Source organism: Trachypithecus francoisi, unplaced genomic scaffold (assembly GCF_009764315.1).
Source record: "Trachypithecus francoisi isolate TF-2019V2 unplaced genomic scaffold, Tfra_2.0 Lachesis_group3, whole genome shotgun sequence".
In the NCBI taxonomy this organism is placed as follows: Eukaryota; Metazoa; Chordata; class Mammalia; order Primates; family Cercopithecidae; genus Trachypithecus; species Trachypithecus francoisi.
The window spans coordinates 162,858,765-162,930,853 of NW_022681468.1; the positions used below are offsets into that span (position 1 = coordinate 162,858,765).

The window sequence follows — 72,089 nt, forward strand, 5'->3', positions numbered from 1 at the left end:
GGTCAGTCACAGGCTGGAGTCCCAGCCTTTAATGCAACAAGAATCCAGTCTAAGAGGTTTGGTGATTTAATGAATATTTTTGATACTTTGGATCATAATTAATTTTACTGATTTCTCTAAATCTCATGCTATCTTCCATCAGATTATTTAACCAGGTCCAGAAACCCACCCTTCCTTCCTCCCTTCCTCCCTTTCTCCCTCCCTCCCTCCCTCCCTCCTTTCCTTCCTTCCTTTCCTTCCTTCTCTTATTTCCTTTTCTCTCCTTCCTTCCTTTCCTCCTTCCTTCCTTCCCTCCCTTCCTTCTTACCTCCCCTCTCCCTCCCTCCCTCCTCCCTCCTTTCCTTCCTTCCTTTCCTTCCTTCTCTTATTTCCTTTTCTCTCCTTCCTTCCTTTCCTCCTTCCTTCCTTCCCTCCCTTCCTTCTTACCTCCCCTCTCCCTCCCTCCCTCCTTTCTTTTCTTTTCTTTCATCCACACTCCATGATTGTCTAGCACAGACCTTTGAACTGAGGAAAGGTTTCTGAGTTAATTAATATTAATGCATTCACCAGAATGTCCTTGTATTAGTGGGTTGCCTTCTCTGAATCTACACTTGATCTTAGCCAAAAGGCCAAGAAGCAAAGCACTGGATCTATTTTTCTATGTGATAAATGGTTTTCAAAAGTTTCTTATGACTATAATCCTGAAATAGGAATCAGAAAATCTGAGTTCAAGTGCTGAGTGTGTCATTCACCTGCCATCTGCTCTTGGTCAAGTTACTTCAGCTCCAAATCCCAGTTTCTTCTTCTCTGAAATGAAGCCCACAGTATCCTGGTTCCTCTTGTTAGGTTCCTGTGTTAGAATTAAGTGAACTGTACTATCCAGAAGTGCCTGCAAGATGCTTGGGACGTAGTTTAAACGTCATAGACACTTGTTCAAAGTATCCACTGGTTTCATCAGCAACATTCTGTACATCAATTCCACTTAGCAACTTGAACTCAGAGAGAAACATAGTTTTAGATTATTATCTCTCTTCTCTGCAAGAATCACAAGACATATCAAAGTAGTGATTCACTAGCTTTTAGATGAAGACACAGAAACACATTTTCTTATTTGGAAGATTGACTAGAGAAAGACAATTTCATTTCTCTTTCCCTTTTTCAGATTCATTTATCTTTCAAATTGTTACAAATTTCTACTTGTTCATGATTGCTCCTGTGTAGCATGTGGGAGCAATGTGGATCCTTGCAAAATTCCATACCTCAGCTTCTAGTGGTTCTTTGCATTTCTACAGGGTGGTGCTTTCAATAAAGTCTTATTATGCTCCTGCTCCAATGTTCTCACAGCAGTGTTATGAGGGAGGAGGGGTTGTATAATTTCTCTTTTTGGAATGAAGAAATTAAAGTACAGGGAGTCTAAAGGATTTTCCAAAATTTATCTGATAAACCATGAACAGAGAAATAATAATCCATATCTCCTGATTTTCCCATGAACTTGCCACTAAATAAAAAAGGGAAAAATAGTTTGAACATTAGTCATCTCATACCACCACTCAAATGTTTAAAATTAGGTGGCCTTTTCAAATAACTGGACCTTGTTTTTCACATACAAATATGTGAATGTGCATAAACATGAATATATACATAGTGTATGTTTAAGTCTGTATCAATACGACCTACAAAATATTATAATACGTATGCATTATTTAAATTGCCATCTTTAAAAATAGCAAAGCTCAGGCGAGAACGGGGTTAAATGGATTACTGAGCTGAGGCAGTATGCACTGGAAAAGAAATTGCATTTAACGCTCCCTTTACCTTTTATAGGTGGTACATAATGCACTTACCCTCTCTGAAAGCTGGTTTCATCATTTGCAAAATTATGGATAATAATGCTGAAAGGGCTAAAGGAGGGATGTGGAATGTGCCTAACAACATTAAAGTATATAATAGATGCTGAATCACATGTTAGTCTTTTTCCCTTTTTTTATTTTATTTTATTTTATTTTGAGACAGGTTCTCACTTTGTTGCCCAGGCTGGAGTGCGGTGATGAGATCATAGCTCACTGCAGCCTCAAACTTCTGGGTTCAAATGAGCCTCCCGCCACAAACTCTCAAGTTCCTAGGACTACAGGTGCATGCCACCATACCTAGCTAATTGTTTTATTTTTACTTTCTGTAGAGACAAGGTTTCTCTTCGCTGCCCATACTGGTCTTGAACTCCTGGTCTCAAGCAATTCTCCTGCCTCGGCATCCCAAAGTGCTGGGATTACAGGCGTGAGCCACTGTGCCCAGTTCAGTTTTAACTTTTTAAATGGTGAAATGAGGAACACTTACAATAAAGTGTGAAAACTTAAATGAGTAATCCAATAAATCATTACAAAACAACGCACAAAAGTTAGGAAACAGGATGTTGGTGGCACACCACAATCTACCCCTGTGCCCTGTGATGGTGTTAGTCCTCCACGTCTCCCCAAAGGTGACTTCTATCTGAATTCTAATAGTCGACTTCAGTTTTTCCTGCTTTTGAACTTTTTATAAAAAGGGAATTAGACAGTCTGTATTGTTTTGTGTCTTGCTTTTTTCAATCAGTAATATTATGCTTGTGATATCCATCCACATTGTATGCCACTACATTTCATTCATTTTCATGCTGTATAATGCATATGGTTTGGGGCTATCATGAAAATGCTGCTATAAATGTTTCTGTAGCCTCAACTGTTCCTGCACACAGGTACATTCCTCTTGGGCATGCGGACTAGCATTGCTGGGTCCGATTGGTCCTACATATTTCCAACCAAAGCAGTTAACAAATAACACTTTTTCAAAGTGATTGTACAGGATGCACTCTCAGCAGTAGTGCATGAACATTCAGTTGTTGCACCTCCTAACACTTGCGGCTGTCAGTCTCATAAACTTCAGCCACTCCGGTGGGCTTGTGGTTGTGTGACAAGGTGGCTTTCATTAGCATTTCCTGAAGAACTGAAAGTGAGCTTCCTTTAACATATTTATCAACCCTTATTATGGACTGAATGCTTGTGTTCCCCAGCATTTCATAAATTGAAGCCCTAAACCCCAGTGTGATCGTATTTGGATGTGGGGATCTTTGTGAGGTGATCAGGGCTAGTTGAAGTCATGAGGGTAGGGACCCATGATGGGATTAGTGTCCTTATAAGAAGAGGAAGAATCACTAGCTCTCTCTCTCTCTCTGCCATGTGAGGACACAGCAAGAAGGTGGCTGTCTACAAGTCAGAAAGAGAGCCCTCACCAGACATTGAGTCAACTGGCATACTGATCTTGGACTTCCCAACCTCCAGAACTGTGAGAGAAAAACGTCTCTCATTTAAGCCACCCAGGCTGTGGTATTTTGTTATAGAAGTCTGATCTGACTACAAAACTGAGATCTCCTCTTGCCAGGAGTCGATTCAAATTTTTGGCTAATTTTTCTGTTGAGTTGTGTGTGCTTTTCCTTTTTAATGATTCATAGGGGTTCTTCATACATAATAGAAACACACTCTTTTTTATTTATACACCTTACAAACACATTCTCCCTTTCTTTGACTTGCCTTTTAACATTCTTAGTGGTAGTCTTTGTTGAACTGAACTTCATATTAATACTGTCTAACTATTTGATGTTTGCCTTATGGTTAGTACTTTTTCTATTCTAAAAAGACATTTAGCACCCCCATGTCATAAAGATATTATCTATAGAATCTTCTAGAAGCATTACTGTTTTGATTTTAGGTCTACAGTCACCCTAGGATTGATTTCTGTCAATAGCATGTTAGGGTTTATTAATCTGCTGGGGCTGCCACAACAAAATACCACAGATGGTGTGCCTTAAAGAGCAGAAATAATTCTGGGAGGCTGGGAGTCCAAGACCAAGGTGACAGTAGGTTGTTTCTCCTGTAGTTCTCTTTTGGCCTTGTAAACAGTTGCCCACTCCTTATGTCTTCCCATGGTCAACCCTCCATGTGTGTCTGTGTCCTCACCTCTGCTACTCATGAGGACAGCAGTCACACCGGATTAGGGCCCATCTTAATGACCTCATTTTAGTTACCTTTTTAAAGACTCTATTTCCAAATACAGTTACATTCTGAAGTACTGGGAGTCAGCACTTCAACATGTGAATTTTGAAAGGGGACATGACTCAGCCCATAGCTTATAGTCAATTTTTTTTTCATATGGATATTCAATTGACCTAGTACATTTATTGAAAATAATGTTTCTCCTCTATGATTTTGGTACCAAATTAACCAGAAATTAAGTATTCATATGCATATGAATCTGTTTCTACACTTCCTCTGCTGTTAGTCTTTTTAATTCTTATGCCAACAATACAAATTAGTAAATATGTAGGATAAGCAAGTGAAAAGATCTAAACTACATGAGGACAATTGTTAATACTAGTGTATCACATTCAGAAATTTTGCTAAATGAGTAGACTATAGTTGCTCTTGCAACAGAGGGGAGAATGGGCAACTCTGTGAAATGATAGATATGTTAATTTGTTCCACTATAGTAACCATTTATATATATATATTTTATAAAATATCATGTTATATACTTTCAACGTACACAATACAAATTTTAAAAAATACTGTTTTAATTACTGTAGTTTAATTATAAGTCTTGATATTCACGGAGCAAAACCTTTTGACTTATCCTTCTTCTTTAAGAGTGTCTCGGATAATCTTGGCTCTCCCCATGTCTATGTAAATTTTTTTCAAGTCCTCTTCTCCCACAAAAAATCCTTATTAGCACTGGACTGGGAGGGAATTGATAATTAACTTCATAGATCAATATATTTTTACAATATTGAGTCTTCCAATCCACTAACTTGGCAGCTTCCCTTTAGATCTTTTCTAATTTATTTTAATAATATTTCATAATTTCAGTGTAGCAATCTTGCACATCCTTTATTGAATATGTTTTTAACTTTTAGAATCCTTTATTATTGTAAACTGTGTCAAACTGCAAAATTTTACTTTATGTATTTTATTGTATGTTGGTGACATACCGAATTTCAGTTGATTTTTAAATTGACCTTATGTTAGCAAAGTTGCTGAACTCACTTATTGATTCAATAATTTATCTGTAAAATTGTTTACATTTTCTACAAATATAATTATACTTACATCATCTTCAAATAAGATGACTGTTTTCATCTCTTCTTTTTTAACCCTTCTAATTTTTATTTCCATCTTTTTTTTTTTTCTTTTGAGACAGGGTCTTGCTCTGTTGCCCAGGCTGGAGTGCAGTGGTGCAATCTTGGCTCACTGCAACCTTGACCTTCAGGGCCCAAGCCATCCTCTCACCTCAGCCTCCCAAGTAGCTGGGATTACAGGCACACACCACCACACCTGGCTAGTTTTCATGTTTTTTGTAGAGATGGGGTTTAGCCATGTCACCCAGGTTGGTCTTGAACTCCTGGGCTCAAGCGATCCGCCTGCCTCGGCCTCCCAAAGTGTTGGGATTACAGGTATGAGATATCGCGTCTGGCCTATTTGTATTCCTTGACTTAACGAATTGGTTAAACCTTCAATATGCTGTTGAATAGCAGTGGCAAGGGCAGGCATATTTTATCTCATTCCCAATCTCAAATGGAATGAAACTGAGCAGTATTCCTCATCAGATTAAGAAAGTTCTATTACACTCCCAGTGGAGTAAGAGATTTTATAATGATGGGTATTAGATTTCATTATACTTTTTCTTCATCTATTGAAATAACCCTATAAATTTTCTTTCATTCTGTTAATATGGTAAATTAAAATGATTGATTTTTATTCAATCTCTTGCTTTAAACCACTCTTGCACTCTTAGAATAAATAAACTTGTTTGTGTGGAATTATTCGTTTACTATAGTTTCAGATTATACCTAATATTATTTTGTTTATATTTTTTCCAGCTAAGTCCATGACAGATTTGGACCTGTAATTTTCCTTTCAACAATTTCTTTTTTTTCTTTTTTTCTTGTCAGTTCTCGGAACGAAAGTTATGCTGGTTTACATAAAAACAGGTTGTGGGATATTTAATGTTTTTTTTCCTAGTCCATGAAATAATTAAGCAAGATTTGTGGTTTTTATTCCTTAAATGTGTGACAGAATTAACTGGTAAAACTAGCTGGGCCTGGAGTTTTCTTTGTCGGAAGGTTGATAATTACAGTTTCAATTTCTCTAAAAATTATAGGATTCCACATTTTCTATTATTAGTTGTATTTTTCTATTGTTTGTCCATTTAATCTAAATTGTCAAATATATTAGCATTAGTATTATTATAATTTCCTCCTGTGATATTTGCAGTATCCTTGTGATGCCCTCATTTTTTAATTTTTAAAAAATTTTTATTTATTTATTTTTTCTTGTTTGAGACGGAATCTAGCTCTGTCGCCAGGCTGGAGTGCAATGGTGCAATCTCTGCTCACTGCAACCTCCACCTCCCGATGCCCTCATTTTAAAATCATAATGACCTTTGTGATGATCTTTTAAAAATCCCTCCTGCTAGGTTTTTCTTGATAAGTCTCGCATTAAATTTTATTAAATTTTTAAAGTTTTTCCAATAATTAAACTTTAGATTGTTTAATCTTTTCTATCATACACTTGTTTTCTAATTTATCTATTTCTGAATTTGTTCTATTATTTTCTTGTTTCTTCTTTTGGGGAGGAGGCAGATTACTAAATTTGCTATTCCTTTTATGTTTCTTGTGATAGCCTTATTTATTTTCTATCTTTTTTTATTCTGTAAATTTTCCTCTATGTTTTGGTATATATTTTATCCTTAAAATTCATTTCAGATTGGTTTCTAGATTCTGCTGGGATGTCTTCTTTGAACCATATATTTATTTAGAGGAATATTATTATCTCCATATATCAATTTTCAAGTTACCTATGTAATTGATTTTTTTCTTTTTAGTTTAAACATCTTCCTGATATGTAATTGATTTTTAGTCCAACTGCATTGTGGTCAGAAAACTTATTTTATATGATTTCACTTTTATGAAATTAGTAGAGCTCTGTGTTGTACAGTGGACAGTTTTGTTAAATATTCTGTGCGTGCTTGGAACGAATGTATTCTGTAGCTATTGACTACAGTGTTCCACGTATGTCAATTAACTCATATTTACTAATACAGGCTAAGTATCTCTTATCTGAAATACCTGGGACCATAAGTGTTTCAGACATCAGATTCTGGAAATTTTGCATATACATAATGAGATATCTTGAGCATGAGACCCAAGTCTAAACATGAAACTCATCAATGTGTTGTACGCAGCTTATACACATAGCCTGCGTTTTTGACTCCACCATATGAGGTCAGATGTGGAATTTTCTACTTGGTGGCTTCAATGTCAGCACTCAAAAAGTTTCAGATATTGCAGCATTTTGGATTACGGATTTTCAGACTAGGAATGCTCAACTTGTATTGTTGTCCAAATCTTTTATATTCTTACTGGTTGTTTTTTTGGAGGGAGGGGGGTATAATTGTTTTATCAGTCATAGAGTGGCAGGATAAAGTCTCCCACCATTGTAGATGTGATTTTTCTTGTAATTCTGTTAAAATTTTAAAATGGTTTGAAACTGTATTATAAGGTGCCTTCATATCTTGAATTGACAGGTCTTCCTGATGAATTAGATCTTTTATTCTTATGTGATATCACTTTTTTGCATAATATTTTCCCATAAAATCTTCCTTGACAGATATTAAATTAGGTGCACTTTCTTTTGTTTAGTGTTTGCATGAAATACCTTTTTAAATCTTTTAAATTACTTTGTAAAAAGTAATTGGACCACAGATGCTTTTAACTTTCAATCTTTCTGTATTTTTCTATTTTAGATACATCTCTTGCAACTGGTGGTTGAGTTTATGTAGCCCTGCAGGTCAAGTTCCATATTTCCCCCTTGTGACAATCTTACATATATTAGAGTCTAACCTCTTATAGTACCTAGGTGTTCTCTTTTCTGGGCTAGCTATTCTACATCCTCCAGCTATTTCCTTTGCCAAATGGCTTAGATGTCACGATTTTAGACATTTTACAGAATCCAGGCAAATAAAGGAGAGAAATGGACTTGCTCCTTGCATTAAACTTACAAAAACATTCTTCACGTACTCTTAAAATCTCATTATGCTGCTTTTAATGGACACAGATACAGAGAATTCTCTCTCTTACCAGAAGAAAAGCCTCAGTATAAAGTTCATATAGGTGTTAACCAATGGCAGCTCTGGTCCCTGTGGTCGGGGCTGGGGGTGGGTCCAGCTGGGGTGCACACAATGGCTGTCTCATGGGAAAATGCAACAAGCATGAGAAAAAGCAGAATCCAGATGTGTATGTGACACAGTCTGAATTTTAAATGCCAGTTCAAATCATGCTGGAAACCCCATATGGGTTGAATGAAGCACCAGTTCCCTGACTCTGCTCCTGAGCGCCTCAGACCTGACTGTTTCCTTCAGCTGCTCCAGGAAGTCCGTCTCCTCCCTGGCCGGTGCCTCCACTCTGGGATGCAGCTGCTTTCCTGTTACTGTCGGCCAGTGTGGATTAAGCCATCACAGATACATTAAACTGCCACCTAAAGTCTCATAAGTTATTTGGGTGGGAAAGAGGGAACATTATCTCACTCTTTTTTTTTTTTTTTTTTTGAGACAGAGTCTGGCTCTATCGCCCAAGCTGGAGTGCGGTGGCCGGATCTCAGCTCACTGCAAGCTCCGCCTCCCAGGTTTAGGCCATTCTCCTGCCTCCGCCTCCCAAGTAGCTAGGACTACAGGCGCCCGCCTCATCGCCCGGCTAGTTTTTTGTATTCTTTAGTAGAGACGGGGTTTCACCGTATTAGCCAGGATGGTCTCGATCTCCTGACCCTGTGATCCGCCCGTCTCAGCCTCCCAAAGTGCTAGGATTACAGGCTTGAGTCACAGCGCCCGGCCACATTATCTCACTCTTGACTCATACTGTATGAGTTTCCCTACAGCTGCAACCTCTAAACCTTTTTTGGCGGTGGGGTCTTGCTAAATCTTGTTTCCATCATTCTGTCCCGAGCACTTATGAATCTTTTGACACATACACAAAAGGTTTTACTTACCAAACTCACCTTGTACCATGGGATGCTTCCCACTGTCAGCCCAGCTAGAGAGAAGACAGCCAGCCCTTGTCCACTCTCGGTCCTGACTACCTCAGTTCACACTGTCTCTTTGTTTTTTTTTTTTCAAAGTTTCAAACCTTTCTCATTTAAAAAAATTTTTTTACACCAAAAAAGGTATCAATACTTTTCATTCCACTCTTGTCAGCTTTAGCCAAAGCCTTCTGAGCTGCAGTCATTTTGCTATTTTTCTTTTCAGTCTTCAAATCCTTAGTATTAAACTTAGTGTAATCTTCTTTTGCTTCTACAGGCTCATCTGATAACCTTATTTTCTTTGATGGAGGATTTGGCAATGAGGCTGAAGGTTCTGGAAGCTTTAAGTATTTAGATAAGTCATTACTTAATTCTTTAGGGGTGTAATCAGATATCAGGCCATGGGTATAAAGAATATAATCCTCATCCTTGTCAGTGGAAACTTGGTCACCAGAGAAAAATGCAGTTGACTGTACCGGGGAAATGACATTCACATTACCGGTTTTTAATGCTGCCATAGTTTAACCTTTTCTTCCAGCCACTTTAATGTCTTCTTTTTGCTGTACTTGTAATGTTTCTTGTTGTCTATTTCTTTTTCCTCTGTCACATGGTGAAGTAACTTCTCAAGTTCAGGAAGTTTCAGCAACAAGATGCAATTTGGAAACACGTTATCCACCACAACTTGATCAAGGGGCTGAAACTTCCCCTCCTTATCAGCCTTCACGAGGTAGTGGAGAAGCAGAAATAGAGGATCCACAGGTGTGGCAAAGTGGACAAGGCCTCTTGATTGAACTGATTGATTTATAAAGCAAGAATGGTGTTTTTCCTTGAAAACTTTTACTTCAAACAGCTGCTGTAGACATATAGTGAACAAGTAAATGGCTCCTTCTCCTGAACAGGCGTTAACCAGTTTTACAAACATTAGCCCACTTTTCGCCTTCTTTGAAACATCTTCTAAATATTCTGAGGCCACTTCGAGCCTACTGGATCCCTGGTTCCAACCCAGTAGGATCACAGAAGCAGGGCCAGCCGTCAGGTGGGCGACACCAAGGGCAGAAACCCCGGGGCCCGCAGCGCACCGGTGGCCCCAAACCCGCGTGGCTCCCCCAGGCTGAGTCGGCTTCCACTCGCCCACCCGAGCCACCGGGATCCGGGCCAGAAACACTCTTGGGCCCTTTGGGCGCTTCCGGGTTTGAAGACCGCGCTTTGCTATGACGTGTTACCACAACGCGGGCCAGCTGTCCGGAGAGAAATCCCGTCCTCCGCGGCGGGGAGTGGGGGCGCAGGGGTTGGGGGTGGCGCGCCCGGGGTCCCGGCCCCTCGGCCAGCGCTTGGGCCGCTCCGCCGCCCGGGTGCGCATGTTTACCTGGAACCAGGAACACCACACTGTTTCTTTCCCGGCTAGACAAGGAGATGCGCTCCGAGCTCAGCGCCTTTCACCTGCCGGCCTCCCAGGCCCTCTGACCCTTGTGACCTCCCTCCCTTCTCCCCCTTTCCAGGCTGTTCTTATGGGAGGTGAGCCTTGGTCTCTCCCATGACACCCTTCCTAGTTCTCTGAGGAACTCAGAGCAGATGCCCATGGGTGCCCCTCAGCCTGCTAGTGGCAAGGAGCCACGAGCTTGACCCCAAGAGAGGGTTCTTGGACCTTGAACAAGAAAGAATTCAAGGTAAGTCCATAAAGTGAAAACAAGTTTATTAAGTAAACGAATGACAGAATGGCCACTCCACAGGCAGAGCAGTGGTATGGGCTGCTCAACTGAGTATAGAGTTGTTTCTGGATTTTATGTTAAACAAGCGGTGGCTTATTCATGAGTTTTTCTGGGAAAGGGGTGGGAAATTCCAGGAACCCAGGGTTCCTCCCCTTTCTAGACCACCTAGGGTAGCTTCTAGATGCTGCCATGGTACCTGTCAGCTGTCATGGCTTTGATGGGAGTGTCTTAGCATTCCAACGCATTGTAACTACTGTAATAATCAGAACAACTAGAGGTGACTTTCATTGCCATCTTGATTTTGGTGGGTTTTGACCAGCTTCTTTACCACTTCCTATATCAGCAAGGTCTCTGCGACCCGTGTTTTGTAGTAACCTCCCATCTCATCCCGACTTAGAATGCCTACCCAGTTGGGAATGCTGCCCAGCAGGCCTCAGCCTCATTTTACCTAGCCCCTACTCAGAATGGAATCTCTCTGGTTTGAGGGCCTCTGCCCAGCCTACTTACGCCTCCCTAGGTCTGAGACAAGACACAGAAAGTAAGACAATGTTGTGTTTAAAGGCCACACGGTGGCTGGTTTCACTTACCCACAGCAGAATGAGAAATGAGAAAACAGACTCAGGGAGAGTCAACTCCAGTCTGGCTCAAGGCTGAGTCATCCCTTTAATTGGTGTGTACACAAAAAAAAGCTCAAAAGACTGCAGTGTGGGGAAACTGACGAGATATGCGATTCTTTCTTCACATGCCCATAGACTTGTGGCCCCTCTGTGCTGATACGTAATTGTACCTGCCCTTGGCTGACTTCAAGCATGAAGCTGTGGACCCTCACAGGTCAGTGCTACGGTTTTTAAAGCTGGTGTGTACCGAGTTTGTTCCTCTCATATTCCAATGTGTCTGGAGTTTCCTCCTTGTGGCAGGTTCGTGGTCTGGCAGACTTCAGCAGTGAAGCCACAGACCTCTGCAGTGAGTGTTACAACTCTTAAAGAGGGCACGTACAGAGTTGTTTCTTCCTCCTTCCTCCCAGTGGATCTGTGGTCTTTCTGACTTCAGGATTGAAGCAATAACCCTTTGCAATGAGTATCACAGCTCATAGTGCACACCCAACAAATAAGCAGCAAAATTTATTGCATACAGCTACAGAACCAACCTTCCACAGCATACACCAGAACCGCAGCAAGCTGCCACTACATGGGCAGGTGGCCAGCTTTTATTCCCTTATTTGGCCCCACCCACAGCCTGCTGATTGGCCCATTTTACAGAGCCCAGATTGGTCCATTTTACAGAGCGCTGATTGGTCCATTTTACAGAGAGCTGATTGGTCCGTTTTTACAGAGTGCTGATTGGTGTGTTTACAAACCTTTAGCTAGACACAGAGTGCTGATTGGTGTGTTTACAATCCTTTAGCTAGACAGAAAAGTTCTCCAAGTCCCCACCTGAGGCAGAAGCCCAGCCGGCCTCACTTCTAATAGTTGCAGGGTGACAGAAAAGGATGAGAATAGATGCCGTCAATAGTAAAAATATTAAGTAATAAAAAGATGAAATCGCCTCTTGGGCTCAGCAGGCTGCCAAGGCCAGCATGAGCTTGGTAGTTATGGCATGTTTTCACTTTATTAATCATGGGCTTTTAAGTCTTTTTTCTTCCCTTTTATGTAAGTAAACATCAGTGTTTATATACACACAAAAGATGCATTCACGTGGAGACTGATGTCTGGGACCTTTAGCTAGACACAGAGTGCTGATTGGTGTGTTTACAATCCTTTAGCTTGACAGAAAAGTTCTCCAAGTCCCCACCTGAGGCAGAAGCCCAGCCGGCCTCACTTCTAATAGTTGCAGGGTGACAGAAAAGGATGAGAATAGATGCCGTCAATAGTAAAAATATTAAGTAATAAAAAGATGAAATCGCCTCTTGGGCTCAGCAGGCTGCCAAGGCCAGCATGAGCTTGGTAGTTATGGCATGTTTTCACTTTATTAATCATGGGCTTTTAAGTCTTTTTTCTTCCCTTTTATGTAAGTAAACATCAGTGTTTATATACACACAAAAGATGCATTCACGTGGAGACTGATGTCTGGGACGGGAGATGGACTGTGGGCTTCTGTAAACCTGGAAGGACCCTCTAGAGTTTGTTGCGTTTCCTCCCTGTCTTCCTGGGCAGCGCCCTCTGTGCCCTGAAACACTGTGTACAAATCTTCTTAGCAGAATGACGGGTAGTGGAGGCCTTCACAGTAAGTGTGGCACCTGCCACCCGTCAGTGCTGGCCCCGAGAATGAAATCAGAATCCCGTGCAGAAGGACTCTGATTCTGCAGAATCCTCTCCTCTGTTTACTGACTGTGCACCCCGCCGGAGGCCCTAGTCACCTGGAACCTCCCTCTGCCCGTTGTGAAAAGGTGCACCTTAATATCAACTCCACCGGGTTTTTGTGACAAACAAAAATCTATACAGGTAAAGGCCTTTTGTAAATTAGAAAGGGCCTTGTAAAAGTCGGGGTCTGCTGTCAGCGAACACTGGTTAGTGCGATAGAGTTCCACAACCACTACCAGCAGCTGCCTGACTGTGAGGGTGTGCAGGCATGCGGGGCTGTGGAACCTCTGGGCTGTTGCTGGTGTGTTTGGCTAACTGAACCACACGGCATGGACTGTGTACTGTTTTAAAGACAAATTATAAATCATTTAGGGAGAAATCCAGTGGTGCCAAAGGGGCCTTAATAATGGGACCTCCTTATTTTAAGCAGACCAGAAATAGTTCATTATAAAAAAGATGCATGGATCATCACAATATTCAGTGAGTTTAGGAAACTCTGACCCCTGACATCAGCCTCCCTGTCAGCTCTCAGCTCTGTAGAACATTCTGCTGTTCCATGAGATAAACACAGGGACAGTCTAGGAAACATTGAAACAGAAATCACTGAGCAGAAGCATGGTGTGCTGCATTTACTCTGTGGTTTTGGGCAGCACGCTAAGTGTACCGTCCTGGGTGAGGACCTTAGGGGAGAGTCTTGGCTCTTGGGCAGTGACAGGCAAAGACAGAGTGCATGAGGCCTTCCTTATTCCTTGTGGAGCAGGAGCTGCCATGCACTTTTTGAGGAAATGCAGGAGAGAGTTGCATTGGGCTTTGCAACAGAACACAATGGGAGCTGAGCCAACACAGGGTAGGTCCCGGGCCACCTGTACTCAAAAGTGACCACAGCAGGAGCTGCTAGAGGCGTGGTGGGTGGGGATGTGGGCTTCATACCACATCCACCCTCCTTCCCCAAAAGGAGAATGAGTTGTGTCACTTTCTGAAAAGTGGCTGCATCCTGATCTAAAGAAAGGGAGCAGCATTAAATTAGTTCATACTTTTCCACTCTGCAGTGTGCCAGAACTCTCTCCCTGCCACTCCTACCCTGCCAGACTGCCCCCTCCACTGATATCTGTCTGATACCCTCTGATCCGACAGGTGAGGGACTTGTGACATTAATTTGTAGCCATGAGGGCTGAGTTTGAGAATGGCTCTTGCCCTAGTTCCTCGAGCAACTTTCTAACATCCCTGCGCTTCAGTGCACTCCTCCATTGAACAAGGAAAGTAACATCAGGATTGGGGCAGTACATGGGGCAGTACATGGGGCAGTACATAGGGCAGTACAGGATTGGGCCACTCCACGGTCCCAGTATCTGTCTGGCACATAGGCAGATGATGACTTCTCTGATCTGGCCAGCCAGACATCAGAGAGGGACGATCTCAGTCTGAACATTTCCTCAATTCTCTGATCTTTTGGATTTTTTTTTTTTTTAAAGGCAGGGGCCTTGTCATTTCCATCTGCACATACAGACCCCAGGTCATCTTTGTCCTCTGACAAAGAGGACCTTTGATTCAGCAGGTGCCTGGCCATCCTCATCACGCTTGTCTTACTTCAGTGGCGGGTTGGGACATCGCTAACACCAATCAGTTCATTGTTTCATCTGAGTCCTCTCTCAATTCCATTCTGCCAAAAGTCACCCAGACAGGTCACAGAAAATAAAAGCAAGAAGGCACACCCAGAAGGTGGGTAAAGCCCATGATAGTTTTTACAACAACTGCTACAGAATAAAGATGATGAATTGTGCATTGACTGGAAACATATCATTGAATTGTCTTTTGACAAAATAAAATCTTGATCCAAACTCCTTGTTTACCTTTTCTTTTTGATCTAAGAAGTGAAATAGGTATGTCAAGAAATCAGCAAATCAATGGCTACCTGTGTTTCTGTTGATCGAAATTGGATGATTCATATAAGCATCATCTTAATAATTTCTAGGCAGCTGAGCATCTACATAGGGAAGGTGCGTTCTCCACCATTCAAGGTGTTCTAAAGACCTATACATTTATTCAGTTAGGCAAGAAATTTTAAAGTAATGACTCTCTTCTGGGCACTGTGCTATGCACGACAGAGACAAAACTGGACCAGAGAGAGGACCTGCCCACGGAGCTCACACAGTAGCTGAGGTCAGGCACAAGAGTAGATGATGCCAGCCTTGGAGAGTACATGACAGATGAAGGCACAGGGTGTGAAATAAACTATTAGGAGGGTCTCAGCTCAGAGAATTGAGTCAAGAAAGGCATCTGGTAAAGAATGTAGAAGCTGGAGTGGGGGTGATGAGGACTAAAGGTGGCAGGAAGAGGGAAAAGATAGAGGAGTATACACCTTTTCTTGGTGCGTTTTGTAGTGAGGAAGGTGTCTAGACCAGGGCATAAATGGTGGAACATATAATGATGACCGATGAGGCTGGAGAAGACAGGGACAAGTTATCCTGAGGAGACAAGATCTTGCCTCATAGGAACAGGAAGCTCCCGAAGGAGTTTGGGAAGGAGTAACCAGAACGGTAAGGAAGCTTTAGAAAGCTCTTCTGGGTGCTGCAGGAAGATAGATTTGAGAGATGTTTTAGAATACAGGTACTCCTTTACTTTAGGTGGGGTTACATCCTGATAAACCCATTGTAAAGTCAAAAAATTATAAGTTGAAACATTATAAGCTGGGGATGGTATATATGAGACTTTTCAGAGACATGTTTAACTCTATTGCAATAGTCCAGGCAACAGCTAGGAGGCTCTGCGCTGGAGTGATGTGGTCGGGACATGGAGCACAGAGGATCTGAACAGTGTTTGCTGTCTTGCCTGAACACACTTCAGTAGGCACTGTGTCCAAACAAATGCAGAACAGAGAACACACAGCAGGGTTTTGGGTTTTTTTTCTTCCAAAAGTTATTAAGAGCTAAACTAGGGGTGGAAAACACAGTGTGACATTATAATACCCATTGCAGAGAATGCCAGCTTCAGCACACGGCAGAAGGGACGATGTTGTGCTGACAGTGACTGAAAGAACATAGCTTTAAGTGATAAAATTACACTTATTAAACAAAGGCACTATTTTAGGCACCACGTTCCACTCGATGGGGCAGCAAAAACAGATGGTGCAATGCAAATTGCTGGACTATGGTTCTCCAGAAGCGTGTCCTAACTTAGAATTTGGAATCCTTCAACTTGCCAAGTGCTGACAACTCATTCTGCCAATTCCACCACATATTAATTTGCATCCACGTCCACTGTTTAGGTTTTTAATTATAGAAGAAATACAGTCACACGGTAAAAATTTGAAGGAAATCACACATTAGAGTATAAATTAAAAAGTAAATTTCTTCCTCTTCCACTACTACCTTCAGCTATAACTATACTTAACAATACCTCGCGGGTTCTTTTTGCATTTTAATGGATACAAAACGTTCATAAATCTATGCACGTTAAAAGGGCATCCTTATACATCTGTTTTGATATATGGAAATTAACTAATTCTCAGGAATAGAATTATTGTTTGTCTATGACTGTGTTCATTGAATTTTTAAAGCTTTTCCAAAACTGTTCTCCAAAAAAGTACTGCACACATTTTTTTCGGAGCCAGAAGTTTGCAAAGTGTCTGCTTCCTTAAGCTCTTGTCAACATGGAGTTTTAAACTTTAACATTTTTTCCAAACTGATACAAGAAAATGCTTTTCATTTTTAGTCTTTACATATATTAATTTTTTTACTGACTTTTTATGTTCGTGTGGTAAAATTTACTCTTTCTGGAGTACAATTCTATGGATTTTCACAGACAATACAATGGTGTAATCACTGTAGCAATCACGATGTGGCCCAGCTTTGTCACCCTCTACCTCCGCTCTCCATCATGATGCTCTACTGCCGTCAACACTGTTCCCAGCCCCTACTGGCAATCAGTGATGTGTTTGTTCCTGTAATTTTGTTTTCTCCAGAGGGTACCATGAGTACATTGGTAGGTGCAGACTTGTCATAGATGGCCTTTATCGGAGTGAGTGAGTGCCCTAGTTTGCTAGTTTGATAATGATATTTTATCATGAATGCATGTTAGATTTTGTTGATTAAGTCTTTCCCCATCTATTAAAATGATTATATGTCTTTTTCTCCTTTATTCAGTTGATATGGTGAATTACATTTTGAACATTATATTCCTGCTATAAATCCTACTTGGTCATTATTTATTATCCATTATTTTAGATATAAAATGAATTTCCTATAAAGAGTTTATAGTCAGATCCTATTTAAAAAAATGGTCTTTTAATTGTCTCTTTTAATAAATATGTTTGGATAACTTACATTTCATGTAATTATTGATATGGTTAAATTTTGTTTTACTATTTTTTAAAAATTTGTTTTCTGTTTGCATGTTTGGCTCCTTTAGTTTGTGTTCCACCATTCTGACTTTACTGCCTTCCTATGGATTATGTTAATTTAGTGTTCTATTTTATCTATTTTGGGGGGTATATATATCTTTTTAATGATTGCTATAGAAATTATAATATGCAAACATAACCTTTTAGTTTCCTTAGAACCATGTTTTAACATCAAGTAAAAGCAGTAGCCTCACAGTCATATTGGTTGCTTTACATTCCCTCACTTACGTTATAGTTTTCCTATACATTATAACAACATACACAGAAAACATCACTATACAATGTTAGGAGTTTTGTTTCCTTCCTTCCTTCCTTCCTTCCTTCCTTCCTTCCTTCCTTCCTTCCTTCCTTCCTTCCTTCCTTCCTCTTTCTCTCTGTCTCTCTGTCTCTCTTTCTCTCTTTCTTTCTTTCTTTTCTTGAGACAGGGTCTTGCTCTGTTGCCCTGGCTGGGGTGCTGCAGTACAATCATATAGCTCATTGCAGCCTCGACCTCCCATTCAAGTGCGCCTACTGCCTCAGTCTCCTGAAGCACTGGGACTACAGGTACACACCACCACGCCCAGCTAATTTTTAATTTTTTTGTAGAGATGGGGCCTCACTATGTTGCCCAGACTTGTCTAAAACTCCTGGACTCAACTAATCCTCCTGGTCCCACCTTCCAAAGTGCTGGAATTATAAATGCGAGCCACCATGCCCGTCTGAGTTTTGCTTTCAATGGTCTTACATATTTTAAAGATTTTTAAAAAGAGTAAAGCATCCTTTTATTTTAATCCAGATAGTTACCTTTCTGAAGCTCTTTCTTCATTCTTTAAATTACAAGTTTCTTTCTGGTATCATTTCCTGTAGCCTTGAAGTATGACCTTTAAATTGTTCTTTGAAGAAATTCTACTGGTGGAAAATTCTCTTGGTTTCTTCATCTGAGAATGTAATTACTTATCTGTCAGTCCTGAGGGATATTTGTGCTGGATATAGAATTCTGCACTGAGTTCTTCTCTTTCAGCACTTTCAATATCATGTTCCCTTGTCTTCTACCCTGTGTGATTTCTGATGAGAAATATGTGGACATTTGAATTGGAGCTTCCTTACTTCTTTTTTTTCTCTAGTTGTTTACATGATTTTCTTTAACTTTGCTTTTGAGAAGTTGGATTATTATGTATCTGGATGTGGTTTTCTTTGAGTTTATTCCATTTGAGGTTCGTTGAGCTTCTTGAATCTGTAAATTTTTCAATTTTACCAGTTTGGGAAATGTTTGGACATTAGTAATACAATTTCTTTCTTCTTTCTTCTGTTTCTGAGACTCCAGTGATATGAATGTTAGGCAAATGTGTCATTTTATTTTTTCTACAGATCTCAGAAGTGCCATTTTTAGCATTTTGCTCTCTCTGTTTTTCAGATTGGATCATTTATATTGATCTGTCTTCAAATTCACTGACTCTTCTACCATCTCTGTTATGCTACTAAACCTGCCCAGTGAATTTCTTATATAAATGTTGTATTTTTAAGTTCTAAAATTTCATTTATATCTTAGTTTCCATTTTCCTGCTGAGAACTGCTTGCATTTTTTTTGATAGTATCTTTACCTTGGACATAGTTACATGTGCTACTTTAGCATCTTTGAATATTGTGTTGTGTAGGCTTGCAGTCCTTTTCAAATCCCAAGGAAAATGTTAATGTTTTCATTCTTTTGCAGCCAATCAACCCAGAAAGGGCAGATCACAGGTTCTTCCCTGCTTTCTGTGAGTACTGGCTCCGCACTAATCTCCAATCTTAGATTAGTTTCAAACCTTTTGTTCTGCTACTCTGGGTCCGTTCTGCACGTGTCACTAAGATATTAGTTTAAGACATAGGCACTAATTTAAATCTCAGTTTGGTTTCCAAAGCCTTTGCTCTGTTGATCTGAGTCTGTTCTGCACCTCATAGCTCATGGGTGAGCAAAGGCTTTGTGTGGGTTCCTACACGGAATTAAGGGATCCCTTTCTCTTCTTAGGACTTCCCTCTCTGACCTGAAGGGGTGCCTTTTCTGATTCCTCTGGCTGGCAAGAAAAATTTTAGGTCTCCACCCACTTAGTAAAGTATCTTATTTCTTCAGTTGTTGCAGCAATTTCTCCTTAATTCTATAAGTATGTGATCATATCACCTATTAATAATAATAGTGTTGCCATATTCTTTGCCAGTATTGGCCATGTCTTGGCAAATGCTTTACCAATATTGGTTTATGGAGAGGACTGCCTAAAGATGTAGTATCAAAGTTTTCCTTCCTTTCCAATTAAAAAGTCAGAAAAGTAGACAGAATAATACAAGGAACTCAAGTACTCCCTACCCACAATCAACAATTAATGTGGTGACATGTTTTGTTTTCAGATTCTTAAAAAATCTTCTTACAGATATGTTTGCATCCTTCCCTGTTTTTCCTTCCCCAGGCCTAATTCCTCCCTTCTTCTCTAGAAGTATCCACTATTATGAATTTTTCTGTATTTATACTTTTTACATGAGATAGATATACATATAGAAATAGCTATAGATACAAAGATATTCATAAGTAATTTATAGTAATGTTTAGTGATTTCATACTTTACAAAATTGTTTTATACTATTATATGCTTTTTACACTCTGTTTTATGCTTTTGAGATTTGTCTGTGTTGAGATATTTAAATCTTGTTAATTCACTGAAAGATGTTAATATGCCACAATTTGTTTATCTATATCTTTAATAGTAAAGAGTGGGTGTTCTCTGTTTTTACACTGTTACTTGTAAGACTTATGAATTTGATGTTGTTTGTGCTATGTGACCTTCTCTGATGGTACTAAATTATTCATCAGAGTGATTGTAGCAATACTATGCAGTCTCAGCGGCAATATGTAAACATATTGTTCTTGTTTTTTAAATCTGATTTCAGTGTAGCTTTGTAGTACAGGGTATTACTGTTATGAGTGTGTGATTCTTACAGGTAGAACAAAACCTACAGGAAAGCAGTCTTTTGAATACTGCAGAAACACGTTTTTTGAACACTAACTGTATGGCCAGAATATCTTTTAGAAGATTTCAATTGATAAAACACACATGCAAAATATTATTTCAACAGGAGCTATTCAGCGTGTGAATAGGAGTGGCCAGGGGTCAGACGGTCATATGTCTAGGCTCACCTCTGTCACTAAGTATAGAGAGGAGTTGAACAAATCATTTAACCTACGTTCTCTGAACTTCAATTTACCTACTTATAATGTATTGGCAAATAAATATATTCCCTGATAATCTTACACATTAACTGTGAAGTTCTTTTATTATGAAAAATTTACAATGTGGAGAAAACTTGAAATAATTATGTATAAACATCAACATATCTTTCAAGTAAAGTGGTTTTTTTTTTTTTTTTCTGTAAAAGATTGGATATTAAATGTTTTAGGCAGCTGGGCACAGTGGCTCATGCCTGTACTCACAGCACTTTGGGAGGCCAAGACAGGCAGATCACAAGCTCAGGAGTTCGAGACCAGCCTGGCCAACATAGTGAAACCCCATCTCTACTAAACATACAAAATTAGCCTGGCATGGTAGTGCATGCCTGTAGTCCCAGCTACTTGGGAGACTGAGGCAGGAGAATCACTTGAACCTGGGAGGCAGAGGCTGTGGTGAGTCAAGATCGCGCCACTGCACTCCAGCCTGGGCAATAGAGTAAGACTCCGTCTCAAAAAAAAAAAAAAAAAAAGAAAATGTTTCAGGCCTTGCAAGTCATAGTCTCTATCTCTACCCAGTTCTGGCACTAGGACAAATGCAGCCCTAACTGCCCCTAAGTGAGCCGTGATGACTGTGTTCTAATAGGTCTTTATGAATAATGAAATTGGAATTACATAGAATTTTCACATGCCATAAAACATTCTTCTTCTTTCCAGTTTTTTCAACATCGAAAACAGTAAAATCTATCCTTAGCTCACAGACAGTAGACAGTTGGCCAGAATTGGTCCATGAGCTATGGTTTGCTGAACCCCCGCTCTAAGTAGATTTAATAATTGTTGGGCTGGGCACGGTGGCTCATACTTGTAATCCCAGTACTTTGGGAGGCTGAGGCGGGTGGATCACGTGGTCAGGAGATCGAGACCATCCTGGCTAACATGGTGAAACCCCATCTCTACTAAAAATACAAAAAATCAGCCGGGCGTGGTGGCGGGCGCCTGTAGTCCCAGCTACTTGGAAGGTTGAGGCAGGAGAATGGCGTGAACCCGGGATGCGGAGCTTGCAGTGAGCTGAGATCGCACCACTGCACTCCAGCCTGGGCAACAGAGAGAGACTCCGTCTCAATAAATAATAAATAAATAAATAAATAAATAAATGTTAATATTTTGCCATATTTTCTATGTAAACCATTTGAATGATTTCAGTGCAAACCATTTGAAGAGATATGATATCCCTAGTCTCTTTGAGTCTAAAATAGTCCATGCTTTTCTTCCCCATCATCTTTATTTTTCGAAGTCAGGGCTGATTGTTGTGTCTAGTGTCCAACACTCTGGAATTACAGGAATTTTTCCTTATTGGGTATTTAATGTTTCTCTCTATTTATATTATTTTCTGTGAATTAAAGTTGAGTCTACATGACTTTTTAGATTCAGGGTAAACATTTTTGGCAAGAATTCTTCCTAGACAGTGCTGTGCACTTCATATCTCATCTCATCTGGAAGCGCATAACATCTGGCTGTCCCAGGTGGAAACTGACAGATTCTCCATCATGAAGATGCACCATCCTTTTGCAATCAGCAAGTCAGCTCTGCAGGGACTCTTTGGTACCTTGCAAATATCCTATTTCCCAATTGCCATTCCTCTAAGGGTTTTAGCATTCGTTGATGTTCATCTTAATCAATTGTTAGATTGGAGAATGCTTTTAATTGCTCTACAGATGGAAAGGATCTATATATTTAAAAGGAATGTATAAGTACTACCACTACTTTGTAGAAACTATTACTCAAATAGCTTCCTGTGGGACAGTAGTCCTGGTCTTACGTACCGTAGGTGTCTGTGGAGTGAATCAAGGTGTTCAGGGGCAGGAGGAAAATCAGTTAGCCCAGTGGACTCGGCCTCCCAAAGTGCTGGGATTACAGGCATAAGCCACTGTGCCCAGCTCAACAATTATTAAATGTACTTAGAGCAAGGGTTCAGCAAACTGTGACTCATGGACCAATTCTGGCCAACTGTCTACTGTCTATGAGCTAAGGATGGATTTTACTGTTTTCAATCTTTTATAGATAAAAGATTCAAGGCATTCATAAAGCTCTACCTTCCTTCTGCTGTCACCATGACAACAGAAGCAAGTCTGGCTGAAAGCTTGTCAGTTCATTAGGGCTTCTTATGCTTATGCTCCCAGTTCCATTGAGAGGAAAATCCTTAACACTTATGATATTTAGATTAAATACAAGTGCCAGGGGCCTGGAGGACGAGGTGGCTTGTAAAGATGTATCCTGCGAATTCCATTTGGCCAGGGATGACCTCATCACTGTTTTTTCTTCTTTATTTAAAATAACAAGGTTACTATTTGCTACAATAGCTAATGCCTTGTTATTTTACAAGTGTGGGTTTTCTTTTTTTAACCACTTCACTCTGTATTATACTAATTGAATAGAGTGCATGTGAAAAAGAAAGAAAAGACTTACCTCCTTGGAGAAATTAAACAGCCAAGTGCTGAAAAAGCCGGTCTGTGAGGCTTCCATTTTCGGGGATAGGAAGGAGCAAACGTACCTTTCTCTATGTGTTCCACTAAGTAAAGCTAAAATCCCATCCCCAGACGCTATGTATACACCAAATACAAGACTGCAAGGTGTAGAGGAAAAGGCAGAGCTACTAGGGACCTGGGGACTGAGGAATGTTCCAGGGTTCAGTTCATCTGGCTTTCTTTTTGACTTGTATATCCTGGACTGCCTTTGGAGTAGCTAGTACCCCAAACACCAATCAACACAGACAAGAAAAGCCCCAAGAAAAACCAGCCCCCTCTAGTTAAAGGGCCAGGAAAGGGAGAGCCTAGCAAGACAGGGTGATAACTTTTAGGCAAAAACTCTAGCTAAACCCCATAGAACCAGGGGTAAACTGCAGTTTTCTTTTAGGCAAAAAGCTTAGTTTTTGCCTAGGCAGCTGCAGCTGACCCCAGCGCCCGCTCTCTAGGGGGGAGCCTGAGTCTCCTGCCCCACCCAGCAGTCATAAGGTGCCCCGTCCCCAGTTTGACATTATACTACTTTTAGATAAAAGGTAATCACTGGGAAAATTGGATAAAGGATACATAGGGCCTCTCTGGGCTATTTTTGTAACTTCTTATTATCATTTCAAAATGAAAAATTAAATAAAAATGGCCAGTCGGTTGGACGACATTTTTCCTTTTTCATGTGGGGGCTCCATAGTCACCTTGATGTCCATTGACTGGGTTTGGTGTCTTGTGGCAAAGCAATTGGGATGAAGAGCTGCTTGCCTATTTAATTCTGATACAATGTCCCTAAATGTTAGGATTGGACAGGCTGCTGCTTAGCACCGGGCAAGTTCATGTTTACCTGAAAGATCCAGGGAACCTTTTGGTGCATCTATAGAAAAATAATCTGTGTTTATGAACAAGAGCCTCCGAAAGAAACAGGTATCAGGGACAAAGACAGGAAGCTTGGGAAACACTTTCATAACAAAACTCCACTCGATTCAATAAGAAGCCTGATTCCCTTTCTTTCATTATTTATTTCAATGTAATTCAATGCAAATTTTATGTCAGGATGACGACATCTGAGAGGGCGGACAGTAAAGGGGAGCCCCACTTTCAGCCTGCAGAAAATACTCACCCAGCACCCCTCACGATGCTAGGACAGGAAACACCCATGACCAAGATAGACAAGGTCCATTCCCAAGGAACTCCCATGAAAGTCTCACACCTAGGACGTTGCTTGGAACCTTCTAGAGGCAGAGGAATGGAGCAATTTTGGAAGGAATTCGGGGTTTCTAGCCTGAAGCAGAATGAAACATAGCAGTCCCAAGGACCCAAGAAAAGTTTAACATGGACAGTGGATTAGACTTGCCTCTCCCGATTCAAATCTGGAAACTAGTGGGAAATTTTCTACCACATTGTGCATAAAAAAGCAGCCTGCCTTAAGGAAAGTTCAGCTCATCTTCCTTACACATGTTTGCACAAAGATCACATTTTGTGAATACTGTGGACCAGCAAGCTCCCTCTCATGGCACCATGTCTAGACCCTTTGCCTGGTATTGAGCTCAGCAGATGCTGGGCACCGCCCGCCCGCCCCCACCACCGCCCTGATTCTGCTGGCTGGAATTGCCAGATGAGACAGGAGACAGGTAGGTGTGAATGTCAGATCAACGGCGAGCCCATTTCTAGTGCAAGCATGGTCCTTACAGTATTTGTCCTGCATTTGCACTTGCCCAATCTGGGAACCTCAGTTTCAGTGCACTCCTATCTCAGCTTCTTTGTTCTTTGGTTTCTACAGCTCCTGAAACTCTCAGAAAAAGGCTAGAGAATTACTCGACACTCTTCAGCCTCCTGTGCAGAGAGCTGGGAATGTTTAGGAATTCGCCTCCTCCCAGCACAATGGTGGACTGTGACTCACTGGTGCAGGGAGTGCATACTTAGCTCTCCTGCCTGTGTGGAGACTGTCTGAGGTGTAAGCCAGCTCCAGAGCTCCTGGGAACCAGGTAGGCGGGGAATTGTCTGAGTTTGCACCCTGGCTTGATTCTTTCCCCTTCTGTCTTCTGCTTCCCACACCTCCTTACAGCTTTTCCTGTAGGGGGACCCTTCCCTGATGAGTCACATGCAGGTGAATCTTATTACCAGAGTCCACTTCAGGGGAATGCAGCTCAAGACCATTCTGAAATAAAAGATGAGAAAATATCACTTGAGGCTAGGAGGTCGAGGTCAGCTGGGGCAACATAGCAAGACCCCCATTTCTACAAAAAATTTTAGATAAGAAAATTAGCCAGGCGTGGTGGTGCATGCCAGTAGTCCTAGCTACCTGGAAGGCTGAGGAAGGAAGATCACTTGAGCCCAGGAGGTCCAGGCTGCAGTGAGCCGAGATCCCGCTGCTGCACTCCAGCCTGGGTAACAGAGCCAGACTCTGGGGGAAAAAAAAAAAAAAAGGTGGGTGAGAAAATAGAAAATAGATTTATCCCTGAGGAGTTGGTCCCCATGGTGTGAAAATTGCCTAAATAGACACAAACTCTGGAAATTCTTTCCTCAGATTACGGTTTGATGTTATTAATAGTAGATACGGCTTAGAGCGAATCCTCAAAACCCAACAGTATTGTTTACAACACGATGTCTTTCTGAGAGTCAGTGTTCTATTCTAAAGAAAAGTCAAGAAAGAGTTCTAAACACGGGGTCTCTGGGGAGCCACGCAGGCCCCTCATTCCTGCCTGGGCCTGCCACTGGCTGAGCAGCCAGGAGGTCCTGGGACCTTGTGGGGACTCCACTCTCAAGGGCGCCACATGGATTGGGCCCCAGCGTGTTGGGAGGGCACCGAAACTTCAGCGGGCGCCAGCGTCCCCATCGGCGCCTTACTTTTGTAAAATTATCTCCGTGTGGGGCTTTTTAAAAAATTTTACCTTAAGTTCCAGGATACATGTGCAAACGTGTATGTTTGTTACATAGATATATGCGTGCCATGGTGGTTTGCTGCAGCTATCAACCCTTCACCTAGGTATTAAGCCCTGTATGCATTAGCTAGTGTCCTGGGTTCTCCCTAAACCCCGCCCCGCCCCCACAGGCCCCAATGTGTGTTGTTTCTCTCCTTGTGTCCATGTGTTCTCATTGTTCAACTGCTACTCTTGAGTGAGAACATGCAGTGTTTGGTTTTCTGTTCCTGTGTTAGTTTGCTAAGGACAATGGCTTCCAGCTTCATCCATGTCTCTGCAAAGGACGTGATCTCATTCCTTTTTATAGCTGCATAGTATTCCATGGTGTATATATATGGTGTATATGTGCCACATTTTCTTTATCCATTCTATCATTGATGGGCATTTGGGTTGGTTCTATGTCTGCTATTGTAAATAGTGCTGCAATAAACATACATATGCATGTATCTTTATAGTAGAATGATTTATACTCCTTTGGGTGTACACCCAGTAATGAAATTGCTGGGTCAAACAGTGGTATTTCTAGATCCTTGACGAACTGCCACACTGTCTTTCACAATGGTTGAGCTAATTTACATTCCCACCAACAGTTTAAAAGCATTCCTATTTCTCCACAGCCTCAACCACATCCATTGTTTCTTCTTTTTAATAATTGCCGTTTTGACTGATGTGAGATGGTATCTCGTTGTGGTTTTGATTTGCATTTCTCTAGCAATCAGTGATGTTGAGTTTTTTTTCACATGTTTGTTGGCTGCATAAATGTCTTCTTTTGAGAAGTGGCTGTTCATATCTTTGCCCACTCTTTGATGGGGTTGTTTTTTTCTTGTAAATTTGTTTCAGTTCTGATATGGTTTATCTGTGTCCCCACCCAAATCTCATCTTGAATTCCCATGAGTTGTGGGAGGGACCCAGTAGGAGGTAATTGAATCATGGGGGCACATCTTTCCCATGCTGTTCTCATGATAGTGAGTAAGCTTCATGAGATCCGATGGTTACTGTAAGGGGGAGTTTTCCTGCACAAGTTCTCTTTGCCTGCCACCATCCACATAAGATGTGCCTCGCACCTCCTTGCCTTCCGCCACAATTATGAGGCCTCCCCAGCCATGTGGAGCTGTGAGTCCAGTTAAACTTCTCTCTTTTGTAAATTTCCCAGTCTCGGGTACGTCTTTATCAGCAGCGTGACAATGAACTTGTAAATCTGGATATTAGACCTTTATCAGGTGGATAGATTGCAAAATTTTTCTCCCATTCTGTAGGTTTCCTGTTCACTCTGATGACAGTTTCTTTTGTTGTGCAGAAGCTCTTTAGTTTAATTAGATCCCATTTGTCCATTTTAGCTTTTGCTGCAATTGCTTTGGCATTTTTGTCATGAAGTATTTGCCCATGCCTATGCCCTGAAAGGTATCGCCTAGGTTTCCTTCTAGGTTTTTATGGTTTTTCGTTTTACATTTAAGTCTTTAATCTATCTTGAGTTAATTTTTGCATAATGTATAAGGAAGGAGTCCAGTTTCAGTTTTCTGCATATGGCTAGCCAGTTTTCCCAGCACCATTTATTAAATAGGGAATCCTTTCCCTATTGCTTATTTTTGTCAGGTTTGTCGAAGATCAGATGGTTGTAGATGTATGTTGTTATTTCTTAGGTCTCTCTTCTGTTCTATTGGTCTATATGTCTGTTTTGGTACCAGTACCATGCTGTTTTGGTTACTGTAGCCCTGTAGCATAGTTTGAAGTCAGGTAGTGTGATGCCTCCAGCTTTGTTCTTTTTGCTTAGGATTGTCTTGGCTCTTTTTTGGTTCCATATGAAATTTAAGATAGTTTTTCTAATTCTGCGAAGAATGTCAGTGGTAGTTTGATGGGAATAGCATTGAATCTATAAATTACTTTGTGTAGTATGGCCATTTTCACGATATTGATTTTTCCTATTCATGAGGATGGAATGTTTTTCCATTTGTTTGTGTCCTCTCTTATTTTCTTGAGCAGTGGTTTGTAGTTCTCCTTGAAGAGTTCCTTCACTTCCCTTGTTAGCTGTATTCCTAGGTATTTTATTCTTTTTGTAGCAATTGTGAATGGGAGTTCATTCATGATTTGGCTCTCTGCTTGTCTATTGTTGGTGTATAGGAAAGCTTGTCATTTTTGCATGTTGATTTTGTATCCTGAGACTTTGCTAAAGGTGTTTATCAGCTTAAGGAGTTTTTCGGCTGAGATGATGGGGTTTTCTAAATATCGGATCATGTTGTCTGCAAACAGAGACAATTTGACTTCCTCTCTTCCTATTTGAATACTTTTATTTCTTTCTTTGTCTAATTGCCCCGGCCAAAACGTCCAATACTAAGTTGAATAGGAGTGGTGAGAGAGGGCAACCTTGCCTTATGCTGGTTTTCAAAGGGAATGCTTCCAGTTTTTGCCCATTCTGTATGATATTAGCTGTGTGTTTGTCATAAATAGCTCTTATTATTTTGAGATATGCTCCACCAATACTTAGTTTATCGAAAGTTTTTAACATGAAGGAATGTTGAATTTTATCAAAGGCCTTTTCTGCAACTATTGAGATAGTCATGTGGTTTTTGTCATTGGTTCTGTTTATGAGATGAATTACATTTATTGATTTGTGTATGTTGAACCAGACTTGCATCCCAAGGATGAAACCAACTTGATCCTGGTGGATAAGCTTTTTGATGTGCTGCTGGATTTGGTTTGCTGGTATTTTATTGAGGATTTTTGCATCAATGTTCATCAGGGATATTGGCTTGAAGTTTTCTTTTTTTTGTTGTGTCTCTGCAAGGTTTTGGTATCAGGATGATGCTGGCCTTGTAAAATGATTTAGGGAGGAGTCCCTCCTTTTCAATTGTCTGAAATAGTTTCAGAAGGAATGCTACCAGTTCCTCTTTGTACCTCTGGCAGGATTAGACTGTGAATACATCTGGTCCTGGACTTTTTTTTTTTTGGTTGGTAGGCTATTAATTATTGCCTCAATTTAATAAGTAGAATTCAGGTATTCTACTTCTTCCTGGCTTAGTCTTGTGAGGGTGCATGTGTCCAGGAATTTATCCATTTCTTCTAGTTTGTTTGCATAGAGGTGTTTGTAGCATTCTTTAATAGTAGTATTTTTGTGGAGTCGGTGGTGATATCCCCTTTATCATGTTTTATTTTGTTTATTTGATTCTTCTCTCTTTTCTTCTTTATTAGTCTAGCTAATAGTCTATTTCATTAATTTTTTCAAAAAACCAGCTCCTGGATTCATTGATTTTTTGAATGGCTTTTCGTGTCTCTATCTCCTTCAGTTCCACTGTGATCTTAGCTATTTCTTGTCTTCTGCTAGATTTGAATTTGTTTGCTCTTGCTTCTCTACTTCTTTTAATTGTGATGTTAGGGTGTCCATTTGAGATATTTCTAGCTTTCTGATGTGCGCATTTAGTGCTATAAATTTCCCTCTTAACACTGCTTTAGCTGTGTTGCAGAGATTCTACTATGTTGTCTCTTTGTTCTCATTGGTTTCAAATAACTTCTTGATTTCTGCCTTAATTTCATTATTTACCCAGCAGTCATTCAGGAGCAGGTTGTTCAATTTCTTTGTACTTGTGCTGTTTTGAGTGAGTTTCTGAATCCTGAGTTTAATTTGATTGCTCTGTGGTCTGACAGACTATTTGTTATGATTTCAGTTTTTTTGCATTTTCTGAGTGAGGAGTGTTTTACTTTCAATTATGTGGTCAATTTTAGAATAAGTGCCACGTGGCACTGAGAAGAATGTATAGTCTGTTGATTTGGATAGAGAGTTCTGTAGATGTCTATTAGGTCCACTGGATCCAGAGCTGAGTTCAAGTCCTGGATATCCTTGTTAATTTTCTGTCCTGTTGATCTGTCTAATATTGACAGTGGGGTGTTAAAGTCCCCCAGTATTATTGTGTGGGAGTCTCTGTAGGTCTCTAAGAATTTGTTTTATGAATCTGGGTGCTCTTATATTGGGTGCATATATATTTAGGATAGTGAGCTTATTGCACTGATCTCTTTACCATTATGTAATGCCCTTCTTTATCTTTTTTGGTCTTCGTTGGTTTAAAGTCTGTTTTGTCAGAGACTAGGATTGCAACTCCTGCTTTTTTTTTTTTTTTTTTTTTTTTTGCTTTCCATTTGCTTGGTAAGTTTTTCTCCAACCCTTTATTTTGAGCCTATGTATGTCTTTGCATGTGAGATGGGTCTCTTGAATATAGCACACCCATGGGTCTTTAATCTTCATCCAATCTGCCAGTCTGTGTCTTTTAATTGGGGGCATTTAGCCCATTTATATTTAAGGTTAATATTGTTATGTGTAAATTTATCCTGTCATCATGATGCTATCTGATTATTTTGCATACTAGTTGATGCAGTTTCTTCATGGTGTCATTGGTCTTTATATTTCGGTGTGTTTCTGCAGTGGCTGGTACCAGTTTTTCCTTTCCATATTTAGTGCTTCCTTCAGAAGCTCTTGCAAGACAAGCCTGGTGGTGACAAAGTCCCTCAGCATTTGCTTGTCTGAAAAGGATTTTATTTTTCCTTTGCTTAGTTCATCTGGATATGAAATTCTGGGTTGAAAATTCTTTTTTTTTTTTTTTTAAGAATGTTGAATATTGGCCTCCACTCTCTTCTGGCTTGTAGGGTTTCTGCTGAGAGATCTGCTGTTAGTCTTATGGGCTTCGCTTTGTAGGTGACCTGATCTTTCTCTCTGATTGCTCTTAACATTTTTTCCTTCATTTCAACCTTGGAGAAGCTGACGATTATGTGTTTTGGGTTATCTTCTGGTGGAGTATCTTAGTGGTATTCTCTGTATTTCCCGAATTTGAATGTTGGCCTGTCTTGCTAGGTTGGGGAAGTTCTCCAGGATAATATCCTGAAAGGTGTTTTCCAACTTGGTTCCATTCTCCCCATCTCTTTCTGGTACACCAATCAAATGTAGATTTGGTCTTTTTACATAGTTCCATATTTCTTGGAGGTTTTGTTCATTCCTTTTCATTCTTTTTTCTCTAATCCTGTTTGCCTGCCTTATTTCAGCAAGATGGTCTTCAATCTCTGATATTCTTTCTTCTGCTTGATTGATTTGGCTATTGATACTCGTGTATGCTTCACAAAGTTCTCATGCTGTGTTTTTCAGCTCCATCCGGTTATTTATGTTCCTCTCTAAACTGGTTATTATAGTGAGCAGCTCCTGTAACCTTTTATCAAGGTTCTTGGCTTCTCTGCATTGAGTTAGAACATGCTCCTTTTCCACAGCAGAGATTTTTTATTATTCATCTTCTGAAGCCTACTTCTGTCAATTCATCCATCTCATTCTCTGTTCAGTTCTGTGCCCTTGCTGGAGAGGTGTTGCAATCATTTGGAGGAGGAGAGGCACTCTGGCCTTTTGGGTTTTCAGCATTTTTTTTTTCATTGATTCTTTCTCATCTTCATGGGTTTGTCTAGTTTCGATCTTTGAGGCTGCTGATCCTTAGACGAGGTTTGGACTTTTTTGTTGATGCTGTTGTTGTTGCTTCCTGTTTGTCTGTTTTTCTTTCAATAGTCAGATCCCTCTTCTGTAGGGTGGGTGTGGTTTGCTGGGGATTCACTTCAGGCCCTATTCATCTGGTTCACTCCTGCACCTGGAGATGTCACTCAAGGAGGCTGGAGAACAGCAAAGATGGGTGCCTGCTCCTTCCTCTGGGATTTCTGACCTTGAGGGACACCAACCTGATGCCAGTAGGAACGCTCCTGTATAGGGTGTCTGCCAACTCCTGTTGGAGGGTCTCACCCAGTGGGGTGGCAAGGGGAGCAGGACCAGTTTAACAAAGCCCTTGGCTGTCCCTTGGTGGAAGAAGTGGCTGTGCTGGGGGGAAACTCACTCTTTTGCACTGCCGGGGTTCCTCAGAACTAGCAGGAGAAAAGACTAAGTCTGCTGTTTGTGGTGACTACAGCCACCCTTCCCGCTAGGGGCTCAGGCCCAGGGAGCTCAGAGTTCTATCCCTGAGCCCCTGGCTGGAGTTGCTGGAGTTCCTGTAGGGAGGCCCTGCCCAGTGAGGAGGGAGAGGTCAAGGTCAGGCCTGAAGAGGCACTCTGATTGCAGTCTGCCACAGCCGGCGTGTTGGGCTGTGGGGAATACCTCCTGGGACCAAGCCGTCCAGCCTCCCTGGTTCCAGCAGGGGAAAAGTACAGCCTGGAGATATAAAGATGTGTGGGACATTTTTAAATGCCTCTGGTCACCAAAACGAGTCCCAGGAATCTCCTGAGCATCTCTGGCCCTCATGCCCACCCTGCCCTATTCCGAGGTGGGGCAGATGGCAGAGGATACAGCTCCTTTCCCTCCTAAGTTCCTGGAAGAGGCAGAAAACAAAGCAAAAGCCATGCTAGACACCAGAGAGGGGCATTTGACACCCAATAAAAGGTGTTTCACCCCTCCAGGGGGAATACGCTTTAAGACAAAACATTTTCAGAGACAGGCAGGTGGAGGGGATGAAGAAATTTGACTCAGGGGTCATGTCAGCTTGGGGAGCTGTGTGGGTGCATTTGAGTGACATGCCTGCTTGCTGGCACGGCAACAGCTCCACTCTGGTTTTCTTTCCCTCAGTCCCTCCTGAAAATGGTGCAGGTAAAGGATCTGGGCTTGGTTTTGTTTTTTCTTGTCTCAAGCATAATGGGCTTTCCTGGGTCTCAGGAGCAGGTAGGAGACATCCCCTGGAAACACGTGAACAAAGCACTAAAATCAGTCATTTCCATTGATTGGGTGCCTATAGCAAAACAAGAACTTTATATATATGTGTGTAATATGTGTATATGTATATATATCATATGTGTACATGATCTCATTTAATTTATTATTATATACATTTTATAGTGAGGAAAATCAAGACTTCAGGAATTAACTTGCTCAAGTTTAGTTAAGTAGAGAGGGAGGAGCTGGGATTCTAGCCCTGTTTGTCTGTTTACAAAGTCCCACATCTACTCCTTGCACACAACTAGTAGGACTAGCACGTCTCTTTTTGTCCATCTAAAAGAGAAGCCACAGGAAGGGGCCCTGACATATAAGCCCTTTTCTCCAGTTTCCACTGGTGGCCCCGGCCAGCTTCAGTTTCCACGATTGATTTGTTGTAAATAAAACCTTGGAGGTGTGCAGTCAGGGATTTCACCAAGCACCATCCCTGCTCTGGATATGAAGGCAATTGTCTCCTGACAAGGAAAAAGTTGAGCTTGTATTTGGATCGATGTTTTTGTTACTTAAACAAAGACAGCATCAACTAAGAACTGGAACAAAATGTCCCCTGTACTCTGAAATTCCACCGTTATGAAATATTGTCTGAGCTACCACTGCACTGATGAGGTTACCTTTTAATATACAGACACAACTATGCGGAATCCTAGTCGATTTCTTGCTGAACTATTATAAAACGTTGTTTACCTTCATGTCTTTTTTTTTTTTTTTAATGTTTGCTTTCCACTCTTATCCAGACTGCACCAAGCCGATGACTGACCTACTTTTGCTGCAGTGCTGGGTTTGCTTTTAATTATAGCAATTACAGTGCCCAGATCACTGGCATCATCCCCAGGATGTCGGGTTTTTTCTTCATGTTATTGTTACCCAGATTACACAGCTTTTGTGCCAACATGAAGCCTTCTAATGACCCAGAGATGGGGCTGGCGGTGCTATAGACATGTTAGAGATCAGCGCAAGTCTGTTAGAGGTCAGCGCAAGTCTGTTTTCACGTTAGAGGCCAGCCCCGTGGCTGCTGGGCTGACTCCATTGTGGAGAACTGATACTTGTGCTGCCCTATAATGTCCTAGACAAGGAAGGATCCTTTAAGGAGACCCAGCTTTAAGAAGGGTGAGCCATTTGAGTTCTAAAAGAGTTTTCAGAGTGAAACTAAAATCTTGCCAGAAAGAACTAATTTCCAGATGCCTTGTTCTTCCTTCTTTCTCCTTCTCTCCTTTGCTGGCTTCCTTCTCTTCTTACTGTTAATGTCTATCTTAGTCGCCTCAAGTGGACATAATAAATGTCAGAGACTGGATGGCTTAAACAACAACATTTATTTCTTGCAGTTCAGGAGTCTGGAATTCCAAGATCAAAGTGCCAGCAGATTCGGTGTCTGGTGAGGGCCCACCACCTGGTTCACAGTTGGCCATCTTCTCATTGTATCCTCACATGGTGGAGGGCACAGAGAGGAGCAAGCTCTCTCCTGTATCTTCTTATAAGGGCACTAAGCCCACTCATGAGGGCCCTATCCTCATGACCTAATCATCTTCCAAAGGTTTCGTCTCCTAACACCAGCCCACTGGGAATTGGGCCTCAACATAGGAATTTTGGAGACACCCAAACATCCCATTAACGGTAGTACCCAAATTCAAAACATCTATTGAGCAACCTGTTTACAAGAACTGGCAATAACAGTAATAGGTACCATTTATAGAGGTTGCACTATAGGTAAGAATTAACTCCGTTCATCTTTCTGTCAATCCTAAACAGTCAGGATTCTTATTAACCCTACTTTTCAGATAGAAAAACTGTGGCAGATGGAGATAGGTGAACTAACCTTTCTGAGTTGCAGGAGCAGGGTTCTGATGCAGGTGATCTGCAGCCTCTGCAGTGAGCTCTCCCATTGCCAGAACACAGTAGAACGTCAGTGCAGAGCTCTCCCATTGCCAGAACACAGTAGAATGCCTGTGTAGAGCTCTCCCATTGCCAGAACACAGTAGAATACCAGTGCAGAGCTCTCCCATTGCCAGAACACAGCAGAACGCCAGTGCAGAGCTCTCCCATTGCCAGAACACAGAATGCCTGTGTAGAGCTCTCCCATTGCCAGAACACAGAACGCCTGTGTAGAGCTCTCCCATTGCCGGAACACAGTAGAACGCCAGTACAGAGCTCTCCCATTGCCAGAACACAGTAGAACGCCAGTGTAGACAGCTGCCTGGGGAGTGGCCCCCACCCCCACAGAGCTCAAGGGAGGCTGGGAGTCGAACATCACAAAGTCACAAAGCTTTACCACTCAGAAGGAAACCAGCCCCAAATTAACTAAATTGATAGTATAGAAAAGAGGGTGGTGATTAACGCTTCTTATTCTTCTAGTTTGATGAAACACATGTAGGCAAATCTAATTAATTCTCACCTCCACAGTAGGGCCTGGGATGACTCAGACAGCGAGGTGCAGAGTTAATCTCGGATGCTTCTTATAGGAAAGCTGAGCATGTGGCCCTACCTAACAGAACTCCATTTTCAAGTTTCAAGCCCCTTCCAGAAGCAAACACTAATTTACTTAGAAATCCTTGATATGCTAATTACAAATCACTCTCACCTACTCATTAGAGTAACTCCCCCAAGGAATTTCCCCTTCCTTTAGCTCCATACTAATTACAGGTCTATTCTTAAAGTATGGCAGAATGGTAAAGAATGAGCGATCAGAGTTGGAATCCAGACCCTTCCATTCACTGACTGTAATTTTGGACAAGTTACTTAGCTTTTGTGAGTCTCAGGTTTTTTACCTGTAAAATAGTGATAACTATATCCTTCTCTGGTCTGCAGGCTGTGAGAAGAAATGATGGTCAATTCCTCTGATGAGGCCAGGGAGAGTTTGCAATACACATTGCTGGTTGGTACTCATGCATCTGGATTTTGACTTTTCATTAATTCCAACTGCTCTCCTTCTAATACACATAAATATGAGAGGATTTTTCTTGTTTCTTTCATTACTCATACAGATTTCTTTCAGTAAAGAAATCTATCTAATACTGTGCAGTGATTATCCTGGTATTGCATTGCAGTTGTTTAATTATAAAACGGGGAGGGCAGAAGTGAGACCAGAGATTTCTCTCCACATCAGTAGTTAGAGAGGAATGTGTCCTCTCCCATGACGTCACATGAATCTGACTAGTTTTTCAAAGGCTGTAAGGAATTCTGTGGTTTATTGATACATCTTTTCTTCTCTGATAGTCAGAAGAGCAGTTTCCTTGCTTCTCAGGATATTTATAAAGAATGACCTTTAGTCTTTGCTAAGTGGCTCTTGTGACCATCTGCTCCATGAAACAGGGGGATTCGTTAGACATTACAACTGCGCACTTTTGTCTTTCAGTCTAGGTGGAAGGAAAAGCCAGTGTTGGGGTAGAGTTCAGTGGGCCTTAGTGAAGGTAAGACAAAGTGCTGATGGGCCCAAAGACGGAGAACCAAGCCCTGCTGAGGGGATGAGGAAAGCTTTGTGGAAGAGGTTTGCTTGGTGCAGGATTCAAAGACTGAGAAGGGTTCTGGCAGCCTGAAAGGAGAAGGGAGAAAATTGCAGAAAAAGAGTGTATCAGTGAAAACACAGATGCGAGAAGCTGCAATGCACTCTCAGGCACTGAGACAAGGGTGAGCTCTTCACAGGGAGGGCAGCTGCAGAGCCAAGACACATGGCTGCAGGCTGCACAGTTGTTACCATAGGAAGGCTCTGGGATATGGGATTTAACTGACAGGAAATGCTGGGCCATCAACAGGTTCTGAGAAATGGCATTCTTCGGAGAGGCTTCTTGTGGGCCAGGCTTTGTCAGCTCTACAGGACTGTTCCTGCTGTCTCTGAACTTCAAGTCCCCAGATAATACAGGCATCAGGACCAGGCTCCTGGGAGGATATTAAAGGTCCACCTACTCCGATCTGCCAGCTTGAGAAATGCTTCCTAGGGACAGCTAAGCTGACACTCAAGGATGTCAGGAAAGAGGTGGGTGAAGTTAGAAAAACAGGTCAGGGTAGACAGAGCAGAATGTGCAAAACTGTGTTGGTGGGAGACAGCTTGGTTCACTTGGGAAGCTGAAGACAGCTTATTAAGGTTCAGGGTGAAACAATGGGAGAGAAGCAGGTGATGTGGCTGAGAGGGCGAGCATGGATCAGATCATGATGTGCAATTTAAGTCATAGCAAAGGTTTATGTTTCATTTCAGGAAGCATTGGTTTTGTTTTGTTTTGTTTTGGTTTTTTGTTTTTTGTTTTTTGTTTTTGACAGAGTTTCACTCTTGTCACCCAGGCTGGAGTGCGATGGCGCTGTCTCACCTCACTGCAACTTCTTCCTCCCAGGTTCAAGAGATTCTCCTGCCTCAGCCTCCCAAGTAACTGGGATTACAGGTGCCTGCCACCATGCCCGGCTATTTTGTTGTTGTCATTGTATTTTTACTAGAGACAGGGTTTTGCCATTTTGGCCAGGCTGCTCTTGAACTCCTGACTGCAGGTGATCCACCCACCTCGGCCTCCCAAAGTGTTGGGATTACAGGCGTGAGCCACCGCGCCCAGCCCAGCATGGATTTTAAGGAGGAAAATGACACAGTTTCAGCTCCTGCATTTCAGACATTGGCCATGATACGGAGCATGTGTCTGAGGGAGAAAAAACAGCAGCATGGAATGGCTTCAATACAGGTGGAGTTCATAGCAATTGGTCTGGGCATGAGAAGTAAAAAACAATTAAATTAAAACCAGGTGCAAAGGGTCCAGACTTTGCAATGGGATAAACAGCAGTGCTGTGGCCTGACTTAGGGGGCAAGGCACAGGTATGTTTATCTGGGGGCGTGCGATCTGTTTAGCTCTTGGCACACAGAGCTTGAAGTTTTTGAGATGTCCTAGGGGAGATTTCAGTGAGACATTCAGGGATGGATCTGTGGTAGCAACCCTGGCTTGAGATGTGCTAGCAAGTAGATGGGAGTTGGAAACAAGAAAGAAAGTAAAATAGCCCAACAAGTATGTAGACCATGAAATGGGTTCAAGATGCCTGTAAGGAACCAAGACTGGAGGAAGGGCTGTGGTCCTGGAAGCAGGAAGAACATGCAGTGAGTTGGGCAGACACAGTGGACTGGCACGCCACCTGCGTGTCACCCTTTCTCCAGTGTGAGACATTGGAACATACGTAAACAAGCAGCAGAAACATTTTCCAGATGCCCTTGCAACTAAGGCCTGAAATAATAGTTAGCTTCTGCAGTTAGGTGGATATGGACAGCTGCAGGAAGGCAGAGGCCACCTTCCTCCTGCTGGTCCTGCTGGCATGAGCTGCAGGGCCCTGGGAGTCGGGGTGCTTGTGATGGCTGGACTCAGCATTCCGGTGGGTTGTCACCAGCTCTGTACAAACAGAGAGGTGGGTGTGGAGGGCACAGTGTGACCACAGCAGCAGCCTCCCTGCCTCTGGATCCTGCTTTGTCGACATGCCTCTAAGCTCTGCATCTCAGCAGAAGTCCACTGACCTCTGCTTCTGTAGTTCATCCAGTGATTTCTGTTATGCAACTAATTTCTTGGATTAAATTTTTTTTTTCTTCTTGAAATACCTAGACTTTCTGTTTTCTTATGTGGAACTGGGACTGTTGAAGGGAGTTAAGGAAGTAAGGAAGATAATATTTCAACAAGGAGGGCATGTATCAGTATCACATGTTGCCAAGGTGAAATGCAAACGATGTCTACTGGACTTGGAGTTTGTTCTCTACAAAGAGGTTCCAGCAGCTGGGCACAGTGGCTCAAGCCTGTAATCCCAGCACTTTGGGAGGCTGAGGTGGGTGAATCACCTGAGGTCAGGAGTTTGAGACCAGTCTGGCCGACATGGCGAAACCCTGTCTCTACTAAAAATACAAAAAGTAACTGGGTATGGTGGCACGTGCCTGTAATCCCAGCTACTCAGGAGGCTGAGGCAGGAGAATCACTTGAACTTGGGAGGTGACTTGCAGTGAGCTGAGACTGTGCCACTGCACTCCAGCCTGGACAACAAGAACAAAACTCTGTTTCAAAAAAAAAAGAGTTTTCAGGGGTGTGATGGGGCAGGCAGCAGGGCTACCTAGACAGGTGAGTACCTCATGACAGGCTGGGGTTTGGTACTCTATCAGTGGTCCTTAATTAATTATTTAACAACTATTAACAGATATTGTAAACTCCATTAGGCTCATAACTCATATGTCGGCTGTCCCCTAGACCTGAGCTACTATAACAACTTACCTTAGACTGAATGGCTAATAAGCAACAGAGATTTATTACTCACAGTTCTAGAGCTTGGGAGTCCTAGATGAAAGTGCCAGCAGATTCAGTGTCCGGTGAGGGCTTCTTGCATCATAGATGGTGCCTTCTTGGTATGTTCTCACATGGCTGAAGGGGCAAGGGAGCTTTTACAAGGGCACTATAAAAGCTTTTATAAGGGCCCCACCTCCCAATACTACCACCTTGGCAGTTAGGATTTCAACATACACATTTTGGGGAGACACAAATATTTAGTCCACAGCATTCCCTCTGTACAAGAGCTTTGTTGAAAATGAAGTCACTGAAGACTGTGTTGGGGAGAGAGTGAAGAGGACTAACATAGCATAAAGCATTTCACACGAAGACACCTTGATTGGACATGCTTCTTCCTGGAGATTCTTTATTTCTTTTCCATGACTGCTGTGTCTACTCTGCCCTTCTTGTGTGCTTTGGTCAACCCACAGGGCCCCTGACTCTCTCCAGACATCCCATTCCCTTCTTAGACCTGCTCCCTGTCTCGTGCAGCGATTGAGCATGGTGGAAGCATTGGTTTCCAAGCTTGCACCCATCATTATTCACGACTCATGAGTGTGCTCCATTAGCTCTGCGTAAATCAGCCAATCAAGCTTCCGGGATCAGCTCTCTCTAGATGCATGAGCCTTTATAAAGAACGAAAAAAGTTTACTTGTCATCCCTTCAAACTCATATAAGGAATTTCTTACATACACTGAAAAAGAATATGAGTAATACGCATTCCACTGATCACGTAAGAAGACTCTAGTAGATACTTGAGTTCATTGGTAGAGGATTTAAATTTTTAATTGTGATGTTTACTGCTTCCTTGTAAGTAAATGGGTAGTGGAGAGAAAATAAAAATTATTAGGATGTGGAGGTCAAGAAACAAAGCGGCTGAGTTTTCGATGGTGTGTTAGGCAGTTATTGTATTACTGTAAAGAAATATCTGAGACTGAGGACTTTATAAAGAAAAGATGTTTAATTGGCTCGTGGTTTGGCAGGCTGTACAGGAATTACGGCACCAGCATCTGCCTCTGGTGAGGCATCAGAAAACTTACTATCATGATGGAAGGCAAAGGGGGAGCCAGCCATCACATGGCAAGAGTGGGAACAAGAGAGAAGGGAGGAAGAGTCATGCTCTTTTAAACAACCAGCTCCCACCTGAACTCACAGAGCAAGAACTCACTTATTACCATGGGGATGGCACCAAGCCATTTATGAGGTATCCACCCTCATGACACAAACATCTCCCACCAGTCCTCACCTCCAACCTTAGGGGTCCCATTTAACATGGGATTTGGAGGGGACAAAACACCCAGACCACATCAGGTGGGTCATCCATGAGAATGGCGAGGGACCCAGGCTGACCACATCACTGTGGGTGGCAAGGAGGGTGGTGGACCCAGAGCTGATGTGATCAATGAGTAAGTGGGAGAGAGGACATGGGGTGGCCAGGCTTTGGATGGGTGGATGAGAGTAGGGGGGCTTTTGGATGATAGTCAAGGAGTGATACGTACTATGAAAATGGCATTGGGAGAGAGAGAAAGCCCCTCACTATACTTTTGTTTGGGAAAATAAAGGTTGCATTAATATGTAGAAGAACAGGAATCAAAGCTTGCTGGGAAGCTAGTTCAGTGGCCCAGAAAAGAAACAATGAGGGATTTCACAGCGTCTGTGAGAGGACTGGAGCAGGGATGGACTATGTACCAGCTGCTCTGCTAGGGATGCTTTTCTAGTAGTAGTGGCAGTGGGAATTGGAAAGAGGGTCAGGGTAAGACCAGCATCGAGCTCTGAAATCTCATGGCAGAGCACCACACAGGCTGAAAGCCAGGCTCATGAAATGCCCAGTACTGTCCAGGGAGCTGGGCCAGAGAGTGGCTTGGGAGCCAGGATTCCTCCGTCCTGTGAGGCTGCCGTCCCAGTGCATTCTCCCAGGTCATGGCGAAATGGAGGGCAGTCAATTGTGTGCGCTCACTGTTGCATATGAAGAAAATAGTAGAGACTCGAAGACAATAACAAGATACATAAGAAAATGGTTAGCTATGGAGTGTGGAAGGCAAAAGAGCAAAGGGGACAGGATTGGCAGAGATACATCTCTGAAAATACTTTTAAAGAGAAACTTGACTTTTGAACTGGGGGTGTGTGTGTGTGTGGTGTGTCCGTGTGTGTGTCTCTCTGTATGTATGTGTGCATGTGTGTATGGATGTTCAAACGTATGTGAAATCTCCAAAAAGTTAAATCAGAGAGAATAAAATAAACCCTAACATTGAACACAAACCGAAACAAATAAATCTAAACTTATATCAAATTGATAACCTGACTATATTGGAAAAAACTTATTTTAAAGAATCCTTAAATATAGTTCTCTGGCTGAATATATTTAGCAGGACATATTCTAAAGACAATGAGTACTAAAAATAAATTTTAAAGCTCATTTGATAGTTTATTGTTAATAATATTGGCATTGTAATTCTGAATAATGTGTACTATAGGATAAGGCAAATAAATATATTAACATTATTAGGAACCAGGATTTTACTGTAAGATTATAAAACAAAGAAGGTAAGAAAAAACTTTATGATATTAATTTTTAAAAATTGTATCTTTTGTAGATATGAGGTCTCAGCATGTTGCCCGGGCTGTTCTCAAACACTTGGGCCCAAAGTGATCCTCCCACCTCAGCCTCCCAAAGTGTTGGGATTACAGGTGGGAGTCACTGCACCGGGCCTATGGTATTAAACTTTAATTGCAAATACCACAAGTATGGATTCATGGTTTGAAAAAGATATTCCTAGCTCTGTCTACTGAAAGGGGTTAGAAGCAATGACGTCTCAATAGGAGGGAGCACACACAGTCCCTACATTTCCCACATCAAGAGAACCAGGCTTCCTTGAGAAATGCTGAGACCAGCTTGGACAGGAAAAGAACAAAATGAGCCTGAGATGCCCTGTGGAGCCAGAAGGCAAGGAAGCCACAAAGACTCAGTGATGAAAAGAGGATACGAACCCTGTATTTGAAAGGGCTCACACTGGCAGGATTGGGACAATCTGAGCAACACAGGATAATGAATGTAATTGATAGTTGCACCTTATGGGCAACAAGTATTTTCTATGATGGCTATGCATGCCTGTGTGTGTGTGTGCATATGTGTGGGTGTGTGCCTGAGATCCCATATGTTCTGTGCTCTTGGTACAATGTGACTAAAATTCCTCTTACGGAGATGAAGACACTAGGTGTCTGCCTTGAATCCAGACCTGTGCCTGTGGCTACTGCAGCCTAGAGAGCACAGCAGTGATGCTATGTGACTTCTGAGATGAGGTCATAACAATTAAAACTTCTGTCTCTCTCTCTCACTGAGAAAGCTTGTCCTTGACACCCATGGTGTGAAGAAACAAAAATGAACACATCTAGAGAGACCACATGCAGAAGATACGATGGGGCAAGTAACTGAGGCCCCCGGTACCCCCAGAATCAACTGCAGGTCATTCCCTCTCTGTCCTTCCAATCTTCTGGCTGAAGGCTGAGAATGAGCAGAGATGGGCCATCCCTCTGTCTCTCATTCAAATTCCTGATCCACAGGATTGGCAAGTGCAATAAACCCTACTTTTATGCTACTGTATTTTGAGATGATTCTATTTATTTTACTGTATTTTGAAATTGTGGTAAAAATACATATAGCATAACATTGACCGTCATAACCATTTTTAAGTGCGCATGCAGTCTAGTGGCAGCGAGTACATTCACACTGTTGTGCAACCATCGCCACTGTCCATTCACAGAGCTCTTTCTGTCTTGCCAAACTGAAACTCTGTACCCATTAAACACTCACTCCCTTTCTCCCCTCCCTCCAGCTTCCGGCAACCACCTTTCTACTTCCTGTCTCTACGAATTTGACCACTCTAGGTACCTGGTATACATGGAATCTCACAGTATTTGTCTTTTTGTGACTGACTTATTTGACTGAGCACCATGTCTTCAAGGTCCATCTGTGTTGTACCATGTGTCAGAATGTCCGGTTTTTTTTTTTTTTAAGCTGAATAATATTCCCTTGTATGTATCCACGGTGTTTTATTTATTCACTGAGATAATATTTACACAGCCATAATATTAATAACTAATTAATATTAATAACAAATCTAATATCTAGATTACTAGATACTGAATGAAAATTTATGAATTCAGAGTGCCATTTCAACAAAAAGAGAAAAAGGGAAGCCCTTCTTTATAAAATAATGTAGCATAATAAAAGCAGAAAGGATAATAGAATGTGAAAATAACCATTTTGCAAACCCAAATGTAATGACTGATGCTTCGAGAATTATCAGTGAAGGCTGAAATTGTTCTGTGAAAGATTTTGGAGGGGCTGGGCACAGTGGCTAAAACCTGTATGTAATCCCAGCACTTCCGGAGGCTAAGGTGAGAGGATCACTTGAGCCCAGGAGTTGGAGACCAGCCTGGCCAATATAGTGAGACCTCATCTCTACAAAAAAAAAAAAAAAAAATTTTTTTTTTTTTTTTTAAATTAGCCAGGCATGGTGGTGTGTGCCTGTAGTCCCAGCTACTCGAGAGGCTGAGGTGGGAGGATCGCTTGTGCCCAGGAGGCAGAGGTTGCAGTGAGCTGAGATCTTGTCACTGCACTACAATCTGGACAACAGAGTGAGGCCCCATCTCAAAAAATAAAAAAGATTTTGGGGGAATAGAATATTTACATAGTGACAAAGTATCACCTCTTCAATTCCTTTACAACTTCCAAGAGGAAAATGTCATGTTTAAGTTCATAGAGTAAGCAGTCACCACTCCAGCCAAATGATCACATGTAGCTCGACCTAGGAAGGGAACACCTGAAAGTATGCACTTCCCGATGTAATGCCCTAGGATGCACCTACATCACCCGTGTGGTATTTTTTCCAAAATGTTTGATCTGGAAGTATTAAGTCTCCAGACATAATGTACAGTTTATAGGAAAAATAAAGGATACAGGAATGAGGAATGATCCAGAATGTAGAACATGCTACAAGACAGTGGTCCTGGACTCTTCAGAGAGTCCACGTTGTGACCTAAATGGGGGGACTATTGTAGGTTCTAGATTACAAGACTAAAGAGGCTTGTGATGCAACCGATGCATGACCTTTGATTGGATTCTTTTGGGGGATTTAAAGAAGAAAACAACTAAAAAATAAAGGATATGATTTGGAACATTTGAAAATAGAATGTATATTAAATGATTTTAGAGAATTATCTTCCATGCTAAGAATTATTCTTGCATGCTAAGAAGTAGTTGGAGCTCAAGTGTTGGAACATAATTTCAGATGACTCAGTGTACACAAGTGCACAGACAACAAACACACATATATTTAGAGAGATGGCAACCACGGTAGGATTTTAACAAGGATTGCATCTAGATGAAGAGTACTTTGGCATTCATTATACTTGCCTTCCAACTCTTTTGTATATTTGAATATTTTTCTAATAAAAACTTGGAAGAAGTAACAACTACACTCGGGTGTTGAGCAATCCCGTCTTGTGAGCAGGGAAATTCTATTGAGTTGGTGGATCTGAAGTCTGATTGTTTTAATGCAAGTTCTTTTCATTCTGTGAGATGATATGTTATATATACATGGTCACATGCTACTCTGTTACAGTCTTCAGAAATTGGAATTCCAGCAATCTCTCTCTCGTTCTCTCTCTGGAGGAGAGTATTTGGAAACATTTGATGGAATTTCTTTTCCAGCTGACCCTATTATCTGATCATTTCCACATTCAGCCTACTTTCTGTTTATTTTCTAACTTCCTACTACAATAAAAAGCATCACTATTGTTATTTGTTCATAGAGTTATATTGTTATGATTATGATACTTAACATCACAGCAAAACATCTGCATAACAGTACAATCCCCAGAAACTTCTTTCACACCTAACACTGGAAAGGAAATGTCAGCCTCTTCTTTTTAAGGTCGATGTGTTTTATCCTGTGCCTTCATGAATCCATGGCTCACTGGGGGAAGTCTGTTAAAATTCGGAATCTCCAGTCCAACATAGAGTGATCTGGTTCAACAGGTCTGCGCGAGGGCTGCAAGGTCTGCATTTTTCTGTTTTTGCGTTTTGAGAGGGTCTACACCATTTTAGGTTCAGAGGGAACTTAGGACACAGAGACAAAGCAACAGAGGCATCTGCACTGGTAACGAATTAGCAGGAGTCCTTGCTGAGTTTGGGAAGCCAGAGAGAGGAGCCCCAGGTGTTGGCCGGGAGGCTCTTGCCACACAAGGCTGAAGAGTGGATTTGGGGAAGTGTCATGTGTGCCTGGACTCTGGCTAGGGAAGGGCTTTTCAGAGGATGCTGTTTGAAATGGGGCAGGGCTCAGTGGCCACAGGCAGTTGCTGAGGCAGAGTGGAGACTGTCCCTGCACCAGGAGAGGAACACGTGTTGAGCTCATGTGGACCAAGTGCTTTTACTAACAATAGTTCATTTAATCCTTAGTGAAATTTGCTAAACTATGTGGATATAATTCTTCCTATTCATAGATAAAAGTATTTAGGATCAGAGGCGTTCAATAACATTCTCAGGATTATGGCAAATGGGTTTTCCACTCATTAACACTTTCCGCCATACCATGTTAGTTCAGTTTTGAGCCTGTGGGAACCTGTAAAGCTAGGATGTATGTTGGGGAGGCACTGGGCACAGTGGTTAGAACCTGGACAGACCTGGGCCTTTTGGCTTCCTCATTTGAAAACCAGGATATACAATGCCTCCTCCACATGGTCATTGTGAAGATATAATAAGACAATGTCTATGAAGCCTCATATTGTTCTTGGCGTATTTTAAATGTTCAATAAATAAGAATTATTGCTCTTATATAGACAGAGACTCTGGTGATGATGGCAGGAGGTGTGGAGAATACAGCATATGGTTGGTTCTTTCTTCATCATTTCAAAACTAAGATTTTTGCCATCAGCGCTGGAACTGAAAAGTGAAAACAGGAGCCTACGGACAGTCTCCTCTCCAGCAAGCCTTTGGACAAAGCATTCCGTATCAAGAAAAATGAGTCTCTTTGCCTGGTCCTTCCATCGTGTGTCCCACCTGTGGAGTGCAGAGCTGAGCTGCTCTTGCCACCTGTGCTTCCTGGGAACACGTAGGAAAGTGCTTCTTGTGCAGTAGATCGTAAGGCGGTGCCATCTGAGCTGGCTCACAGGACGAACAGCCTCTGGAGACCTCTCCATCGCTCTCTCCTCTCGCATCTTCCTCTCCTCTTGTTTCCTCTCGCTTACTGTATTCCCCTTCAGGAAACCAATTTTTCACTTTTTTTCAGCTCTCTGCTCTTTACTATGCTGAAACTAACTTTTGCTTCCACTTTTATGCCTCATTTAAACATTTAAATTTTCCACTTTTAAAGCTTGCATGTAAATTGGTTAAAAAAAAATGCCCCCAAACTCAACCACTGCCAGACAGATACATCTGATTATATAACAATGTTAGAATTATGTCTGACTTCATCAGTCTGTGTGTCGGAAATAAATGGGGACTGGAGGGAGAAACTATTTCTAACTGTAGTTGTTTCATCCAAGAAAATTAATAAAAATGGTTATTAATTTGGAAACTTGGACCCTGAAGAAAAGATAGTAGTGATGTCTTATTAGAGAAAATGATTTGCTACTGGCATTATTCATGGGCAGCTAAAACATGAATTTGGCATGCCTTTGTAAGCCTACATCAGTAAAATCAACAGCACTTCACATAACCTAATTTTAGTTTTGTATTCATTCCATCTAATAATACTTTATCCCGTCTATTTTTATTGGTTCATTTGAGTCTCCCCATGCTTTGCTCTCATTAAAGTACATTAGTGACTATGGTGATAAGGGTGTAAGGGATGTGGAAGGAACACAAGATATAAATGAGACCATTTACACGCCAGGTGAGCTCTAGAGCACAGGACATGAAATAATGAAACCAGTGATTTCTACAAATTCCTCTGGAAATGATGGGGCCATTTCAATTCATTATCTGATACATAAATTTAAATGAGATCTTTGTTATTATTCAGCACTCTTGTTGCATGAAGGGCTATCTCTGAATGTTTTACATTTTATTGTGAAACCTTAGTCGGATGCTGCATCTTCATTGTAACCCACCGTTATCTTTTTGATGATGTTCTGAGAGATTATCCTTAGGGCTGAGATTTATGTGGTTCACTCAAGCAAATGCTAAATACTTGTAAGTCGAAGATTTTCATACGGATTTTATAGTGTAGAAAATGTTAGCTTCATAGTCATTGTGGCAGTTGTGGTTGTAAGGAAGTTTAAATTTTTCCCCTGAAAATTTGATCCTTTGAGTCTAATAAAACAAACTGATAATAGATTAACAGGAAGAAAGGCATACAAATTTATTAACATGCACATGTGTGCATGGGAGGCATAAAAAGTATAGAAACACAAAGACAGACAAGATGGTTGTCACTTAAACATCCTCTTCCTTAGGGAGAGGGAATATGGGGGTTCACAGGAGTGAATGATTTTCAGGGAAAATGAAAGAGCTAAAGAATAATGTCGTGGGACCAAGTTTCCCTAGGCTCTGGGGGAGGTGACATCACAGGTTATTGGAGGACGAAGGGAGGAAAGCCTAGCAAACCAAAGCTATCTTGTTATGCAGATGAAAGTGTCTCAGGTAATGGCGCAGCTGCCCTGGGAGAGAATGGAGGGTTACCTGAGTTGGAGTTAATTTTTCCTGTATTTGGACAAGGGATGGGACGCAGAGAAAGCCTGGCTAGTTATTTTACCACACACAGTTTTTGAATAACCATTTCAAAAGATATCAAAGAAGGATGTTTTGGAGTGAAATATTTTTGGTTACTTTTAAGGTTCACAGTTCAGTGGTGAATTCAGCAGAAATAATCTACTTTAGGTAATGGTGAAGCATGACGGGTAGCGAGATCAGACTTTGCTTCTGTGTAAAGAAAACGCCATTATCCAGCCCATTGTTAGCCACTGTGAGTCACCGGGAAGGACCAGTTCAGAGAAAGGGCAAACCATGCTCTCACAGAGCATGGCTCTAGTATCCCTCCATGTCTCTTCCACCATCACTGCTAGGACGGATCATGCACATAGCAGCCAAATCCAGGACTGAGGATGGGGATGAGCACGACCAAAGATTGTTTCCGTTTTTCACAGCCAAGCAACTGCTTCCAATCCACACACTCAAACTGAGCCCTGCATACCATTGTGAGCCTCGGGAAGCTAAGGATGGTGCATTTTTTTTCAGTTATGTTCAATTTCCCCAGTCTGGACTTTACCCTTCATTAGTTTATCTCTCTCTTAGTGTAGCCCAATCCAAGCTCCTACCGTACACTGTGCAACAGCCAGTAAGTCCAGAAACAAGGTGCTGGGGCAAGAAAGGTAACGTTATTCAGACAACAGCAAAGCAAGGAGATGGCAGACTAGTGTCCTAAAGAACCATCTCAAGTTAATAGAATTTTAGTCTCCTTTTACGTTAGGAGAAGGCAGAAGAGGGAGGGGGTTGAGGCCAAGAGGGGACCAATAACCACAGATATCTGGGTGGCAGCAAGGGTCCGAGGAGGTTGTAAAGCTTCTTTATTCTTAGTCAGTTGACTTCGGATAATGTCAGTCAGGTCACAGTGTTCCCATAAATTTTTTTTTTAATACTTTAAATTCTAGGGTACATGTGTACAACGTGCAGGTTTGTTACATATGTATACATGTGCCATGTTGGTGTGCTGCACCCATTAACTCGTCATTTACATTAGGTATATCTCCTAATGCCATCCCTCCCCACTCCCCACAATAGGACCCAGTGTGTGATGTTCCCCTTCCTGTGTCCAAGTGATCTCACTGTTCAATTCCCACCTATGAGTGAGAACATGCGGTGTTTGGTTTTCTGTTCTTGCGATAGTTTGCTCAGAATGATGGTTTCCAGCTTCATCCATGTCCCTACAAAGGACACGAATTCATCCTTTTTATGGCTGCATAGTATTCCATAGTGTATATGTGCCACATTTTCTTAATCCAGTCTGTCACTGATCCTATAAATCTTTAGCATCATTAATTGTGTACATACTTTCTTATGTCTCAGGGGGTTAATATTGGAAGAAAAACTATTACTATCTTTGCTTTAAAAAGTTAAACTATAAATGAAATTCTTCCCTTAGTTATCTTAATATACATGTAGAGATAAGTAAAAACAACGAACCTAAAAGATAAAGATATCACTCGTGCAGGGGTTTAGGAGAAAAAGTTACTCACGCTAGGCCTCCTTTTCATTGTTACAATAGCTTTACCTGCCTATGGATGTTTTTTTTTCATCTGAATGTGTTTGTGAAATTGCAACATCTATTCTTGTACATATCCCTTTCCACAAAAAGCACATACAAATATATTAATAGAACCATTTTAGTTCTCTATGAATTCCAGAGGAAGAAGTGAGATGGAAGGATGCTTTGAAGAACAAGGATGATTTTAGAGGGAGTAAGTGGCCAGAAAGCATTCAGATACAATAATTGGATGGGACTATGTTATTCCAAACCAAGTAATAAAAATGCAGGTTAACACTAGCTTATATAAAGCCATCTGCATTGAAAGGTATATTCGTCTATTTTTGCACTGCTGTAAAGATAATACCTGAGACTGAGTAATTTATAAAGGAAAGAGGTTTAATTGACTCTGTTCCACATGGCCTAGGAGGCCTCAGGAATCTTACAATCATGGCAGAAGGCAAAGAGGAAGCAAATTTGGACCTTTTCACATGGCAGAGGGAGACAGAGTGCTAGTGAGAGCTGGGAAAACTGCCTTTTAAATCCATCAGATCTCATAAGAACTCACTTACTATCATAAGAACAACATGGGGGCAACTGCCACCTTAATCCAATCACTCCCCACATGTCTCTCCCTTAAACACGTGGGGATTACAATTCAAGACGAGATTTGGGTGGGGACACAAAGCCTAACCATATCAAAAGGCCTCTAAAATTGGATGAAAAATTAGAAGAAATGGAAAACGTTAAGCTGATAGTTAAGAGAATAATACAGGAGAACAATGAACCACAGATGTGTTCAAAGGAGAAAAGTTCGACAATCAACCCAGTTGGTGAAATGTGGATGTGAAACAGGTCACGTAATTTTTGTCTGAAATAAATGCTCTTTATTGTCATAATGTCCTCTCTGAGATGCAGCTCTTATACCTGCGCTCCAAACACATGATATTCATCCTCAGAGTTAAAGGTAACATTTATTTTCTTCCCTTTATCAAGTTGTCTTAGTCAGTTTATGTGTTTCCATTTAGCATCTGTGTACACAATGATCAAAATAGCTTGGTTTTACTAATTTAGGAGCCAATTTAGGTTCTTTTCCAACCTTGAGCTCTGTATAAATTAAAAGGAGTAGATCTGGCCACAGGTCAACTACTCATCAAAATTTCCTTAGGAGAAGTCCTGTCATAACAACAGATGCTGAAGCATGTCTGGTTTTCATAGCCATATCTTCCATAGCCAGATGTGGCTGGGGACAATTTCATCCCTTTTGATCTATATTAAATTTGCGATGCTTGTGTGAGAGAGCCAGCAGTTCATTCTAATTTTGGTATTTTAATAGCGGAGACAGAATAGCCTCAAAGTTGAGGTGGGTCTTCCTAAACACAAAGATCCTGTTAATTACAATCTCCCCTCTAGCTGCCATGAAGGGCAGCCATGATTATTTCTATCTGCTTAAATCAAATCAAATAAATGCTTTGACTGCACTTGGTCACCACCACCTCAAATGAATAGGCGAGGCATTCTTCAAGCAGACAGCACTTACATCTGTGCTGAGGACGATGCTGTTTCATTGATGAAACTAGTTTCCAGTGTAGGGGCAGTAAACCAAAAAAAAATATCAGAGCCAGGTCTCAATCAATTTAGAGGTTTATTTTGCCAAGGTTGAGGACACGGTCAGGAAAAAGAGACACAAGCCACAATAGGATCTATGGCCCATACATTTTCCAAAGAGAGTTTTCAGGTTTACAACATTTGAAGGGGAAAAAAACAAGGCAGGAAGGGAAAGAGGAAAGAAAATAAAAGAGGGAGGGTATGGTCACATTCTCATGAGCCTTTGATTAGTGCCCACTGAATCCACACATTGCCTGTGAAAAGCATGGGGTAGAGGAAGAGTCAATTACGCATTCGGCTCATGCTCAGTAAATCTGCACTTTACATAAGATAAAGTCAACCTAGAGTCGAGGAATAAGTCAAATATGCATTGGTCAGGGAATGGGAGGAGGGACAATGTCTAGTCTCATCTTGTTCCGTACCCATGAAGATAAACTGTTAATTTCCATTGTCAAGGCGAGGGAGGCCACCTGAGGAGATCTTGGTTTAGGAACAAAAGCAAAGGCAGATTGTTGTTGTTTTTTTTTTTTTGCATGACTCAATTTCCAAGTTTAACATTTCTTTGAGGCATAGTGAGTTTGGAGTCCTGAGATTTTACTTTCCTTTTGCAGGACAAAACTATTTCTGTCTAGAACCTGTAATGCAATTCTTGTCAACTCTGTGGTGATAGTTTCAAAAGGGGGGCTTGGATCCTGGTAAAACAGCTTATGGCAATGGGGAGAGGAGGAATTCTATTGGGCTGTAATAACTAATTGCTAGGGAGACTGATTAAATCCAAGAAAGAAGATTAACTTGTCAATAGTTCTGTCTGGTATTTAAATGACCCCTGGAGATAGTCATTCTATTCCTAAAAGGGTCTGTTCAGGTGCGGTCACATCTTGGTCTTCTTTTCTGCAATAGAAAATGGGATAACAGGGAGCGGAAGGAAAGACAGTTGTTCTCTCGGTGGGTCTGGATCTTACGCAGGTAAAGGAATTCAGCTTCCTTGGTGGAGACCGTTGGGGAGGGGTTAAGGTGCTTGAGGCTTCCTCAGTTCAGCATATCAGCATGTATTTTGGGTTACTAGTTTCTGAGCCCCAACACCACCTACCTCACACTTGTGAGAATAAAAGGCATCAGGAGTGAATGTGCTTTGAAAATGCATACGTTTAAATGAATGAATCTGTTTATACATGCAGATTTTATATAAGCATTCATCCTGGCTGCTTCATTTTTTTCAATGATTCTAGTTTTCTCTGTTCTACTCCTTCAAAAGCCCTCCATCCATCTCAATCCAGGAAAACCCATAATGACATTTCTTTTTCTAAATTATTTTTTAGTTTTAGAGACACAGTCTCACTATGTTGCTCAGGCTAGCCTTGAACTCCTAGGCTCAACCAATCTTCCTACCTCAGCCTCCAGAGTAGCTGGAATGACAGGTTTGTGCCACTGCGCCCGGTTTATGATGGCGTTTCTTAATGTGTCCACTATGAAATATTAATAGGTATTACGTTAAAAAGAAGCTTGTTGCATGGTCAAGTATGTCTGAGAAGTCTTAAGTTAAAGGACATTGGAAATGGGCTTCTCACTGAGGGCGTCTTCCGAGTCACTGATACGCTGTTGCATTACGAATCCCCAAAGCTGCACAGAAGATGTAGCGTGCAGCATTCTGCCAAAGGTGCCATAACTTATTTGCACATGGAACCCTCTTACTTCCCTGAGATTGTGTCCCGAGGACAGACTTCAAAAACCGTTTTGGGCAGATTCTTGCTGTGTTCCTGGCTTTTCTTCCATCATGCACTTACAGCAGGCGATGATCTGTGCAGATCTGTGCAGCACGCTGGGGTGGGTGGAGGAGGCTGCATGTCTCATGACATAGGCCGGGGGCTGAAGCAGCCGCAGACACCCTCACCTGCATCCTCCTGGACAATGAGGGGATACAGGCTTAGGACACACGGGTGACCAATTCACAGCACAGGAGTTTACAGGGCACACGAGTCCTGCTCGGTAGCATTCTTCCCTGTTTCAGAGGTACCGGTTTCCTCACAACCAGTAACCCAAAATGGTTGATGTGATGATGATGCTGCCTTCGCCTGTGTTCTAACCATCTCCTCCTGATTTCTGGGGCCTGATTACAGCTGTACCAAGGCAAGGAACTCCCATAGCCTAGTGCAACCACAGTCAAGACACAGCCATCTCTTCTGAATGGGTTCTATTCCCACCTCCCTCCAACCTCTTCAAAAAAGTACCCCTTTTGGAAACTCCAGTGCCACCATGATCCCATGCTGAAGGCCCTTCACGGGTTCTGCTTTCCACACAGATTGCAGTCAAAGCCCCCAAGCAGGTCTCATGACGTGGGACCCACCCACACTTTCACTTACTAACCTCTGCCACGCTGGCCTGCCTGGAGTTCTAGGACAATCCCCACCCATGTGGCCCCTGGGCTTTCCACTGTCTCTTTCCCCTAGACTGGATGCTTTGGGGTTTTCCCTTTTCTCTTTGCAGGGCTAAATGCCTGCTGTCCTTCAGTGCAGCTCTCCCTGAATGTCCAGCTGTGACAGGGCCCCTGCTCTGGCAGCATCTCTCTCAGCATGATAGCCATGGTGCAGCCGGCTCTCTGCCCTGTGCCCTCATTTGCTCCTTGACGTTGCTGCCGCTCTCCCAGGGAGCTGCCAGTGTCATCCAATGCTTGACACGTCAGTGCTTGGTGAACCCTTTTTTGCATGGGTGAATGAATGAAAGAAGTGCACGAAGGTAAGTCACACCCAGGCCTTTCCCACCAGGAGCCCCCAAGCCAGCTGGGAAGCAGTTATCCGCACCACTGACCTCCGAGAAGTCAGGCCCACTCATGGAAACCAGCACTCACTGAATGCCGTGGGAGCAGCGTGGCTCTAACAGCTTGCAGAGGGTCACAGGGGAGTGGCCAACAGCAGAGCTCTCGAAGAGCAGTGCCCTGCATGTGTGGAAAAGTGCTCTTAGGAGCCCAAGAGAAGTGGAAGAAATATTAAGACTTCACTTAATAAATAAAATAGAAGAGGGCTAAAAAACATGATGTTCAGCTATCACCACCTCCAAACTCCCATCAGTTCAAACAGGTTCTCAGAAAACACATTTCCCAGTGCTGTGTATAAAACGTAAGTCCCAGTCAAGAGGATTTCAGAGGCCCACCTGCCACAGAGTGAGCAACATTCTGACGTTGATCTTTTCAGCCATTTTTTCCTTTTGCTTTTCATCTTCTGGCTGTTAGCAAATCACATCTTCAAAATGTTTCCTTGAGCGTTCCCATTCTCTCTCTGCAGCTGGGTGTGCCGCATGCACTGGCAATCCCTGAAAGAAAACATTCGCTGAGGGTGGAGGTGGAGTCTCCCCGGCACCGAGCGCCGCGCCTGGTTCTGAAACAGGAGGGGTCAGTAGCTGGGTGCAGCAATGAATATGACGGCTAAAGCTGTTCTCATGGCAATTTTGTTGTTATGATGTCAAAAATGAGTTTCAGGGAATCTACGTGAAAAATACAACATTGTGCATTTTTGTCTTCATTTTAAAATGAATTTAATTGACAAATACTAATTGTATCTATTTTGATCTATATGTACATTTTAGAAAGATTCAATCAAACTAATGAACATATCCATCACCTCACCACCTTACAGTGGAACACCTACAGCGTTTAAAGGGAAGGAAATTCTATCATTCGTGGCAACATGGATAGAACTGGATGCATTATTCTAAGTGAAAGGAGCCAAGCAAAGAAAGACAAATACTACATAATCTCACTTAAATATGCAATCTGAAAAGATTCCACTCCTGGAAGCAGAGAGTGGAAAGGTGATTACCACAGGCTGCGGGGAAGGAAGAGATGAGAAGAGATGCTGACCCGGGTGTACAAAGTTCCAGTTAGACTGGAGGAGTAAGCATTAGTAATCTATTGCTTTGCGTGGTGACTACAATTAATAGTCATGTATTATTTATTTCAAAATTGCTAACAGGATAGGTTTTTCCCATGGCACGGTTCTTCTTCCTCTAGCCCACTCAGGAACACCGGCCCTCCTGCGGCTTCCGCCCTTTGGAAACACTCAGGGAGAGGCGTGGGTCAGGCAAGGCAAACGAGGGAATGGCTGCCGGCTGCTTCTGGAGGGAGTCTTCCCCAGCATGGCTTTCGGAGGAGGCCCCCTCCTGGATCGCTGGCTGCCTGCCTCTCCCCTGGTGCTGACTGCTCCTGTCTGTCCTCAGGTGTGAGGTGTGTGTTAGGGATACAGTCCATGAGGTCCTCACCTGTGATGCCAGAGCTGGACTTGGAAATCTCTGCATCCCAAGCCCATGCTCGAGCACATGGCCTGTCATAGTTTGTAAGGCTTGGCCATGTATTTATAGCCTTTCCTCCCCCAAAACAAACCCCAGCTGATGATCCATGCTAATCACTGCAAGCAGAGAGGGCCTACCGAGGTGGTCTCCATGGCAACGATGTGCGCTTGGGTCTCCTAGGAGACAATTACTCGTGTGACATACTTCAGATTCACTTTACTGCCCAAACTGTGAAGCAATTTTCCTTTACACACTGAGCCATGCTCAGAATGTGTAAGTTAAAATTTAATTATTTCTAACCTGTGGTATAAAAAGGTGAGATATTCCAAAGGGGAAAGAGAGAACTAAAAGGTAAGGAAACAGCACACGGCTTCTTGAATCACATTATAAATTACCTGATGGGTGGTTATGAGGATGACAGAACACATCGGAACTCATGTGTGTTGTGTTTTAGGGATGCGTTGGTCCCGTGGATGCGGTTCTCTGTTGACGCCTGATATTTACTCCAATTTAATCTGGAATAATTTATAACACATAACTTTGGCTGGAGCTGGGTTTAAAAACACATGGAACTTCATGCATGGCACAGGTCCACTCCACACATGGCAAAGGTCCACTCCACACATGGCAAAGGTCCACTCCACACATGGCACAGGTCTACTCCATGCATGGCACAGGTCCACTCCACACATGGCACAGGTCCACTCCACACATGGCACAGGTCTACTCCATGCATGGCACAGGTCCACTCCATGCATGGCACAGGTCTACTCCACACATGGCACAGGTCCACTCCATGCTTGCGTTACACAGACTCACAGAATGCATTGCATAGGTCCAGTCCATGGATGCATTACACAGATTCACATAAATGCATTGCACGGGTTCACTCCATGCATGGCACAGGTCCACTCCACACATGGCACAGGTCCGCTCCACGCATGGCACAGGTCCACTCCATGCATGGCACAGGTCCACTCCATGCATGGCACAGGTCCACTCCACACATGGCACAGGTCCACTCCATGCTTGCATTACACAGACTCACAGAATGCGTTGCACAGGTCCACTCCATGGATGCATTACACAGATTCACATAAATGCATTGCACGGGTTCACTCCATGCATGGCACAGATTCACATCAGCAGTGCACAGGTTCACTTCATGCATCACACAGATTCACGTAGTGCACTGCGCAGGTGCACTCCAGGCATGGCATAGCATAGGTTCACATCATGCATGGAACAGGTCCATGCACTGACTCATCACCAAAATTGCTGTTGACCCAATATGACAGCCGGGCCAGACCACATAAATACGTGCTTGTGGCCAAAACATTTTATTTGTCTTAAAGCTCAGAAACCTGCCAAGCTCACAGAATCAGGCTTTGAGGGTGACATCCCACGTTGCTGTGAGGCGTCAGTGCTAAAATACCTGAAACACAAAGGTGGAACAGTCCTGGGGAAGTGGAACAGGCCAAGGCCATGTATGATCACAACACCTTATCTAACTTTCACACAAAAAAGAACTGGTTTATCTCAGGCTCATCCACAAGAGGGCTGCCTGTTATTACTCCTTGCTACAAAACCACCCAGTGGTGCTTCAGAGAGACAGGGAGCAGGCAAGGTGGGGCAGACACAGGGTGCACAGCAGCCTGGGGGCGACGTCTCTCCTCCTGTCTGAGTCAGCACAACCCAGGACGTGTATTTGAGCACCCATGGAAGACTAGAGGATCTGTAAACGCGTGGAGTGGCTGGGCCCTGCCTTCCCGGAGGTTGTAGTCAAATCAGAGGAACAAACATAAGCCATACCTGTCTTAAAATGGGGGTGCCGCTATTCAGAGGTGCATTCTAAGTATTTTGGGAGCTCAGGGAAGGGAATGACTGATTTCGTCTTGAGAAAAGTTGAGGGTAACATGGAGTGATAAAGGAAGAAGGATGAGGGAAGGTCTCAAAGAAAGGGTCATCTTTGAACTCACCAGGGAGGAACAAGTTTCAGATTCCAGGAAGATGGTGACAGGAACTGAGTTCAGGTGGAACAAATGCCCAGCAGTGCCAAATGCCTGGTGTGAGAAATGGAATACCAGGATGTCTGAAATCCAGGCTACACTTCAGATTTCGTGCTGTTCTCCTTACGTGACATTGTAACTCTTACATTCTGTCTCTCAGACCAGAGTCCCAGAGAGGAGGACTTTTGTTTCAGTTGCTTCTAACTGGAACATAAAACATATTGAAATTTGTTGATTAAAAAAATGAAATATTTGTTATTGGGGAAAACGGGAAAATGTTGGTCAAGGGGCACCAATTTCAGTTAGCAAGATGAATACGACCTGGAGGCCTACTGCACAGCAATGTGACTATGGTTAAGGATACCTTACTGTATACTTCAAATTGGCTAAGAGGACAGATCTTAAGCTTCTCACCCAAAAAGAAAAAGGTAACTATGTGAGATGATGGATATGTTAATTAACATGTTTGTGATTATTTCACAGTGTATATCAAACGATCAAATTGTATATCTTAAATATAAACAGTTGTCAAATATACTTCAATAAAAATAAAAGTGAATCAAAACATAATTACAATATCATTATCACACACCTAAACAAATTTCCTTGATTAGTGTTTAATATTTTTTTCTGTTGCATTGATCAGGGAACATTTGAACACAAGACCTGAATCAAATTACTATGTCCTTTGCCTTAAAATTTCTATTACATTTCATCACAAATTAGCATGACAGTGTTTGCTGAAGTCTGCTCAAGTTCATGACAGATTTTCTTGTTTTATAAATACTTTCTTTCACTTATCTCCTTATATACTAGTACTTCTCTTACTGATACGACTGATAGAAACTTTTTTTTAATCAAATGGCCTTCACTGATGGAACAGATTATCTGGATGGCTTCTTTTTCATTACTGCATAAAGTGTCTTAGTTGGAGTGTGGCATTGTCCAGGTACTTAGAAATGAATACAAATACAGCACTTTGAAATTCCTAAAAAAGAAGAAGAAATATATGTCCTTCTGTGACTGGCTTGCTCAGTGGATATAAAGTTTCAGTTATGCAAGATGAGTAAGTTCTAGAGAACTACTGTACAGCATGGTGCAAATAGTTAACACTTGAAAATACGTTCGGAGCATAGATCTTATGCTAAGTGTTCTTACTACAAACATATACACATACACATACATGAACACATACACACACGCACACACAAATATATACACACATGCACACACACGCACACACATATACACATGCACACATATATACACACATGCACACATACATATACAAACGAACACAAGGAACCTTTGGGAGGTGATGGATACGTTTAATACCTTGATTGTGGTGGTGATATCACAGATGTTTGCATATATCCAAATTCATCAAATTGTATACATTAGATATGTACAATTTTATATATTAATTATACCCCAATAAAGCTTAAAAAAATAAGTAAAGGTTAAAAACACAAGGATAAAGATGAAATAATGAATAAATGAATGTCAATGTAATTCATTGAAAAATAAAAAAACGTGTTGCTGATTTAAAATTTGTTATTAATTTCTGTTGATCAGGACATGGCTCTGGGTTTTCTTCTTATGAAGCCAGTTGCTCAGTATATACAAAAAAATGGGGCCAGGTGCAGTGGCTTACATCTGTAATCCTAGCACTTTTAGAGGTTGAAGTTGGAGGATCACTTGAGCCCAGGAGTCTGACACCAGCCTGGGCAACATAGCGAGACCCCAATCTCTGTAAAAAATTTTTAAAAAATAGCCAGGTGTGGAGGTGCACACCTGTAGTTCCAGCTACCCAAGAGGCTTCAGCGCAGGAGGGCGAAAGCTGCAGTGCGCTGTGATCACACCAGCCTGGGTGACAGTGAGACCCTGTCTCACGTACAAGGACGAGTCATCAACCCATTGTACCTCAGGCCTGCCTCGCCATTTTCCCAGTGTTTTCTCTGACTTTTTATAAAGATAGAGGACAGAAGACAAGTTGATGAAGCTCATACTACTCTCGTAGTTGGAAACTGATGTGTCAGTGATTGTGTGTGATCTACACCTTTGTGCACGCACTACAGAAGGACGCACGGAGCCAGGCGACTCAGATTAGAATTTCACAACTATGTGCTGAATCAATAAAAAGAGACCAAAAGAGTATCAAGAATGCATTGCTATTTATAACACATCTTCCTTCCATTTTCTCTAGTGAAATCAATTACCTGGGATGAGGTTTAGACCTTTTAATTAGCTGAATTACTCAATTTCCTGACACGTCAATCCGTAAAAAATGGGAAAAATGATTTAACTGTTGGACTCAATCAAAGATAAAATGAAAAGAGTTTTCAACAAATATAAAACAGACCAATTTCATAGGATGCAAGCTGAACTAAAGACTGACATTATGAATACAGTGCTTAAAAATACATCAGAACGTATTCTTATGTAATGATGCAGATGTGGCGTTTCTGAGCTGTGGCTGAGTCACTTAGGACAGTTTTCTTTTTATGGGACCACCAAGAAGATGCTAGAAGCGGAAGTCAAGACACAATAACTTTCACAATCTGTAAAAATCTGTGCCAATAAAATAACCCTAGTTCAATGAACCCAAAGGCAGACTGTGGACCTTTGAAAAACTCCAGAAATGAAATTTCTGAGTTGAATCTAGCAGGTTGCTAGATGATATTTTGGGGAATACAGGAGAAATTATAGTATTCACAACAAACATCAGAATGGAAGGAAGGAAGGAAAAGAACAAGAGAAAGAAGAGAAAAAGTGAGAGAGAGAAAAAAAGAGTAATACTTCTAAAGCGATAGAAAAACCCGTGTCTCTAGTGGTTACTAGGCTAATTTCAAAGGGATGCCACACAGCTGCCTAGAAGAAACTCTGCCTCACATAAGATTCTTAATAGAAACTGTGCACGTTATTCAACTGATTATGGCCACTGAAGATAGTGGTAAAGACGACAACAATTACAACAATATGAGGGGAAAACCTCAATATTAAAAATAATAAGTAATTTGTCCAAGGTTAGTAAGACTAAGTAGAGATGTACTATTCTAACCCAAACCTGCCTCGTTTCCTAACTCATGCTCTTGTCCATTGCAAAATGGTTAAAAATTTAGGTTAGAGAATGTATGAAGAAAGGGAGAGCTTGGTTCGTGCTTTTCAAAGGGTGGTTAATGGAACACCTGCATCCAATGACATGGGGGTACTTCGCAAAATGCAGGTTCTTGGGTCCTACCTAGACTGAATGAATTATTATCTCTAGGATACAGCTCAGGAATCTGCATTTTGACGAGCTCTGCAGCTGATACATAAGCACTCTAAAGCTTGGGAACGACAGACCTAATGAAATTCGAGCAGCAATTAAAGAAATCATTGAGAATCCATTTTGTTGGAGTTAAGTGGTGGTACACTGGGGAAAAAAGGGGAGGGCAAGACAGCGTGGCCTCACCATGTACTGGTGGACAGAAGCCATCCATTTACTGCATTGGCTCCATTTACTGAAGCCAATGCAGAGCTTTCTTGGATTTGATTCTGTAGATTCACTAGTTTTTAGAGTGTTCCCTTTGTAATGATCCACACACTGATATTGTGCCTGAGGGTGTCCTGCATTTAAAGCTATTTCCTAACCATAGAGCTATATTTGATGCCAGAAACCCAGCATCCCCATCTTTAAGAATTCATGAATATTTTATGTTGTTGCTTGAGTAAAACATTCCTTGACATAGCAGAAATAGTCATAACTAATTATTGAAGTTAATCTTAATAATTTTATTTCCAGTTACTTATTTGGGGAATCGTGTAATTTTTCAATTAAGTTTGTGCTAACTATAGTCACTGGTTCTAAACATTTGCATGAGGGCACCATGAAGGCATTTTAGACAGCAAGAAGAGAAACACGCAAACCATGCAATAAAATGCTATTAACATTTAAACAAAAGTCCACAGAAAACATTGGGGACCTTTGAATTTTGCATATTATTTACATTTTGTGTACGTATCTATGTGTGTTGAAGGAAGGCTATTTTAACCAAACCTATGTACTTCATACCATAATTTTCTTAAGGTTTTATTTTGGTTTCCTCTTGAAAGTGCAATGAAAAGCACTTATTGGACACTTAATATCAAAATTTCCAGTGGGCACCGGACTTTTCTGGCAGAGAGAGAGAGACTGAGAGACTGAGAAAAGATGGGAACTGTTGAAGCAAAAGTGGATTTGTTATATGATGGTAACGTGAATACATCAGATATTAATTATTGACACCTAAAATCTGATATTATTAGGTACATATTTCCAAAATTCACAATTCATGTAATAAAAACACCTATGTTCTAAGAAGAGAAATAAGTCCCAATAAATAAAAGGAACCAGATAGCCCAGTGAAATAGCACTGCCAATAGAACATTTTTTTTTTTTTTTTTTTGAGACGGAGTCTCGCTCTGTCGCCCGGGCTGGAGTGCAGTGGCCGGATCTCAGCTCACTGCAAGCTCCGCCTCCCGGGTTCACACCATTCTCCTGCCTCAGCCTCCCGAGTAGCTGGGACTACAGGCGCGGCCACCTCGCCCGGCTAGTTTTTTGTATTTTTTAGTAGAGATGGGGTTTCACCGTGTTAGCCAGGATGGTCTCGATCTCCTGACCTGGTGATCCACCCGTCTCGGCCTCCCAAAGTGCTGGGATTACAGGCTTGAGCCACCGCGCCCGGCCCCAATAGAACTTTTGAGGGTGGAAACGTTTTGTATCTGTGCACCCAATGTATCAGCCACTGGCCACACTGAGCACTTGGAATGTGACCAGTGTGATTGAGCAAGTAAATATTAGTTTTGCTTAAATTTAAATAACTGTATGTGGCTAGGGACTAGACTGTGAGCAGTGAGCTCTACAATGTAGTCCAAGCAGATAATCTAGCTGTGGAAGATGTTCCCAGTTTATTCACCTGCTGTATTTTGAAAGTGTATATGTGAGAGGTCCAGAAGTAAAAAGGATATAAAAATAGTTTTCGGCTGGGCGCGGTGGCTCACACCTGTAATCCCAGCACTTTGGGAGGCTGAGGCGGGCAGATCACGAGGTCAGGAGATGGAGACCATCCTGGCTAACACGGTGAAACCCTGTCTCTACTAAAAATACAAAAAATAGCCGGGCGTGGTGGTGGGTACCTGTAGTCCCAGCTACTCAGAAGGCTGAGGCAGGAGAATAGCATGAACCTGGGAGGCGGAGCTTGCAGTGAGCCGAGATTGCGCCACTGTACTCCAGCCTGGGTGACAGAGCGAGACTCTGTCTCAAAAAAAAATAAATAAATAAAATAAATATATAAATATATATATATAATATATATAGTTTTCTAAATGAGTTTTCACAAAAGCAAATTTAGCATCATATAAATTAAATATAGCATGATTCTATACAATAACAGGATTTAAAGTAATTTCCACCCTTGGAAAAGGTATCAATGTCAAAGTGTTTTATTATTGCCTTGTTTGGACCACAAGACTTGAGTAAACATATCCATTTGGCTAACAGTTGGGTTTATCTACAGAATCTAGTTGTTCCCATTGCCATATATTAAGAGATTAATTCCAGGGTATAAAATGGGGATTTTAAGATGAGGGAGAAATAAACAAAATTCCCTATTATCCTTGAGCTGAAGCTTATTTTGGGATGGATTATTTTTTGCTGGATATAGAATTATAGGTTGAAAATATTTTTCATTTAGCACATAAAAAAATGTTGTGCTGCTTTCATAGTTTATCATGAGGAATAAGCTGTCATTCAAATTGATTCTCTCCTGTAAGTAAGGCACTATTTCTCACTCCTTTCAAGATTTTAAAATTTATCTTTGGTTTTCAGAAGTTTGACATGGACAGGCCTTGGAGTGGATTATTTTGGCTTCATCCTATTTGTGGTCTGCACAGCATCCTGTATCTCGGTGTTTATGGTTTTTGCTAAATTTAAGATATCTTCAGTCATTGCTTCTTGCAGCATTTTTCAGCACCTTCCTCCCTACTCAACCCTTCATTGGCTTTTGGTGGAAGGAGGGCATCCTTGTTACTAATGGTTGGGGCTCGAGTAGGCTGCTGATACCACTCTGGCTGGAATTTGCAAGAGTGCCTTGTTATTGGGTCCCATGTGGCCTCCACTGGCCCCATGGAGCAGGAGATGTGATGTGGTCATTACCATTGAGCAGTGATGGAAGTCCTGATTTTCCACCAGGCCTCCTTGGACACCACCCCATCTGGTCAGGGGAGAGGCGCTTCAGAGCATCCTGTCCAGAGTTGATTCCTTCTGGTGGGTTAATGGTCTGGCTGACTTCAAGAATGAAGTTGTAGACCTTCGTGGTGAGTGTTACAGCTCTTAAAGGTGGCATGGACCCAAAGAGTGTGCAGCAGCAAGATTTATTGTGAAGACTGAAAGAACCAAGTCTCCACAGGATAGAAGGAGACCCAAGCAGGTTGCCCCACTGGCTGAGGATGCCAGCTTTTATTCCCTTAATTGTCCCCTCCCATGTCCTGCTGATTGGTCCAGTTTACAGAGTGCTGATTGGTCCATTTTACAGAGCACTGATTGGTCCATTTTACCAACCTCTAGCTAGCCACAGAGTGCTGATTGGTGCGTTTTTACACAGCACTGACTGGTGCATTTTACAAACCTCTTGTAAGGCAGAAAAGTTCTCCAAGTCCCCACCGGACCCAGGAAGTCCAGCTGGCTTCACCTCTCCTCATGATATCCTGACAGTCCTGGTTGTTTACATGGTATACACTGATGTTGTTGTGTGTGGGGGGGTACCCATTACTACTCATCAGACACGGAAGTCCCAGGTCCCTACCTCACCTTCTCTGACATCACCCCAGAGAGGTTTAGGTAGCTTGTTACAGCCTAGCGACGGTGGCAGTATAGGCTCCCCACTCAGTCTTTGCTGGCAGGGGTAGATGTGAGGCCACAGTTTCTCTGTGGTGTTCAGCTGTGCCACAGCAGTTACTGCCTAAAAGTATTCTAACTGGCTAGGATGCCCCTGTTCTGTTCCTTTGGCTAGAGAAAGTAGTCTTTTCTTGGGGCTATTTTTGTGTGTGTGTGTGTCTGCTCCGGTTGGCATTTCTTGCTTACCAATTTTTTCAGCTCCAAGTCTGGGACATATGAGGCAAACCCCAGAAGACTCACTACACCCTGGAATACAGTTTTTAAAAGTTTAAAATTTTAGAAATGATAATATGGAGTTTTTGATATAAGTCAGGCATTATTCTGAACATGTTACAGATATTTTGTCATCAGGATAATCTTTCAAATTATCACAAAGATCTTCTCATTAGTGTAGTTTTTCTGAGAAGAAAATCAGGTTCCAGGGAGGAAGAGTAATTAATCGTGCAGTAAAAGGTCAACTCAGCAGGCTTTGGTGCTCAAACCTTACATTATTCCAGACAAAGGACTGGCTGTTGAAGGGCTTCTGCATGATGACATCTGAGGCCTGATAGAAATGTTTGTGTGACTGAGGTTTGGGCCATGCTATACCAGCTTGCTCAGATAGTTTGTGCTATCAATGTGACTTACGATGTTCCCTTGTTGTATGCTTGGGGCTTTGGGCCAGGCTCTATCAGCTGGACCTTGGCAGGGCTGGAGACTGAGTAGCTAAGGTCAGCTACGAAGGCACTGCCTGCCTACATGACAAACCCCCAATAAAAACCCTGGATACCAAAGGCCCAGGCGAGCTTCCCTGGATGGCAACACCTCGCAGGTGTGTCACACACTGTTCCTAGGGCATTAAGCACTTATGCAACTCCGCTGGGGGTAGACAACTTGAAGCTTGTCTTTTTTTTTTCTCAGACCTTTCCCTGTGTGCCTTTTCTCTGTGCTGATTTTAATCTGTGTCCTTTCACAGTCACAAACTATAACTCTCCTGAGTCCTGTGAGCCCTTCCAGTAAATCATCAAATCTGAGAGTTGTCATGGAAACCACAGACACACCAACCCAAGGTCCCAGAGTGGGGAAAGAAGATCTGCCTTTCTACATGAACAGAAACTTCTCAAAAGAAGACATTTATGTGGCCAATAAACATATGAAAGAAAGGTCAACATCACTGATCATTAGAGAAATGCAAATCAAAACCACAATGAGATACCATCTCATGCTAGTCAGAATGGCAATTATTAAAAAGTCAAGAAACAACAGATGCTGGCGAGGCTGTGGAGAAATAATAACACTTTTATACTGTCAGTGTGGTGATTCCTCAAAGATCTGGGACCAGAAATACCATCTGACCCAGCAATCCCTTTACTGAGTATATACCCAAAGGAATATAAATCATTCTATTATAAAGATACAGGCATATGTATGCTTATTGCAGCACTATTCATAATAGCAAAGACATGGAACTAATCCAAATGCCCACCAATGATAGACTACATAAAGGAAACGTGGCACATATACACCATGGAATACTATGCAGTCATAAAAAGGAATGAGATCATGTCCTCTGAAGGGACATGGATAAAGCTGGAAACCATCCTCACCAAAATAACGAACAGAAAAGCAAACACCACATGTTCTTACTCATAAGCGGGAGCTGAACAATGAGAACACATGGACACAGGGAGGGGAACAGCACATCTCAGAGTCTGTCGGTTGGGGGTGCCAGCAGAGGGAGAGCATTAGGAAAAACAGCTAATGAATGTCGGGCTTAGTACCCAGGCGATGGGTTGATAGGCGCAGCAAACCACCATGGCACACATTTACCTATGTAACAACCTGCATGTTCTGCAGTTTTGTTTTGTTTTTTAAGTAAAATAAAAAGAAAAAAGAAAAAGATCTGCCTTCACCAAAGCCCCTGCTTTAAACTACCCCCAAGGTGCTCACTTCTCAAATTACGTGGGCTTGGGGTATAATCATTGGATTATTAAGCTTGCTTTTGCTTCTGTCAGATGTGCTTACATATGTCAGTCAGGCCAAAGTCACTGGCTTCGTATAAACACGTCTTCTTTTTCCACAGTGATTTCTCAAATCCTCATTATTCTTGCTAGCGGATATGTTTTTCACTTGAAAGATGAAAAGAAGATCTTTCCTAATCTGTAAGAAAAACAAATCCAAACAAAACCACTTTTTATAAATGTTGGGGAGGAAGACATGAAGACACACTGCTGACAATATTACAAGAAGGCTTTGAGTTGCCAGGAAAATATCAGGCTTGAAGCTTGTGACAGAGAGGAGGAGAATTGTGTCTAAGTCTTAAGCTTTATGCCATAGATCCCCCAATTACATTAGAAATTGACTAGAAGGCAGTTCATTATTACAGTGATTTGGATAGTAAATGCATCATCAAATTTTTCATTTAGAAAAGATCATGATGATTATTTTAAAAAATTACCCCTTGTATAACGTAAGCCTGAGAAAGTTTACAAAGTAGTAATAAGGTCCACCTTTTCGTTCTTGGAAGCATCTTGTCATCGGTCCATATTTGGAAACAGCTGTCACTCGTGCTCCTGCCACCACCCCCGGGAGCCCAAGGGTCTCTGTCATTATGTGTCCATCTTCATTTCTTCTTGTGTTTCCCAAATTAGAGCTCAAGACAAAGCAGGCACAGCTCTGGGCCTGAAAAATTCGGTCTGACTTGACCTTTTCCCTGTGGGCCTCTCTGGGGACTTTGTTCTTCTCAGACATCAATTCCAAAAGGATCGTTGGGCTATTAAAATTAATTAATATAATTTTATAATTAACTTTTATAATATTAAGCTCTTAATTATCCTGTAAGCGGCAATTACAGAACCCATGGTTTTTTGCCACCACCTCCGCTACTTACATGTGGAAATGAGCGTTTTCACACGAAGTTCTGCTACTTTATGGAGAACCCACCATCGGTAAGGTAGTTGGACATTGCATTTCATTAAAGGGATGGGGAGGGAGGGAGTGGAACTTTTAACCCTGATGGCTTGGCTCCATGATGATTGTTATGGTAACTCGTGGATCCTACTTGGTCAACAGTGTCCAAACCAGTGTTTCATTCACTGGTCCCAACTTTTGATCCCAAATCTGTATTTTTGTGCATCCTTCCATGACGGTCTGCAGTAAGTTGATATTGAAGTGGTTGTTAACGGTTTGGGAAACCCTTGCATCATCTTCTGCTCTCACTGATATGAGTGCAGGGTGGGCCGCATCTCAGGGCAGGACAGACGGCACCTCGGCCCTCCCCCGACTCACTTATTCACTCTGTGCTGGAGGTGGGGTGCTGCGAGGTGATCTGGCTCTTCTCTGCACAAGAATGGACCAGGAGTTCTCAGTGTGGGTCTTGTCCTCTCATTTCCTCCTAGGAGAGAGCTCCTAGTGGGGTGCAGCTCTTCTCCTCCTCTCTTGCCCTTGGAGATGACCAGAGACTTGTGTGCCTCATATTCTAGAAAGTGGGTTGAAAAGTCCTTGTACCCTCACATTTAAGCCATATTCCTTGATATTTAGCATTTTTTCTGTTAAAAATGGAACTTTGGTTCAGAAATTGAGTGAATAAGAGGGACATCTTGGCTGCCCAGATCCTGGTTTTCCCACTGTCAGTTGGCACTGGAGACTGTTTTTGTGGAAGCAAAACCCCAGACCAGTCCTGGGAGCCAGGACACTTGTGCCATGCACCTACACTCCACAGCAAAGATGGGCTTGTATGGTAATGTACGTAATATTTCATAATACATTATTATTCTATGTCTTAATCTAGAAATTATCAAAAGTGTATTGGTCTCTTTTTTTTTTTTTTTTTTTTTTGAAACAGTCTCATTCTGTTGTCCAGGCTGGAATACAGTGGTGCTATCTCTGCTCACTGCAACCTCCACCTCCCGAGTTCAGGCAATTCTCATGCCTCAAACTCCTGAGTAGCTGGGATTACAGGCATGCGCCAGCACACCCGGCTGATTATTTTTTTGTAGAGATGGGGTTTTGCCATGTTGGCCAGGCTGGTCTCAAACTTCTGACCTCAGATGATCCACCCGTCTCTACCTCCCAAAGTGCTGGGAATACAGGAGTGAGCCACCACGCCCGGCCAGGTTTTTCTTTTTTTGTACCATATACCCTGTTTCCAACCACAGTCTAAAATCCTGAAGGACAATAATTGTGTCTCATGCTTCTTTCTGTCCTCCCCAAATCTTAAAATGATGCCTTAACCATAGCAAGCATTTGTTCAATGTTTGGTGATGATTTCCAACCTAGGGTACAGGTATAGGTCTATGAAGACTTACTAACAAATGAAATGATATTTGTGTATGTGTCATTTATCTCCCAATTTGCAAATTGGCTCCAGAGGCCAGAGGTCTGCTTTAAAAGGTGGATATTTATTGTTGTCATATCACATTTACCAAGATAATTGCTTTCAGATGTCCCACATGTAGTTCACTCTCTTCCCCAGTAGCCACTCAGAGCCATCATAGCAGAAATGCCAGCCAGCTATGGTCTAGGAAAGACTCAACAGTGAGTGTGACTCACTGTTATAAATTATGCAAAGACACTCACCCTCCCTCTTGCCACTCATTTCCATTCACAACTCTGCCCTTGAAGCCACCTCTGTGAACCTCTGCCAATCAAAGGCCAGCCATTGGGAGCCTCACACTGATGACTATTTGCTTTGGTATGCCTTATCATAGTGCACTCTGATTATTAACATGAGTCCCATAAAAATGTCTATTTTTGACCCACAAAATCTTAATTCATAGTATGGAACTATTAGTAATTCAGAGGCTGTTCATGCCAGGAGATGATGCAGTCTGTCTGCATCAATACCTCCCTTCATGGGACAGGTGGTTAATCCACCATCCCTCATGCCAAATTCCCCTTTCCACCAAGTTATGAGAAGTGATCACCGGTCTCATCAGCTCTTCCTGTCTGCTGTAATTCCTAATTTTGTTGTATCTATTTAGATGACTCGTGGCCCATTCTGTGTCCATCCTTTCCTATTTATTATAGTAGAGGAGACATTAATATGCTTTAAACATTTTCTCCATAGGCAGAAAAGAACAAGACTGTTTACAGAGAAATGCACAGCCAAATCTCTACAGCTGGATACACACAATGGAGGAAACTGTCATAATATATATGTTGGAGTTTTAATCAGCGTGTGCTTGATAACAAGGTCCTAAACTCAGGCATCGTGTTCAGTGCTAATACTTGTGCCTCCAAAGCAATTTGAATTCAAACCTTGCATTGGTGAATGAAGTGTAAACAGAAGGGAAATTGGTATGTATACAATTGACCATCATTATCTGCAGGTTCTGCATTTGAAAATTTTTCTACTTACTAAAATTTATTTGTCACCCCCAAATCTATGTTTGTGACACTTTCCCAGTTATTTGCAGACATGCTCAGGGCAGCAAAAACTTTGAGTCTACCCACGGTACACGTCCTCAGCTGGAGTGAAGCAGGGGGTATTCTGCCTTTGATTTCAGCTCTCACACTGAGAACAAGTGTCCTTTTCACGGCCTTTTGCATTTGTGTGGATGATTGCGCTGTTTAAAATAATCCCCAATAGTAGTGTTGCTTAGCATTCTTAGGTACAAGAAGGCTGAGATGTGCCTTATGGAGAAAATCTATGTTTTATTCGAGCTTTGTTCAAGCAAGAGTTACAGGACCGTTGGCCTCAAGATCAATGTTAATGAAGCAACAATGCATATTAAATACGACTTCTTGGAACAGATTCTGACTTACAACAAGGTTCGGCATTGATCAATGGACAAAACCAGAGGCTCAGAGCAACCTAACTCTCTGTATTTCCCCTAAAAGCCACGATTCCATATTCACTAATGTGAATCAGTGTTTGTGTCCCTTGATAGAAAGTAACTGCTGTGAATAGAGAATCAACTGTGTTATGTATTTTTCTTTGCTTAGTTTTCAGTCATTGATTAATGAAAAATTTCCAGTAAAAAAAAAACACAAAAATCAGCGGGGCGTGGTGGCACATGCCTGTAATCCCAGCTACTCAGGAGGCTGAGGCAGGATAATTGCTCGAACTTGGGAGGCAGAGGCTGCAGTGAGCTGGGATCGCGCTACTGCACTCCAGCCTGGGCGACAGAGCGAGACTCCGCCTCCAAAAAATAAAAATAAAAAAAAGAAAGAAAACAGAAACATCTATGGGCACTATCTAAGGAAGTAAAAAATGTACAGATGAATAAAACGGAGACTTGCCTTTGAGACAGAGTCAACAAAAAATAGTAAGAATAGAGTGTGATAGGTGTTGACAGAAGTACAGTTTCACACAGCAGTAAAGAAACACAAGTAACAAACTTGTGATAGCCATTCAAAGGGCAGCCAGATTCTTTCATCAATATCAACATTATTGAGATTCAGTTCAATTATTTCCAGTTTGACTTGGGCAGAAGGTGCGCAGAAACCTTGATTTAAAGCCTATGTATAGAGAAGTAGTTACTGCCACAAATGACCTGGGCAAGGTTCCTGGGAAGGGTTACCAGGGAGACAGAAAACTATTGAATTCATGTCCCACTCATAAAAGTACTGTTTATTCTGGGAAGATCAAGAAAAAGCCCAATTGCTCTCTGGCATAGTGGCTACTTAGATTTAGAAAAAAAAAAAAAAATAGCCTAAATAACTTAGGAATGATGGCTGCTCCTTTGTTGTTGGAAATACAGAAGAAGACAAGTGGAAATAAAGGATGATTCTGGTTCTAAATGCTATAAAAATAAACCATAGAGAAATACTTGGTGTTGAGTGGTAGAAAAATATAAATAGGCAAACAACTAGAAGAATTTTCTCACTCTCCAAAACTTTATTCTGATTGAAACCAATCTTCTTCTGTTATTTTTTCCACATGGTTTTCTCTTCCTGTCTGTTTCCCTTCATAGCTCTCAAGAGCTCATATAAAGGTCAAGAAGAATGAAGGGCCTGAGATTTCACCATGCTTGCAAGCTAATATGTTAGCCTTTCAGTGTTTCACAGAAGCTGGTAGAACACACAAGACTCCTGTGTCAGAGATGAAGGATCGGATGTCATTCACAGCAATAGCAGTAGCCAGACTATTAGCATTTTTGTGAGTTTCCTGACCCCCAATCCCACAGAATAACACAAAGAGAGACAGATGACAGATGATACCTGCACATTTGTTTAGTGGCTTTACAAAAGAGAAACCCTGATTTTAAAATTGCAAATGATTGCCCATGGGCAGTAAGGTTGCCTGCTGTTTGCTCCTTAGGGAGAGATGCTAGCTCTACTGTCCAAGGCTGCCCACTCTATTTGTAGACACTTACATCCTTCTGCTAGGTGTGGCGGTATGCACCCGTAGTCCCAGCTACTCAGGAGGCCAAGGCAGGAGGATTCCTTGAGCCCAGGAGTTTGAAGCTGCAGTGATCTACAATCACACCACTGTACTCCAGCCTGGGGGACAGAGTGAGGCTGTGTCTCTAAATAAATACATAAAGAAAATAAACATCCTCGGGAAGATAAGGCTAAACATAGGGCAGGCAGTGCCTTGCTCACAAGACCTGAAGAAACATGAGACCCAGGGTGAACTGTCACCAAACACAATCCACACATCATTTCCATACATCGTGAGTTTTGGCAAATTTTCCCATGAGCATGTCACTCTGCCAGCCTCTGCGATTAGTCTGACCAACAGAGGCTGGGATTGAACTGGCCTAATTCCCAGGGATGCCTAAGAAGGTGAGGAGGTGTTCTCCTTATGTTTCTATATTGACCTTTCCACTGTGGAAGCATTAATTCAGGTAGAGCAGGATGTGCTAGCAATTTGAGACTCCACACTGATCTACAAGGAGGAAGGGGCAGTTCTGTCATCCACAACACCCCTGGCCATAGAGTTGATGCTAAGCTGAAAGCCTTTCAGGGGTCAGGAGGCATCACAGCTAAAGTCATGGAGAATTGCTTCCCAGTATTATACAGAAGCACAATGTTTTGGCAGAGGTT

General features: G+C 41.9%; 1 protein-coding gene and 1 long non-coding RNA gene across 2 annotated transcripts in view; both read right to left on the reverse strand.

The window, feature by feature from the left end:
• Positions 1-9,159: 9,159 nt before the first annotated feature.
• LOC117071131 (ribonuclease H2 subunit B-like) lies at positions 9,160-34,914 on the reverse strand. Its single transcript, XM_033190884.1, is given in 3 exon segments — positions 9,160-9,600; positions 9,603-10,286; positions 34,614-34,914. Coding segments are annotated over 3 exon segments (1,392 nt in total). The 3' UTR covers positions 9,160-9,193.
• Positions 34,915-61,787: 26,873 nt separating this feature from the next.
• The window catches only part of LOC117069454, a 15,478-nt gene continuing 5,176 nt past the window's right edge, over positions 61,788-72,089 (reverse strand). Inside the window, exon 2 of the long non-coding RNA XR_004431550.1 lies at positions 61,788-61,843. This is a non-coding gene — a long non-coding RNA (uncharacterized LOC117069454). The remainder of the gene's footprint in view (positions 61,844-72,089) is intronic.